We start from the raw sequence: 63,070 nt of genomic DNA on the forward strand, positions 1-63,070 counted from the left end.
TAACCAATCATTCTCATTGTGTTTACCACCAGCTGAAGAGAGTACTTTATTTAATTTACACTTTACAATTTTTCTAACAAACTGCTGCACCACGTTGTTTTGAGCAAATTTTAGATCTTAATAATAGAATAATTCATACTGTGGTATATATTGTGCAACTTTAGGGTTCTTTTAAAGTTTTTAAAAGTCTTTAAAAAATACATAAAATTGCTATGCCTTTTTTCAGCTTTTTGGTGTAGTCAATATGAAATGCGAAAGTTCAAATCATTGTGTGAAAGGAAGTGTTTGACAGCGCCTGGATACACAATCATTACACAACAGAAGCACATCGGCTCGGTGTGCAGTACTGGAGTTTTTCTTTTTAATGTGGTGGTGGGAACGCAAAGGGTCTTGTGCAGGGCTAGTTGTTTTAAAATATTTTATATATATTAAAATATATATAAAATATATCTATTGGGCCCCGGGGATCACACACAAGGCTCTTCTGCCCTGCCACAATCACCAAGAAGTTAGATTCCAGAATCTGAGAATACTCACCCTCTGCAGGCTGAATGAATGAATGTAGGAAAACTAACGCTTCGATTTACTTTGCAGCATGCAAAACCTTTACAAGGTACAGCAGATAATACAATAATGCAGAAGTTGCTGCACAAATCATTACTGGGGCATATGGATAGACACACAGATGATGCTTCATATATTGCAACAAACATTCTGTAAACTAAAAATAGGAAAGGGGTGGTTTTATCCAAAATCCTACGAGACAAATGCCCTCTCAGCCTTGGCATGTAATTGAGAAACAAATGACAATAACTTTTTATTTATTTATTTTTTTAGATTGACTATTGAGGATTTAAATTTCAAGTTGTTATGGGAGGTATAATACGGAATAGCACAATCCCATTAACCACTCTATAATGTTGCTTCAATTTGGCGTGTTTAATGTGTTCTTAAATGCCAACTTTTCATCAGCTATTGGAGAGAGCCCTTTAGTGGAGCAACTTCAGAGGGTTCAGGAGTAAACAGAGGAAACTCAGGCCCTACTGAAGATGACAATGCACTCAATGAACAGAGGAGGGCAGGGGTGTTAATAACCACGTCTCTAGTGAATAATATAATAAAATAAATAAATAACAAAATGTGTTGTATTGTGGTTGTGTTTTAGCAATTGTTTTATATTTTGTCAGCAAATCTGCTCATACATTTCTTTTTTTTTTTTTTTTTAAATCTATTTTACACCAGGACTACAAATTCAGGAACCATGTAATTAAAGTGTTTATTACAAGGGAAAATAATTTAGATTAAATTGAGACGGGGAAATGAAAGTTATTTTCCACTCCAATGAGGTGTTAAAATGCATGTAGTAGATCTTTCAGATTGTTTGTTTTAAGGGGTACTTTCTACCAATCCTATTTACTGAATCAAATGGCCATGTTATTAAACCTGCCAGATGAAACAAAACAAAACTATAAGACATTTATAACTCCCAATATTGAAGGAATAAAAATATTACAGCATTGAGACAAAGTAGAAATTGTGTGTTGTTACAGATCACTCACTATCATAGTGAATCAAAATGTCGAGATTAATCATTGGTTCGTGTTCAGTATCTCAGTTTGGCTTCAACAACATCAGATAATAGGAATGGGATGGTGGAACCCCCTTTTTTCCTGTTCTTTGTGTATGTGATTAATTTACATATAATACAGCCTTGTATTGTTTTTCAAATTTCCATTTAAAAAATGTGCCTAAAATGAAATTTATTCAGTGCTCTTCCTTGGCTTTTCTAAGAGAGAACCCATGCCAGTTGTTTATTCAATGATGCGGACACCAGATAGGAAGAAATAAAAACTGTTAACATGGAGATGAGAAATTTCATATTGCACTTCCAATCTGCAAGTGAGGTAGAAATCCAAACCGATGCTAGCACCTCAAAAAGCACTTTGGTTAAAATTACACCAACTCATTATTTCATCGATATGAACAACTCTAGCTGCCAGTCATTAATATGTGCTGCAGCATCTGTGAGGTACTCCCATTAATGCAGAAACAAAGACATTAAGAACGAGACATCAAATAACAAACACAGTGCTTTTTGAATTGTGCTGAACCCCAACGCTGTATAAGGGTTTAGAAGGATACTTAAGGAAATTACCAACTGAATTTTGATTGAGGAAAATAAACAAACAAAAGACAACGCTTGTAAAAGTAGAATCATTTCTGCAATCACTTATCTTTTTTTTTTTCAAACAAAGTTTATTTTTGTTTGTACATGCTATACAGATGGAATGGAATGAAAACTACCACAGATTGAACAGAAAGTTATTATTAAATATAATTTCTATGTACATGGACAAAGAGTGGACTGTAAAGGAAACACAAAACAGGATTCAATCGGAATAGTCACAGTTTATTACTAAAACAAACCACTAAATGGCTTTAGTAATCATGTTCATTATATTGGTGGATGAATCGATCTTTCCTTTAAAGTTTTCAAAGCTTTTTCATTAGTTTTAATACTAAAATATACATTAGTTGATTTTTGATGTTTTGCCATCTGCACACATTGTTCAACAATGACTAAAAAAAGTATTTCAAAAATCAGATTAAAGCTGGACTTAATCCAGCCAGTGCTTATACAGTATGTCCCATACGCAGGAATTTCAATAGTCTAAACAATTCAGGCCGGCACTCCCTAAAAGTTGCAAAGCTTTGACAACCATGCTGTATAGCAACAATGCCTAAAACGTGTGAGATGGAAATTAAATGATTCAAGTGTTGCAGAAATAATAGAATACCTTTTTTAAGTCCAAAAAACTAAGTGAAAGTCACGTTTTAGGAATGCAGTTCTTATTTTCAAACTCCATGTCCCCCTGCTCTGAAACGAGCAAAACACATAGACTTCCACAAATCACTCAAACCTCGTTTACTCTCATGATCCGATAAGGCAAAGGAAATTCATAAGGTAGCAGCAGTTTAAGAAAATCAATTTAAATCTAATCTTTATTTGTATGTTGTTTATATACTGGCATATATCTATTGGACCAATGCTATTAAATCCAACAATCATACTATTTCTGGTATTCAATGTGTACTTAATACATCTCATGGCTGCTTTGCCAAAACATTTAACAAAGATTAACCTGCTTAAACGAACAGTTTTATTCATAATTGAAAATACTAAATGTACTATATATTTTCCACATTTTTACATTAGTTAAAAAACTAGGAGAAATCAGTGTTGTACAACTTTACATGACTATTCTTGGTTTACAGAGAGAACATGTTTTAAGGGTATTTACCCCTATACAGGTTCTTAGCCATTACATTTACACCATTAGGTTTAAACTTAACACCTCATTACCAGCTACTTCTAAAGCAATGAGGCTTCTTCAAGTATTAGATAACTGTATGTGTAAAATTGTAGCCAATTTCAGATTACAGTGATTAGTAACACCCAACAAAATCATTCCTCCCCTTCCTTCACAGTCACACACAACGTTTAAACTTTCTCTTTTCTGAGGATACAGAAAATCTAAACTGCCATAAGGAGCATGTTGGAAAAGCTGTTTAACGCAATACACACAAAGCATTATCAAGTGGTAAGAAACATTAGCTGGTCATTTAACAATAAAAGGTATCAAGTCTGCTTCAAATCAGTTTCTCTTTGATATAAAATAAAGTTGACTGAGTTCTTTCAAAGTGACAGATCAGAAAAACAGCCGCAAATCACTCCTTGGTGTATATATAAAAAAAAACAAAAAAACACAGCTGCTTTCGCTGATTTCACTTCCTTTGCTTTCTCAGCTGGAATTCTCAGACAACTTCTGAAATTCAAAAAAGAGAAGTGGCAGTTAGTATCATTATATAAATATGTAAAACCAAATTGTGAAACATGTAGAACATAAATAGTGCAAAATAAAGTGGTTTTATTGTATCACCTTTAAGAAACAAAGTCGATTTTTGAAAGCTTCATATTTACCCAGACGCGATGCGACTTTTCATTGGATGGCAAGATGCTTTTGCAGCAACATCACCATAAGTGACACAGAGGCGATGCGACAGATTGGAAAACTGCCAGATAAATAAACTATACAAAATTTCTATTAACAAAACTATGACCAAGACTAGTACATATTTGTTAATATAATGTAGTATCTCAACATATATGTCGATAAATTATACATACCTGGCTTATCCAGTTCCTTTGAAATGGACTCCCATATATTACCTTTTAAATCTATCTTTATAATTGCGATGATATTTGTCATAAACTCTTGGTATTTTTCAAAATGGCAAGTGTTATTTATTTTGGATACTGCTTCACCCTGCTGGACCACTTGCATTGAAGCTGTTCTCCGATTGGCCAATTTCTTAGTTGTCGCACAACAAATCGCAAAAAATAGGATTCAATTCAATTTATGTCGCCCCGTGTCATCTGTGGTGTTGCCTTTGGTGTGAAAGATACTTCTCAAAAGTATAAGTTTTATTCATTTTGTCACATCGCTGCACAGTTTCGCTTGTTACATCGCGTCTGGTGTGTAGTAGTGTTCTGTGATACCTCATTTAGGGAGCCTCGATATGATACCATGCACAGTATCATGATATTTTGGATCTTATGTCCACTACATGTTAAATGGCTGCCAAATTGCTTTTTTCACAAGTACAAAGTGCATAAGAGGCTAATGCACAATTAATAATGCTACAGCATGGTGGAACACTTGCTGTTTATATATATATATATATATATATATATATATATATATATATATATATATAACACAGTATATATAGTATATACAGTATATATATATATATATATATATATATATATATATATATATATATATATATAACACAGTATATATAGTATATACAGTATATATATATATATATATATATATATATATATATATATATATATATATATATATATATATATATATAATTTTTTATTTTAATTTTTTTGTTTCTGCTGAAAACATGTTCCAGTGTATTCAAAGGTCATTGCCACAATCTATAAAATTCAAATATGCTTGTTTATTTTGCCACCAACACTGCAACTGCCTGTAAAATAAATAAAACCTGGACTGAAAGATGTTTCAATAAATTGGTGGTGTTTCCTCCCTTGTTTTTCACTTCTTTAAAACTTTCGACATTTTGGCTGTCCACCTTCAACCAGATTGCCGTCGTCATCTGGCTAAAATCCAAAATAGTTCCACACCAAGCTTCTCTCTCCGGCATTCACCATGACTGCTGCAGTCATTACATTTTCCCAGAACGCGCAGGCTAGTTTGTCACTTCCGCAAAGCGGATATGAGTAAGCTTAGTTCATATATATGCATATATATATTTATAAATAAAATATATATATTTTAACTCTTTAGGGTCCACCCAATGTTAAATATCCCACCAGCGACCTGGCCCTTTAACTCATTTTACTCAGGCACTGTGAGAGACAGCCCTGCTTACGCCATTGGAAAGAGGAGACTCAGACCTTTAAAACGAGGTCCTACTTGTGTATTTCCATTAGATGACCATATTAGGAGATAGCCTTGAATGGGAGTGTTTTGAAATGTTGCTGCTGCGCTGAAGACAGACCTACCACAGTGCAGTAAACAAACATTATCACACAAAATGATAAATAAATATATATATATATTTTTTTCGTGTTTGTGGATCAGATGTACAAGACCAGAGCTGTTTAGGGTTATGTTGTCCTGGTGGACACCGTGCTGGCCATTCAAGCCACAGTGAACAGCCCCATCTTGTGCCACATGATCAGGGTGCCTGGGACAAATAATTTTAATGGAGTTTTTGTTTTCTTTGCACATTTTCAATTAATCCGTTTTTTTAGTTGCTTTTGGTACCTTTTGTATATATGGCCATAATTCCTTTATTTTTTATCCAATTTATTAAAAAAAAAAAAAACGGTATAAAAAAATCAAGATACTTTCATATTTTTCTTTTACCCTGATATTAGCTATCATAAGCTTTTGGTATCATGATATACCGTAGGTATCGATATATAGCAGAACACGTGTGTAGCAGCCTTTACTGTTAGCAAGCTATATTTAGCATAGGCCTGATACCCAATTCAAGAAATACAACTCACCTGCTGTCTGATGTGATTGAACACCATCAACATTAGCCAGCGATCCCAGAGACCCATTCTCTTTGAATGCAAGTACAGGAATAAGTACACTGCCATCCTGGCTTCCTTCTCCAGTTAAGCCCAGCTTTGATGTTTTGGTTCCAACAGGGAGGTTGATCACCTCTTCAAAACTGTCATTCTGTTCGGAAATACCGTTTTCTTTTGGTCGTTTTTCAACAGTTGAAGTGCTGAAACACAAAGACACGAGTCAGAAAACAAAATGAAAAAAGGCACGACAGTGTTTGTTTTTTTTGCCAGAAAAAACATGTTTGTATTGTGTAGGCCACAAATCATTGAATATATGGTCTGTGTGGGGACAGGTATTGCAAAATTGTATTTGTAACAAACTTTAAATTTTTTCCTAATGTCAGAACACCACGTAAGGAACCACTGTACTCCCATGCACATGGTAATGACAGAAAGTGCACAGTCGCTCACCTTTCCTCCGCTGCTGGAGGTGAATCTGAAATGCTCAGTTGTCCATGGCCATTGCTGCCTGTGTGCTGTGCAGCTGGCTCCTCGTGTGACTTCTGCTCTATCTTCACAGACTGAGGAGTCTGTTTAGACAGTTGACTGGGCACTGCAAAAATGAAGACGATATGAATCATGTAGCCATGAAATAAAACATTAAGAAATGATCATCCATGATTCTTATGCATTTTTTTAGTATCCTCTTGCCCAGCCTAAAGACGTGTTTGAAATCTCTCAAAGCAACAATCCAGGTCTGATTTATACAGGGTTGAAGCATTTAAATGAATATATCAATACCTGTTTCTTCTGTTTTAGTCTGCTGGGATACCTCCCCATTCCTTTGTGAAACAGGCTTCTAAAAAGAAAAAAAGGAAACGGTGATCATCTAAAATAAAATAACTGAAAAAAAACTTTCCAAACCAGTCTGGAAAATATCTGTACCTTATCGGCACCATCAGACCTTCTTGTTCTTTTCATGATTTCTTCCAGTCGCTGAAAGACAAAACAGTCAAAACAGTTTTCTAGATATCTGGGAGGTGTTGAAAAAGAAAATGCTTAATTTATGAGGATTGGTAAAAGCGAGTATTTATTTATTAACCCTTAGCGGTCCATTTATTCAGAGCGTCTCAGGCGCATCAGGTCCAATTTATTTTCACATGTGCAGTTTATTTTAGACGCACTGTTTAAAAGTTTTTTTTTCACAGTAAAACAGGTTTAAAAGGCACTGCATGTCAGCAGGACACTCAGTACTGCATCTCCTGCCCCGCCCCACCCCTTGTTCGCTGTATTTTTCACATACCTCTTCATAGTAGTGCATACCGATAAATCATCTCCTGAGCACTCGTTTTATCACCAAACTCCTCAATAATGCGATCCAAGTCATTATTTTATTACTATAACATCTAAAAAAAGCTCTGCAAATGTCTGTGATATTTTCTGAGCGCTGGATGCAGAAGCAGCTATCTTGTTTGTTTATGTCTGTGTTATCTATGTGGTGCCGGGGCTATCCTACGCCCCTTTTTTTTCCGGCTTCTCTCGGCTCCTATCGGTCTCACTCGGCCATTGAATGGTTTTCTTGTCTTTTTCCAGAGAAAAAACAACTAGAGGCCTGTTACGTCTTTTTGATGATGTCGGACAGGGTCCGACATTGGACCGGATAGGGAAAATTGCAATGTCGGACCAGGTCCGACATAGGACCGCAAAGGGTTAAATATTTGTCACATTCTATATACCATTTAACAGCCTGGCCTTATAATACGAAATGTTTTAATGCTCATTCCCACTCACAGGCTACAGGCAGTTATTACAGGCCCCGCCCATGTAACGGATTGTACCTTCTTTCTTTCCAAGCGCTCCTGCTCCTCTTTCTGGAATTTTCTCTCCCGTTCTGATCTCATCCTCTCATCCTCCTCCCGCAGACGAGCTTCCTCTTCCTCTTTCTGAGAAACAGCAACCAAATCGTTCATGAACTTACCATTAAACCAGAGAAAGCCCACAAACTTAAAACACAACAAAAGGAGCATACAAGGAAATCACTGCCGAAGAGACAGTTCATAAAGGAAAAAAGCAACACAAATATAAATGTCTTTTTACAAGTAAATATCCTTACTTTGTACTATTGAAATTACATGTTAATGATAATGCTGATGAAAACAGCTCTAATCCCATCTTATAATGGTACACTATCTAAATGGACACACAATGACCAGAAGGAGTAATTAAGTCCTGTGTAATAGGTACCTCAAACTGGCATAAACAATGTGTCCTTAAAAGAACCAAACTCATTCATCCAACATGCAAATTATGAGGAACTCTCGTCAGGCAGGCAGGTGCATTTGTTTGAGCCAACAGTCTGTGTGTTGAATTTGCAGGCGTATACTTATGGTTAAAGGAAAATAAATCTTGACAAAGAGTCTACCGTACTAAAAATAACTTTACTGATAAAGACAAACATTACTACGCATGAAAATAAGCATCCTCTTTTCTTTGCAAAACCTCCTGTGAATGTACTTGAACAATAAAACACTACCTGTTTCTGCAGGCGCTCTGCCTCTTCACTCTCCTTCTGTGCTCTCTCCTCAGCCAGCTTCTGCTGCTTTTCCTCTTCGGCACGCTTCTCCTCCTCCTCCCTTCTCTTCCTCTCCACTCCCTGCAGTCGGGCCTCCTCTTCCCGACGAGCCTTCTCCTCAGCCTTCCGTCGAGCCATCTCCTCCCGCCCTCGTCTGCAAGTGACAGGACAGTGTTTTAGGCACACAAGGTTATGACTTGAAACCCATAATTCAATGTTGTTCCTCAACGCCTTTGATGAAATGATGCACTTTACATGAACTGACACTCAGTGCTCATTCAAAACCCCAAGGAAGTTGTGATTTTCACTGTGAACATAGCGAATCCAGGTATGACTACGGACATTGGATTTTTATTAGGCCGACCCCAACCCTCAAAGCAATTGTTCAAGGGTGAAAATAAGTGTTTTTGGAAAAAAGAAAGCCTACTCGAGTTTTGATAGAACAGCAATGCCCTGAAAGAGTAAGAAAAAAATTCAAAATGCGTGACCAAAATGGAGACAATGGGTCCTATAAACAAAACTTGTGATTTTAAAACCCATTTTGATTAATTAAAGCATATTTGCAGTTAATGAAGCATTTCTTCTGTTTCAGAGAGGGTTAAAAGTTCATTCATATTTTTCAAAGATTTTTAACCTAAGAGAATGCTTATGAACATCCTTTCAAAAACCATCCATAAAAAATAAATAAATAAATAAATAAATGTCAAGGATTTTTTTTTATATAAATTGAGCCTGATGGCTCAATGATATATGGAAAACATTTTAAATTTCTATTTTATAAAGCAGTTTCTTTTATCTGATTACAACAGGTTTATGTTGTGCAATAAATCTGCATTTTAATTCCAGCACAATTTTCTACAGAAATAAAGACGTTAAACTAATGTCAACTTATAGCCAAGCATCCACTGTTAAAATGGTTTGGGGCCTGAAAAGTGATTGGTCCAGTTAAATCTGCATAATTATTTTTCTGTCACTTAGTAATAAAATATACACAAGGCCCTTCATTTTTATTTTTTTATTTTTCTTTAAATTTCCTGGGAATTTATCTGTGTTTATTACAACAACAAAAAACCCAAAAAACAGGTGAAAATCGGTTAAAAAAATTGGCAGATGGGAGGACAGCAAAAAAAAAAAAAAAAATTAAAAACTGGTCTATATACAGTGACCAATGTCAGAACTAGAGCGATCACGTGAAGTGTAATCTTACGGGTTGTGTTATTTTGTTTTGTAGGCTTTCATTCCTACCTTTCGGCCTCCTCTCTCTGCCTTCGCTCTTCTTCCTCCCGCTCCCTCTGTTCCCGGGCTTGTCGTCTCTTTTCAGCCAGCAGTCGCGTGGCTTCCTCGGGGTCGGTAGTGCCGGCCGATGGTTTTGCCGTGGTGGCTGCTGGTTGGGGAGGCAGCGAGGCTGGAGCCTGTGTCTGTGGCTGGGGCAGGGGCAGGACTGGAACAGATTCTGATGGAAAACAAACCAACATGGGTGATATAGATATAATTTAGATTTTATTTGAATTCTATTACACCCCACTCCAAAGGTCCAAGAACAAAATACTGTATATATGAACCATGTTTTAACCAATGGAGACAGAAATACACAGGCCTATCTGAGCATCTAAACATCTAAAATAAAGTCTCTGATGACTAAATTATCTTAACTTTTCACTTATAACCATAGTGACCCAAGTTTTCTTTGAAAATGTTATTATATGGCTGTGAAACCAGGTTTAACATAAAAGAATAGGCAACATCAAAATATTATCTTCATGAGACCAATGTTGGTGCTGTGTCTTCAGGAGAACCCAAATTGTGGTGATGTCAGATTTCAATATGGCTTTAAACTGTTCCATTTCAATTCAAGACTTATAATATAATTCAAATGTTTGATTCCAGCTGAACAGCAAGCCTTATCCTATATAACCTGACAGAACCACAGAAATGTCCCATCTCTCTGGGGAAAAAAACAAAAAAACAAAAAAACATTGCAACACATCCCCCACCTTTAAGAGGCTCTGGTTTAGGTGCTGAAGGATCACTTGAATCACTTGGTTTACTTGAAGGTTGCTTATCTTCTGTGCTTTCCTCTCTCATGTCTAGGTGCTCACCCTCTTCAACTCTGTTAGTCTTGGTTCTCACTGGCCGCATGTTGCCAGGCGACAGTGGATGGCTATGAGCCAGTAAGTCTTCAGCTGATTGGGAAGGGGATTTCAATTGCTTAGGAGTACCAGGCAAGGGCAGGGTTTTGTGGGGCACTCTGTCAAAAGAAAAAAAAGGGAGTTGGCTTGTATGCTTCTGTGGTGTTGCAACCACTGAACGAATGACTTGAAACCAGGTGTCATGGCTTTATCCTGGGGTCAGTGACCAAGTTGGAACATGAAAGCAGGAATATCTGCGTTCCAGTTGCTCATCTTATCTCTCACCCTAAGCATACACGGGTTTCCCTTATTGTCTACTGCTGGGGATGTATATCAGAATCAAGAAGTAACTGAAGGTATCTGTCCATTTGACTATACAGTTGTAGTCAAAAGATTACATACCTAAATGGAAATTTATAATTTCTAGTAATTTCTCAAAAACAAATTGTAGGAAAAATATTTTGTAGCAAAAGTTTTGCTTTTGTGGATGAGAAAAAAAAGTTACAAGAAATAGATGTCTACAATTATTTATTTCAGCAGTTTTTTTTTGCAAAAACCGTGACAAGGCAATTTAAATTAATAGCTAGTTGAGGCACCTTTAGCAATAATAACCTCTTTTAAATGATTAGGATATTTGTCAATGAGCTTTTGGAATGATTCTTTAGTAAAATTGTTCCAGTTTATTCAAATTCCGAGGACTTATCTTGTTGCACAGCCTTCTTCAACTCAAACCAAAGATTCTGAATCGGATTTAGATAGGACTTTAACTCGGCCTTCAGAACCTTTCAGATCATTCTTCTTTAACCAGGGACTCACTGTTTTTCTCACGGCTGTGTAATGGATCCTCACGTTTCTGCATAAGTTTGTTATTGTTTGCGAGGCTGCGAAACCCTTTATACATGATACAGCCGTAAATCCAATACAACTATCCAAGCGTATTATTTCATTTTTTTTTATATTCCTGTAGCTGCTACGCAAACTCCCCCCCTTACTCCAAAGATAGAATTGCCTTGTTGTCTCAAACTGACGGTTTGTCTGCGTGAGCCTTCTATGTTTCTGTACACAACACGTCATTACTCAGAGAGAGTCGAAAGAGAGGCTGTCAGACTGTTACTGTGTCGTTCATGCAGAAATTACCACAGAAATAAGAGAAATGGACATCAATGAAAATGTAATTATTAAAGTTGAAAAATATAATGTTCTTTATGATGCCAGTGTCAGTGGTTATAAAGACAATACCAAGAAATATGCCATATGGTAATAAATAACAGAACAATTGGAAATTGATGGTATGTATCGTTCTATTTCACCTTAATTTTAGTCAGTGATGGGGAGCGCCACACACTGGTTTCGTATTTCTGTAAAATGAAGCTTTTTTGTTTTAATAATGTTGACCAATAATAATAATAATAATAATAATAATAATAATAATAATAATATTCACACACTAACTGAAGATTTTATTAACTGAAAATCAATAAAAAAAAGTTTATTAAACTAATTCTCAGTATTTACCAAGAAATGTGTATTATTTTTGAATAATTTACATTTTAAACCAGATCACATATAAACTTTTTTTTTTTTTCGTGTGTGGTGTACCCAGACTATTTCTTTGTTTTATTTATTTTATTTTGTCTCCACTAGCTACAGTTGTGGGTTTTTTTATGTACTCGTGCTGCATTCGTGTCGTTTGTTTAGCTCCCAGTGTGCATAAACCTTAAGTCTAGGTAAAAAAAATAAATACAAAATCTAGCGGTCTAGGTTAAGGTTTTTCAGCAGGGGTCTCACTGGTATGAACACTTAGGGATTGACATGTATGTAGGCGAGTACCCAGGGCCTGGAAAGTATGGAGATGATTTCAGAGAATACTATGGAGATTAAAATGGCCAAGTGAAGTACTTTTTTGTGCCTGTTACATTAAAAATTAGAGGGGTACTTTAGCCCCTATTGTGCATTGTTTGTATTATTTGTTCAGAGCACACTTGTTTTTTTATCTTGAAACAAAACCCCGTCTACAGCTGTTACTGCACAGTGTAAAATTTCTTAATACTTACCATTTAAGTTTTAACTTACAGTACAGTACATGACTGAGTGCAAAAGGTACACAGCTTTCAGTATTTTCAGCTTCATTGTTTATGGTGAATTGGTTATATTTTAAATCAGTTATTTTTTTAAGGCTTATTTTGTATTCATAAATGTATTGTGTACTGATATGTATACATTTTAAAAGTTTTTATTCATTGGCACTCAAATTGTCTAAATTACCTGCACTTTTTTGTTGAGAATTTCACCCCTGCTGTAGATATAGTTCATGACAGCTCTAATTTGACAGGGGGTGAAAGTCACTGACATGTCTGTTTACTGTAGGCTACATGTTTTTCCAGTTAAAAGTTGTGTATTCTTTTTTGTAACTCAATGCTATTTTCAAAACACCTGGGCCAAAATCATGTGAAATGTACAATGGCTTCAGAAGTCTCCCCCCCTCTAATCATCAATTTTTTTTGTGTAACCAAAATAGTGCTTTATCTACATGCAATTCCCTTACCGAGCTGGAGAGGGCGCCTTTGCTCTGCTGCTCACATGAGAAGGTGAACGAGATCTCCTGGCTGTCGAGATTGCAGGAGGGGCAGTAAGGTTTGATAAACCTTTCTTCTCCTGCTCATTTTCTTTATCTTTTTCCTTTTTATCAATCTGAACAAAGAAATGAAAGGTGTTAAAGCCAGCTGGAAATGCAGGTAGATCATCAGAACTTCACAGATCTTCAGCCTAGCTAATAAGCATAGATCCTAGGAATCTGTTTGCTGCTGAATAACACGGAAAAACACAGATTTCTACAACAAGATGATTATACAAGGGGGGGGGGGGGGGCAAAAAACATGCAAGGCTTTTTTTGTTTGTTTGATAAAAACCAAATCAATACATATATAAACATGAACACAGGCAACTTTGCTTTAAATTTAGGTAAACACACCGGTCTAACAAAACTGCTTCCGGTATTCAAGTTCAGTTTACTTCAGTATTCAGAGCTGTTCAAACATGCCGAAAACAATAAAAAATCACCCCTAAAGATTGGGTCATCGAGTTTGGCAAGGACGAATTTCACGTCGATAGTAATGTGCTGTTACACTCGTAGGCAGACCATTGTAGAACACATGGGAAGCACTAAACATAAATTGAATGCAAGGAAACATAAACAAGATGAGGCCGAAACAGCAGGACCACTGAAAACACTGTTTGTATCATTTCAGCGTCTTACAACTCTTACGTGAAACTCTTGTTTCAGATGTTGTCAAAATGTGTGTAAAAGCTGACATTCCTCTGTATAAAGTGGATAAACCGGCATTTTGAGATTTTTTCAGTAAGCACATTAGGGAGGTGGTGCCATTCCAAAGTCAGACCGATTGTAGCTGTTTTAACAATAGCCGTCCGGATGACGAAGACTAACTCGGAGCTGAACTAACATGAATATTTATTTTTACAACAGGGAATGATTTGTAATATTTGAAGTAAAAAAAAAAAAAAAAAAAAAAAAAAAAGTAAGTTTGTTTATTTTATTGATTAATGGCACTGGTAAGCTTGTAACTTAGAATTTGAAAGTGTAACCATTTTTATATTTGATATATTTAGCAGACACATTTATTCAATAATAACTAGTTATAAACTAAAATACAACGTAGAGAGACACAAGTGTAGCAAAAACAACAATAAAATACTTCATGTGTTAACTATTAACCCAATAGTGCTGTTGGTGTGTCTGTGGCAGGGAAAACCCTTTTTAGCCCTTTTATTTTACCTCGCGGAATAACACTGCTTCTGCATTTATTTTTTTATTGCAGAAAACTAGGCTCCCTGCTAATAAGACAAGCCAATGTGGTCAAGGCTTTCAAAACTTAAGTCTATAAACTAATATGCAAGATTGAAGAATATATGATTCATTTATACTTGATTAACCAAGGCCATTATATCACGTTTCATTAGTATTAAAACATTATCACACATCATTGTGCTACAGTTTTCACTGATGAAGCCAATCCTGCCCCCTTACTATAACAATTCTTGTAGAACTGGTGTTATTGCCCCATCTCAGATTGACTCTACATGGGTAAATAAATAATTCAATATAAATCTAAAATCAGCACACTGAAGGTGACGCTAGCCAAAACATGTGTCTACTTCATTTAGTTTCTTACAGATTTCCCCCTTGAATATTTAGAAGTTATGGATGATAAACTTGTGAAATACCTGCTGCACATGAAGTGGATAATCGTGTCATGATAACGGGGAGAAAATTATTGGTTATTCCTCCTTTAATGTAATTTAAATGGTTTATTAACACAATCAAATAAAACTTCTGTTTATTTGTCTATGAAGTCAAATATACCATCTGTGTTTGATAACTTTATAAAGTTAAATATAAATAAATGTAGCCTATGTTGTTTGTTCTGCTTTTTAAATAAAAGGCTTATTGTTCAAGGTATCTAATAACTGGGCAGAAAATGGTTCTTAATGCCAACATCCCCCTCCCCTCCTGCACTGGCTAATCCATAAGTGGTTAATGAAATAAGTCCTTATGCTCAGACAGCTGGGCTCAGAGAAAAACCTTTTTGTAAATTAGATTTCTAGGTGTACAAAACAATCAAAAACAAAAAACACTCCAACTTTATTACACCAAATTCAGCCTGTTCCAGTTTAAAATGTAATTTATTTTTCACATTTTAATATTCCGCGCTCCCAGATAAAAGTTTAGGGGGTGGTGGTTTAATGGGCTATTATTCTGTTCATGGCATGATTTCAGTTTACTGGTAAAACCTGGTGGGTTGTCATGGTGTAGTTTTAGAAGGTTGTCTTACCTGATTGAGTATAAAAATGGCACAAAAAAAATCCCCACTAAAAGGCTTTCAGAAGTCCCTATGATTGTCAAACTGAATAATAATAATAATAATAATAATAATAATAATAATAATAATAATAATAATAATAATAATAATACATTGTATTTGGTGCCCTGGATTCACTGTGGTTCTGATGCAGTTTTGCTTTTAAATATTCATCTGAAGTCTATTACTGCTTTTATACACGATGATATCTCTCTCTCTCTCTCTCTCTCTCTCTCTCTCTCTCTCTCTCTCTCTCTCTCTCTCTCTCTCAATGAAGCAATAACTACAGAGCTAGGAGGAGGAGAGAACAGCCTTCAGAAATCGAGGATGTTATCCTAACGAGTACACTCAATGCATCAGTGCTGTCATTGCACTCTTCATATTGCTTGTTTATCCAAACAGTTTAATCGCAGGATAACCGGATTTGGAATCCCAATGTAAGTGAATTGTCATATAGCAGAGTTATAAAATACATACATTAAGTTAACTACTTTGTGTAAGTTATGGACATAGAGAACTAAGACACCCTACTAAATCCGGGATACTAATCTTAAACGTACAAAACATTGAATGCATTGAGCTTCAGGTGGCATGATCTTTTAAAACTACAAAGATTTCCCAGCTCAAATGAGCAGCTAAGAAGATGAATATTGTTTGGTCATGAAAAACATGACCATCGGTAACATACTGTATACTGCAATTGCCCTGTATTGGAAAGCCATGGACATTCTGCAGGTTAATGAATTGAGGGTTTGGAATCTACACCTTATTTCTTATAAAAAGGGATTGAACATTAAATGATGACAAGGCTCACTGCTATAAGCCCAGCCCCCATCTTACCGTTACTGAATGCACAGTTCTCCTGCGGCTAGTGGCCTCTGAGCTCGAGAAAATAGCCCTTGGTCTTTCCATACTTCTACAGTGGGTAGGCTTGTAGGATGCTGGAGTCATGGGACTGAAAGACGCTGAACGGGGACAAATGGGGATAACTATAGGATGTGTTCGAAGCAATGGAGGAGAGGGAGTGAAGGAGAAAAGAGAAGAAAGAAAGCAGCTATTAGATCTACCAGAAACTGCCAGAGATGTGGGTACCAGAACCATCACTATCAGTCTGAATAATCAAAGACAGATGTACATATCTACTTTTTAAACTTGGTGTTATCAAGTGCTTAACAGTGATGGTTAAGCTACGCACAGCAACTACAACTGATTTGAAACATGTTAGTAAATCGGTAAGAACTGCAAATTGATTAGAAATATACTACTTAGTTTAGGTGATTTTACTGGTATGAAAAGAGGACTACTGAAAAGCACAGCCACCACAGTAAAAGCAAAGCAAAACCCAGGCAAAGCAGAGAGTTATAGAAAAGGTTGTGCAGTTTAACTCCTCTCACTCCAACCACATCATTGACATGCATTTTTAATAATACATTGGTAATGTAAAATACAAACAAAAACACTTCAATATCAAAATTCAAACCACAAACACAATGAACTTGAATATTAATAAGATTACACAAAAACCTGTTTACATAAAGTAGATAAAAAAATAAGAAAGACTGATGATAATAAGTAATTCATATATTAACTTTGGACTTTTGCTACAACTAAATGTTTAAATATTGCACTACACATCAAAAACATGCTGGGGGCATCAAGGGTAAGTATTTACACATTTACCCAAATGTATTCTGTACCAATCATATTACACATTTGTTTCTTTTTAGTGTTTCTATTACTTTAAAACAGGTCTATTACATCATGCTGTGATGATAAATGTGTCACCATAGCATTAAGGTTACAATACAAAACGTAGTAGAGGGATGACTGCACAACCTACGAGCTTGGAATCCAAACAGTTCTGACTATATGCTTTTTAAAAGTGAGAAAAAGCATGCACAGTTTTGAATAAACTCAACAAAATCCCAGGTACCTGGACTGTATGTAATAAGGAGTTCTCCAATCTGATCACTTTTAGTCCAAAGAGCATACTGTACCAAAATTATTTGCTTGCAGCATGTAAACCCTTTTGAGAAAAAAAACTATACCTGTCTCTCCAGACAAAGAAACAGTACTTCTGCTCCTTGCCAGATAGGAATGGGTTGGGGTCAGCAGTCGGCTGACAATGTTGCTCTCCCAGGGACTGAGCTGCATTCGACGCGCTACAACAAAAAAACTAAATTAGACAGAGTGGCTGCAAGGCGCACAAAAGCTTTGGAACAACATAAAAAGCAGCCTGTGAATTCATCTATTTAATTTAATAAAACATTAACCATGCTGGTCGCATGATTCCTGCAAACTGCAAAAAGGAAAGTAATGAAAAAAAAAATGGGTGTAGCAAACAATAACCCAAACTAATGCTTAGAAATGTTCAATACCATAAAAACATGCAATGTTTCATACTGTACACGCCTGCTGAGCACTCCATGCCACAAGTGATATTTAAAAAAAGTCCCAAGTTCTAGTGAGCAGCAACAACAACAAAAAATAAATAAAAACGTCTATTGTAGGCTTGTGGATTTAATGTATGCAGAGTTTGCTAAATTCCTGAAGAAGAATACATTTGTTAAAAAAAAGTAAATATACAGGGACATTACAAATTAAGCTGTGCAAGCTTAGCATTTGCAGTGGTTTACACATTTGGTTACACAAAGCAACGGATGGTATTAGCTGGGAAGTGAAAATGGTCTGGAAATCATTTCCATCTGCTAAAGGCAGATAAATCAGTGAAGCAAGTGTTTCAAATACTCTTTAAAAATCACTTGAAACATGTTAAACGGGGCATCATTGATTGCATTGCTGTAATGGACTGTTGGTTCACTGCAGTGCAATTTTGTGCTAACCTTAACAAATTTATTACCAACTGAAGTAAAATTTGGCATCCCATGGATTTTGATCATGTAACCTGTACTAAATAATTAAATGATCTGGGAAAGTAGGTTGAAAATAAATAAAAAAATATATATTTTAGTCTTTTCTTCAATATAAATTCCCCAATTACGTTTGTGTATTTTGTTTATTTAAAAAAAATAATCTCTTTCTCTCATTGGCCTTTAACAGTTGGTTATGCTCCATTATAAGAAAATGTGAACATTATAAAACAAGCTAAATTGTCTTGCACTTTCGGTTATTTGTCAAGTGTGGGCAGGCTAAAAAGTCTAATTTGATCTTTGTAACCTGTCTTGTTTTCTTTACAATGTATTCAATGAATGTCATCTCACCTCACAGTGGTTTCCAGATTAAACACTTTCAAGTAAGCACTAAATATTAGTTCCATCTGGCTTTTCCACGACTAGTAATATTAAGCTATAATTTAATCCTGAAGCATGCTTTTTAGGAACAAACAAGTATTGCAATATTAGGCCTGTACAAAGAGAAATGCAAGGCAGCTAGTGAAACGTTTCGAGAAAGCTATACATACTTGCATTTGTATAGCATATTCTACTGCTGTTTTATTGCATGTATGTATAAAAGTCATCAATTTTATAAAATCCATCAATTTACTGAGATCTGGCTCTATAATAAAGCTGGAGAATGCTACATGGAACTGACCTTTAGAACAGTATTTGATTAAGAAAGCTCTCAAATCAACACAAATGACTTCCAGACAGTTTCACATTCAATATTAAAGTGCTACTTAAACTCTTTCAAATACATTTTCGTTCCACAGGAACACCTGGCTGTGCATCCTGAGAGGGCTTTCCTCGGGAGGAGGAACGTGGCTTTGACTGAAGTTTGATCAAGTATGAACTCCTTTTCTGCAAGGCTGTTCAAATAAATCAAACAAGTTATTTAAAAAGACCCAGATATCAAGAGGATGTTTCTACCTGTCTTACATTATCATCAAACACTTGGATGAATGTATCCTCCTGCAGGTAACATGTCAAAAGTTTTGCCTTCATACATTATGGTAACCATACCTCAACACCAACCATCTCTTTAACCCAGTTGAGCAAATTAACACAAACTGCATGTCCTTCTCAGGAGAACGGAGGAAATCAAGGCTAAGCAGGTGTGGGTTGTGGTGTTGGAAAGAATACAGTAGTACTACTTGATACCCTACATTTTTTTATTTAGTGTTGGAAAGTAGTTACCATTTGTGAAATATAAAACTGACCTTTTTGTTTTAAATGGAAAAAACATCACAAAAAACATCCAACAGCAGTTGTAAGAAAAGAAAGGACACAATTTAGACGTACAAATGCCATTTTTTGGCACAAGGATTCAGATAATTTATATTTCAGTGTTCCCTTGACCTTTATATAATCTAAAAAAAATAAAAAATAAACAAACAAACAATGAAAGATTTTAACACAAAGCAAAGTTATACATTGCACAATGAACACAGACCTATGATGTACTAGTGGAAATGGGTACACACTGTAATGGCATGGTTGACAACAGTAAGATGAACCATCCGTACAACAAAAGATTTCAGCAGCCTTTTTTGATACAGTTTATTTCTTTTTTTAGGATTTGGAAGGAAGTCAAGTTCAATTTGGAGGGTGCTAAATATTAAAAAAAAAAAAAAAAAAAAAAAAAGAAAAAGTACTTTTTTAGCATTATGAACTGCTTCGGGCAACTGATCTATACCAAAGCTTGGTGCTATTGTTTACATTTTAGCTGCAGTCCCAGAATTTGTGTCTTCATTCTTTCTGGCAGTGCAGCCCGGTAAATCAGTAGATTATTATCACTTGAGAGTTCCTCAAGCTAACTCAGGTTGCTAGGATACGGTCTGCCTAGCATCACATGCAGCATTGTCATCTGGGATGTATGAACTCAATGGCCTATTGGTTTTAAATATTTTTTTTTCTTTTTAGGTACATTAAAATGTAATGTTTTAATTTACATAAAATGGCTACAGCAACGGTTATTGTTGAAGTAAAATAAATAGCAAGGCCACTGTATATGTAAGCTGAGGTCAGAACCAGTGTTCGGTTGTCATATCGGGCCTTGTTCCCAACTAGAATCCTGGAAATTCTGAACGGGCATTCCAGCATTTTGCGTAGGCTATTTATTAATTTATTAATTAATTTTATGTTGGGGTGACATTAGTGTAAAAGAAAAAATACTTAAAAACACATGTTTGAAATATTAAAATATCAACCAACTCTAAAAAACATCTCTAAAAATTATCTTTCTGTATATTGTGGCAGCAAGAAATAAATCAGAACAGCATTTGGTTTTATAAAAGGTGCAATTATTATTATTATTATTAATATTATAGTAACTGTCGCTTTGACTACTGTATGTGTAGACTAGACATTTTCTTATATATATTGTTTTGCCTTTTTAACTTTTTTTCTCGACTGTGGTCAGGGCGCAATTTGAATTGTTTTATAACAAACATGATTCTAATAACCTACCATATATCCTTAAGTCATTTTAGAAAAAAAAGCTAACCCGAGTGTCATTCTCCACTGACAAGATGGCAGCATTTGAATGACACGTTACTTCTATCGCGGTGAGCAGGTAAACTTGATTCCTGCAGTCTTTTGAAAACAAGTTGGTGTTATTTGTAGCACTTCAATGGCTCGAATTTTACTTCCGGGACCCAAATCTAAAGTCCACAAAGGATTTGCAGTTAACCCAGCAGGATGCGGGTCCCTCCGAAATGGGAAAATGAGAGAATGGAAAAACACAACACAAAAACTCTCAGGTAAGGTAAAATTGTTTAGAACCGAAAAAGAATGCATCTACAAACACTATGAAGTGTAAGCTACGATACTGGATCTTTAAGTTATCCTTGTTAAGCAAAATGATTATTCATTTGCACCTACCTAGATTTTAAGCTCTCCCATATTTAAGGAGCTTAGCTTCTCGTACACAAGGCCAGTTTAAAATGTTATAGTTTCTCCACATTTAAAACAATACTTGAAACTGTACCTCTGTCTGGAGTGTTTAATAATGTTGCAGATGAGGAGGAGAGCCGCTTGCTCATGACTGGATCAACATGTTTCGAAAGGTTCATGGTGGAAAGAGACCGCCGGTCTGCATCTAAAACAAATGGAGACAATGGCAGGTGACAGCCTGATGTAAAACCAAAGCTTTTGTGATATTCTAAACACCAGAAACTTCTGGTACATCGGGTATTGAGGAACAATCCAGGCCCTTCCAATGACACTTAGGAATAGGTCTGAATTACGTAACACTGTAGATTAGCTATTTGTATTTGACAAGGCAAAGGTCTTTCAGGTAGACTGCATTTCAGAAAAACATGAAAGATGTAAGGCTTTATGAACTTCTGTTTTATGCCACAGAGTAATGAAGTTCGATCATGAATATACAAAATGAGTAACTTAATTCTATAATCAAAATAAATAACTTATATATTTTATAATTGTTTCATGTTATTTGGCTTTTATGTGTGCAGTCCTCATGTGCGCCATAAGACCTGCTCATTTTTACTGCACAGAAACAAAGCTTAATTTCACTAGTACTCTCATTTTATTTATGTAGTGTATAATATACTATTCATTAGTATATTAACTGTGCCAAATACCAGAAGCCAATCTACAGTCGTCAGGTAAGTATGTTTATTAGAAAGTCTCTAATCTAAGTTTCTATTCTATCTATGTACTCTAATTGTAAGCATGCAGGTGCCAGTTAGCAGATGCCCTACTCTCTAGGTTTGAGATATATAGATGGAGAAGTAGATATTCACATTGCATTTTTGTACCATATCTGCGAAAACCACAAGCACCCTGGAAGTGGTGCTCCAGGCCTGCTAAATCGAGAAAGAGGAAAGCGGATTCAACAAAACCTGGCCAAGAGAAAAAAAAAAAGGAAAAAAAAGGTACAGCCAATGCAAGACAATGAGTGATTTTTAAAGAAACAAAGCAAATCATAAAATAAAAAGTTAAGCACAGCAAGACAAACAGGAAGGACTGTTTTAATGAAAGAAAAATAAATCTCATCAAAAAAAGGAATGCTGTTGAAATGTGTTTTCCAAACCCAGTCTTTTAAATGTAGAGCTTCTGTTGTACACAGGATGTAATAGATAGCTGGATCCTGTATATGTCCATTTATTTTAAATGAGTATTCCTATATTCCAAAAGTATGGAAAAACAAGTCCTCTTTTTGATTTTAAACCTGACTTTTTCAAGCTGTAATAATACTTGTTCATCTTTCATTCTTACGTGATGTTATACACAAAGCATTTTCTGATGTGAAAGCAATGCAAATAAAATCCCTAGGTTTCTTTTTACCACTGGTGTTGACGGTGCTGCTGTGCATTGCTCCTCCCCACGACCACCTGTTGGGTTTTTGTTTTGCTTTTTGGCTTCTCTCAATCGTCCTTCGAACAACAGCTTCATGTCGCTCCTTTGGAATTGAATACAAAAGATACACGTTAGAAAACTTTAGACATCACTGTTTCAACATTATTATTATTATTATTATTTATTTATTTATTAGAAGATGCCCTTACCCATTCTACTGTACCTTTAGGTCATGGGTTTAGTTTATTTTTTACTCATAAAACTTAGAACATTATCTAATACATCAACAACAGTTCAGGCCCAGAATAGGCCTGGAAACGATGATACGTATTCCCAATTTAGAATATGCTGTAGGCCAGGTCTTAGATACAAGCTGTTGAAACGAATCACCACCAGCATTTCTTAACAGAGTAAAATAAAAAGGGTAATTCTATAAAATATTTAAACAATACTGATTTATTACATTGGGGTGGCACTTTTGAACAGGGGACACACTACAATATTAACATAACTTTTCACACCAATGCCAGATGGGTCACGTATTTCCATTCACTGCTAAACATTTATTAGTTTTAAACACCTCCCTGTTATCATAAGTACTGTAAACCACAAGTGGCTAATCAAGAAAACATTACTTCCCTATAAACAATTGAGCTCAATTATTGTGTTCACTGAAAACAGACTGAGAATATGTTCTTTAAATAAACACACAAGTTAAAGCTTAGAGGACAGGGCCGACAGAAAAAGGGACTGCGAAGCTCCTATTTTAGACAACCCTTCTAAGAGTATATGTGTTAAGTCTATATAAAGATTCCCCCATCAAATTTGTGAACATTCAAACTATTAAATCACAGTTCTTATTGAAAATGCAAACACTGTGTGACCTTTGTTAAAGAAATGATTAACTAGAGAGCAAATATGCCAACTGTGTACTTTATTTTATTTTATTTATTTATTTTAAGGAAACAGGAAATTAACAGGATAAAAATAATAATCATACAATCTAACCAAAGTTATAAATTCTTCTCAACCAGGGTTCTGTGTAAATACAGAAGCTGATGTGCTCAACCCTTTAAGACAAAGTCCTATATGCCTCCAACTGCATGGAGCCTGGCAGGGCAGTGTTTCTCTGCTCATCATCTTTGCATTTACTGCTGAGCAGATGTACAGTATGCATATGGTGTGAAAAAATCAAGTGACGGGTTCTCTTTTTAGTTTTCACTGTAGTAAGCTTGAAATTACATATTTTTCATCTCCTCTTACGATTACCGCTTATGAGATGCAGGAATAGTCTTATTTCAATACATCATTGAATCTTACTACTAAATTTAGACCAATGTGCATGATCTGTTACACTGTTAAACACATCCACGTTTTTTACAACCTTTCATGAACTGCTTTTAATCAGAGCATTAGATACCATCTACATGCAAATCACTTGTATTAATTATTAACATCAAAGAATTAAATATTTACAAAAATGTTCTAATAATCTAAAGCAATTACCAAAATACAGGTTTCCAATGTCAAAGTAAATATTTACTAATGATTTGAAAGAAGCTTTTATTGTAAAAGTTTAGCCTTTTTGCAGCTCAAAGCATTCAATTCCATGCCATGGTTTTGTCTGCCACAGTGATTTGAAATCAGACTTGTTCATTTCAAATGCGCCTCTCTCAGCTCCAGTCAGGGCTGCGGGCCATCAGAACAGAACTCTCCGACACTGATGGTAGATGTTACCTCATAAGTGGCAACCGCGAAGGACGCGAGAGGCAGAACAGAACACGATGGCTAGGAATACATTACGCTGTCAGGAAAATACTGGAGGTTGGTGAATTCATTTATGAAATATCAATTATATTTAATAAAATGTATTACAGGCGATCTTCCTTTATTCATGTCTAGAAATCCACTTGTGTACCTTTTCTTCCTCAAGCCTCAGTCTTCGTTTTTCCTCTACGGCAGCTCGTCGCTTTTCCTCCTTTATTCGCTGTTCTTCTAATTTCTTCTTCCGCTCTTCCAGGTGCTTTTCATAGTACTGCTTAGCCCTTTCCTCCCTTTCTAAAAAGGCAGCTTCCCGAGCAGCTGGGAAAAAAAAAAAAACATGCAATCAAACTTCAAAATCCTGCGGAAAATCTCTTCACAAGTGAAATATTAAAAATAATACTTTTCAGCAAATGGGGAATTCTGTAAGTATCTCCAACAAAATCTAGATGCATGTAAATTACATGCAGACAGACTGCCCCCAAATTATGATATTCTCGTGTCTTTAATTCTTAAGAACGTCTAACAAGTGTTATCAGATTTGGACAAGCAGTTCATTAAATATATGAAAAGAATGGAAATATAGAAGTTTCCAAATGTCTAGAGACATCTGGGTTGAGCTTTTTCAAAGTGTAAAGCTTTTTTAAAATGATACATATGATAGACTACTGGTGCTGTGTTAATATGTTGTGGACCACAATATGGCAGCTATCCTAGGTCGCAGGTCAAAGGGAGATTAGATTTTGCCTGAGGAGTTGCCATAACACTGCAAATATGAAGCTGCCAGCTGAAATGGTTTATGAGATAGTTTGATGCTTTGGCATTAGAGCCTGCATTGCAAACTCATAGAAGCTCCTCTCACCTAATTATTAGAATTAGGATTAAGAAAGGATTTATGAACATCTTTTCTCAATCATCATGTGGTTATTCTAGGGTCTGATCTGGCAGTTACATCACTAAAACCACAGTATTGTGAAATGTGATGCAGCAGCCCTTTTATACCAAGTATAAAAAATAAATAAGGCGAGAAAGGAAGCAGCTTATAAACATACACATATAATGAATATATACAGACCATGCGTCTATTCTATTTTATATACTGCTCTCCCTTTTTAAATTTATTTTTATAAAAATCAGACAATCTCATTTCATAGGATGACATTAAAGATAAAAAGCTGCTGATTTTTATTGGAAGTCTATGCAAACTGCATTGGTATTCCACCGTTTTCTTTGAAGTCCTATGTTTGGGTTATCTCTTTCATCACACAGTGCTGAGCCATACTGCTCTCTCACTGGCACCTGATTTGTTCAGTCACAGTTAGACAACTCAAAACTGAATGAATGCTAAACAATAAAAAGATCAAAGAGGTTTTTATTATCTCACATATAGCCATTTGATTAGTTCACCTGCAGAGATGTGGGCATAAGCCTTGCAATTTTAGATGATACTCCATGAACATTCATGGTGTACGGTAGTTTTTCCATTAATGAGGACAGCTGATTAACCACTACAAGCCCAAAGCCCACCAATACAGTATTATGAAAAAGAAAGTATGTTTAATCCAAATGAAACTGCTAAATTTGGGGAGAATTACTTTCCTTAGAACAAGCTCCACATGGCCATGGCAATGCAGCCTAATTTGGAGCACTGTGATCCGTCCAATAATTGTATTGTTGATAATGACTCTGTAGTGTTGATTATGTAAAAGTTATTAGAGCTCTCAACAGTTGTATAATAAATCGATATTAAATTGTACTAGTGTCATTTTCCTTTCATTTTTCCAGTAAAACTGGATTCTACTGTAATGTCATGCGACGGTTTATGATGTAGATTACTGAAAATGTCATGTTTTAAAACCCCAAAATACTATTTTCCTAAAAATCCAGAAGTAAAATACTACAAACACTCAATGTTCTGCCTTTTCTGATTTAACAAATAGCTTTACGCACTGTAAAAGGTTACTGTGAAGAGCTAGCACAGATCATTGTCCACTTCTGTAAAGTAGGTTAATTAGAAATCTGGCAAGTTAGGCTACAATGACGTTAATGAGACAAATCCCATCAAACCTAGATTTGCAATCATTATCTGTCAGGATTTAAGGTAGCCTGCAGCCACCAAAGCTCCTTAGGACAGAGACAAATGTCGTCTGGATACTTTGTCTACATGCTAAAAATCCATGAATGAAAACCAATCACATGTTTTTGTATTACGATGTTCAATATAAAGGTTTAGAACAGGTGGATTGAACAGTTTTGAAAGGTCCAAGTCTCACTGTTATCTGTGAATATGGGGGCCAGAAATATGGGAAATTAATACTGAAAACTGGAGTAGAACACAGAAGGAGCAAAGCATTTGCTTTGGTACGCTAGAAAGTTAGTGAGACAAACTCGGCAGGGACTTCATCATGCTACAGTGGTCCCTACTGGCCTGGTTCCCATATACCTCAATAAAGACACCTGCAGGGCTGGCCTTTGTCCACCAGGGGCCACTGTCATACCAACATCATCAGCAATGAGATATTTTTACCAGCACAGCATTCTCTTAATAAATACCACAAGATACATACCAAGCTGCTTTTCACGCTCCTCTCGTCGTTCTCTGGCGAGCCTTTGCCTTTCATCAACCTTGAGCACTAGTGACTCTGTGAAGAAAATACATGCAACTTAACCATTCGGAGAAAAAAACACCAAAGAACAGATCCTTGCTTCAAAAGTGAATATATTATTTTAATATCCCACGAATAAAGCTTGACTAAAGTATACTACCACAGGTCCTGACACAAATACAACCTGCAATGAGTTACAATTTAGACACTGGAATCATGTCCAGTAGCTACAATGCACACTGCTGATGACATCTAAATAATGTATGAAGCTAACAAAACAAAGTGCCAAGAAACCAAGAATTGACACTTTTAAGGAGTGCAAAGAATGTGCTAAACCAGATGATGGAAATAAATCGGTCCAAGGAATATTATTAAGTCCTACAGCATTCTAACCATTGTGGGTTAGAATTTGGAAAAACATACATTTACAGATTCAATTTAGTTATGGACGAACATCTAAAATCATAACAGCACAGGTCTTGAAACTTGCGTAACCCTGCACTCTGTCCTGGTTTTCAGAACTTCCCTTGTTTGGGTATATTATTGAAATGACCAGGTGAATATAATCACGCCTGTGTATGTAGATTTACTAACAGGTTATTCATGCAGCTACAAGGGAGGAACACTTTATTCAACATAAAATCCCTGGCTTCTGATAATTTAAATATGTTTAATTGAAAGTAGTTCTGAAACCCAGGACTGGGTGTAGGGCTAGTGCGAGTTTCAAGCCATGACATCATACAAAATGTTAAAACTGGAGTAGAACACAGAACTGTTTTTGTTACCTTTCACTAAACTTACTTTGTGGATGAATTGATCAACCTATAGCCTGTTGTTTTATTTTTTTATTTTATTACCAGGGAATCCACCTGGACAGTATCAACTGGAGTAATTTCAGGATAGCCACAGGATTGATGCAATCCAGGGTGATTTCTCACTGCTGTACAATAATAAAACAGCCATGACCTTTCCTGGTGGGGTAAAGGTTATTGCTTAAAATAAATACAGTAAAAAGCTGCAGCAATCTCTCCTTTCAATGAAAAGCTAATGCAAGGGCAGGTGAATATACAAAATGAGGCATTGATACTGCTGCTGGATATAGAGGTCAATAAAGCCTGTGTTAAACCTTGTTTATTTCCAGTGTTGTTGTTTTGTCCTGACGTAGCAGAAGGAGGGCAACTGGATGCCTGAGCTTTCTTCTCATCTAGTTCAGCCTGAGCGTCACCTGCTTTAAAACAGAAAATAATAAAAAGCATAAGAGAAAGGCAGGATTGTCTGCAAATCACAAACTACAGTAAATACAGTATGCACAGCCAGGAAGTACTTGTATGTTACATGCTGTGCATAATTTAGAAGCCCAGTATCAATTGAACGTACTATATATATATATATATATATATATATATATATATATATATATATAGCAACATTGTATTGAGTGTATGAGTGCAGTTATTGTTTAAGTAGAAAGTTAATCACTGAACCGCTTAATGGAGCAAAGCACTAAAAATGAATGGGATTTTATTTATTTATTTTTTGACGACTCACTGGACAGAAAGACACTTACTTGACTACTGTCAAAGTGAGTTCCAGTGTCAAACACGAGTACATTTAGTCTGCTGCGTGCTGAGCACGCCTTCATCTCTCAAAATACACTAGCAGCTCTTCTGCTACAGATAATAACAACAAATTAAACCCAGCAGTTTCGACAGAAATGCAGGATCGCTGCAAGCCCATATCAAGTATGATTATATATATCAAGTATGATTATATATATATATATATATATATATATATATATATATATATATATATATATATATATATATATATATATATATATATTAAATGAGTTAGGCTGCGTTTGTCCTTTTTTTGCGCGTAGTATGTAAAGCCTAACGACTGTTAGTTTGCAGTTTTAGGATATTATGACAGTTTTTTTTTTTTATGTTCTCTTCATAATTAAGTTCATTTCCTAGAAGTGCTTACTATAGCTGCATATTTATAATTTTATTTAAAAAAACTCATTTCAGTTCACAATCACATTTAAAAATAGATATCCTATGTATTATGATTTCTGATCTCTGTATGCTGCTGATCAAGCTTGAACTGCACATTTTATTGTGTTGGTTGTATTTGTAATTTCTAAATTATTGCCCCTAGTAAATTTTGGTGGTGGTCTCAATGGGTAAATTTCCTGGTTAAATAAATACATAAATAAATACATTTTAAACCATTTTATTTACAGTTAAGGATAATAAAAACAATAGCATCAGTAATAAAACAAATTTAAATTAGATGGATGTAGTAATTGTAACAATTTAATATGCGATTAAAACCGAGATTAACGAAGATTAATTTTTTTAATCGTGATTAATTTTTTTAATCGCTTGACAGCCCCAATATATATATTATATATATATATATATATATATATTTTTTTTTTTTTTTAACTGCTTTACCACTGAATCAACAATATATCTGCCCTGCACTCCCTTTCTCTTCAAAGCCACACAACCACTTTTAGTTAGATTATTCGTAGAATTAATCAATCAAAAGATCAAAGGGTGACATCACAGAAATGTTTTAAGAGACAGATTCAAAATGATATTAAAACAATGGCACCATTTGCCCCTTGATAGTTTCATTCAGGTATAACTCTTCCCTGGACTGAATGACACACCATCTGGTGACATTGGGTACACATTGTAGTCAAGCTGGCTAGACAGGTTTGTTTACAGTGAATCGGGGAAATGATATGACACATCCTATCAATTTAGGGAGGACCAGAGCTGAAAACAAGCTTTCACACCACATCGACTCCAAAGAGAGATTGCGGTTCTGCTTTGCTTTGTCAACAGATTTAGCAGTGTGAGATCTACAACACACAGAGTATCTCTGATAGAAAAGCTTAATCTATGAGACAACATACAAGGTTAGTCAATCAATTTCAGAATCACTAAATTTAGCTCCATCTCTTTTTACTGGACCATGCCACTGAAACAAAACCAATACATCAGAAGACATTCAGTACAGACTGTCAGGTTACTGCATTTGATTACAATCTGACTGGGTCCTGCTTACATAAAAGAACTGATAATTAATAATTCAATAAAACAAATCATATGAGATTGCAGGTATAACTCAGTTCAGGCACGTAAAGTATACTGGAGTTTCCAATGATCACAAACTGTTTAATGTCGTCAGTTTAAAGGTTAAACTAAAGGCTGCAGATGTAACAGTTCATTGGCTTCTTACACAAGAACACAATGCAGTGATCCACATTTGTGCCTTGTACAGATAAGCAGATTTTGACCCGATAATATCTGTACAAACCAATAAGGTTTTTTTTTATTTTCAACAAGGGAAAAACACCACACACACCCCTTTAAAAATGCAAAATGTACAGATTGACATTACACAGTATTTCATGATCACCCCCAAATAAATTCATTTAAATCAACAATTGCATCTAAAAATATTAACCGATAATCTAATTATACAAATTAACATACTGAAGTTGTTCAATTTTAGGATTATATTTGATCACATGACATCCCTTTCAACTTATTTTGAACAGATTTGTTTCCTAAATAAACTCGAAAAAGCTGTTAATTACAAGCAATGTCACTTGTTTTTACCTTCAAATCTTGACAGCCTGATTCGCTTACATTTTTCTTTTTTTTCCAAACAGACATGACAAATTATGTTAATTGCTCATCGCTGATCCTAATTGCATTTCATTCTTGCAGTCACCTAGTTTATCGTTGCACTTTTATTATTTTCACTCGTTCTGACAGATTTTCTTTTCAGCATAAAATACCCAGTACGGAAGTCCACCATTTTAAATTCTCCTTCATTTGTAGCAAAGAAAAATATATGTTAAACCCAGTATTTAATTAGTAGTTTCTCTTTATTAGGACACTGAGACAGCTTAACAACTACTAATGAACATTTAAAGGAAGGTCGAGATTTGGAAAATAAAAAACAAAAAGTTCAAGCCTTACTTAATACACTCTAAAACGCATTCCACACAAAAAGGGTTCTGTGTGAATCCCAAAATATCGCACAAGGTTACTATTGTCTTTCATGAACTATCAATTTAAATTAAATACGAAGAGCATTGGTGATGGTATTGACCTCCAAAATCTACTGAACAGCTCTACTGTCGTCAGCAGCTTGCTAAATATATTTACACAATGCGTTTCAGTTTATTTTTGAAGCAGACTAGGAGAGTACCGTATTTTTTCATTGTATTTCTCAATGGCCAATTCTGTTTTAATTAAAAGGGCTATTCACCTAAATGCGTCATGCTTGGGCAGAAGAGATTTCCTTTTCATGCATCTGCATATTCTAAAACCCCAAGCTCATGCACCCTTAAATGTGCAGCTTTGTGTGGGTTTCTTTTGCTTTAATACATATCTTCATATTTTACAATTCCTAAAACTAAAAGGAACCATCAGTGGCAAGTGTTCAGTTCAGACTGTAGCAGTTTTTGCCTTCAGAAATACGAATTTATCCAGTGTGATCCGTGACCTCAGTCCGCTGTATATCATATCGTGCTGGGTGAGGTAAAATATAGATGATGCCCTTGAGCAAATTATTGGCTGAGGAATAAGTGGAATTCCCTCATTGTCTGAAGGTCATCACTGTCCAGATAGGATCATAATTTAGCGTTGTCCCAACATGCTCATAGAATTTAGGTTTCAGGACTGCAGTAGGCTACTAAGTAGAATTTTAGTATCAAAATTAGGTATTTCTTTGTATTTTGTGTAGTAACAGCTATGCAAAATACATATTGTAGGTCACGTTATAATTATTAATAAAGCTACATGTTAGGAGCTTTGGATTCACTGAGATGGAGCCATTTAAGAAATACATTTAAGAGGCTTCAGATTTGTGAATTCAAATCTCTTATAATAATAATAAATAATAATAATAATAATATTGTTGCCTTAAATATATATTTTGTTGAGATGTTATTACACAAAATACACTGACAAACACTTCCTGGCAAAACACTGATTGTGGTACTAATATTTAGTAGCATACTACAGTATATTGTATAATTAATAATAATCTTTATTTTTATATAGCGCCTTTCATAGTGGACCACCATCACAAAGCGCTTTACAAGATATGTGTATATACAGATGTTTCCTAACACTAAATTCTCTCTCATAGTGTATGTTTTTATGACCCTATCTGGACCATGATTGGGAAGATTTTAGGGTTTCATGCAGCACATCCTTATCCACAGCTCAATGTTATACTGAATGCGTTCCAGGTTAGTGCAACAAATAATCCAGAGATATAAGTTTAAACTGAAAATACACACACGCACAAAAAAACGTACAGGCACTGTGCTGGCTTTAAAGAACATTGTAAGAGATAATTTTGTTCAAATGTTTGCTTAGCAAAAACCTATTTTTTATATGGCTGGTTTCACAAAAAAGCACTAATCTTGGGCTTCCATACCAAAACTTATATTACATAACCAAAATGGTGGTTTGTGAAATCTGCTGTTAGTATTTCTTTAGAAAACTATTATGGGGATGGCATTTCTGTTGGAGCAATTCTCTAGTTTTTTCTCTTTAACTCAGGTCAATCAATGCACATACTGTACATTGTACATCTCAATTACAAATGTGTCCTGAGAGAGAGAGAGTAGCCTACAAACTAATATATCTGAGATAAAAGAACTCCATAGCCAAGTCTGTCACACACTCTATATCACAAGACTAGACAAACAGCATGCAAATACAAAACCCTTGTAGTTCAAAATGCACAGTCAGGCAGGTTCCAGGTTCGGATTTATGAATCCAAAATCTAAATGCAAGTACATACTCAATTAAATAAAAAATGTACTTCTCTGAAACACATCCATTGAGGGGCAAACTAGACATTATTCTTGATCTATGCAGTTTTAGATACTGTACTGTATATCTAGGCAAAAAAAGGCAAGGTTTATGAAGGACTGCATTATACTGTACTTGTGGAATGTAAATATCATACTGTAGCCTGCAAGACAGAACATACAGATATTAAAGAGGACAGTGCAAAAGTTCAGCTCTCTCTTAAGTTGCAATTTAATTGCACAACATATTTATCCACTGGAGTCAAGATGACCAAAAACAGACAGCACATCCCTAAAAACAACATCAATCAAAGACAATCTCATTTTACATTAATTTAAACTTTCCCCCCTGTTTTTTCCCTTTTTGGATGTTTGACTTTTTTTTTTTTTTTTTTACAAAAAATGTAATCTTTTGGGGAAATAAGTAAATTAACAGAAACAAAAGCAGCAACTTTCACCTTTAGCGCTGCAGAAACAAGTACAATTTTAGTTTCAGCTAATTTTGATCCATCAGCAATGACAGAATCATTGGAAACACTCATCTCTACTATCCTGAACCTAAAAAAAGAGAAACTCGACTTGATTTGCATGGAGTGACTTTCAGTGAATACTATTATAATCAAAGAATTCCAAGAGCTTTACGTATTCAGAAAGAACCCACTATAGGTCGAAATAATGTGGATTTCTGCCAAAGATGGTGTGAAATTTTAAATCGCTGTTCACTTGATCTGCTGATTCTAATCATTGACTTTACATCTAAAGAACTCGCCATGTTCAGAGACGAGATTTCCAATTGCTACAAAGTGATAAAAACACGAGTCGAATGCATCCCTTGTGCTGAATGAAAAGATCAAAGACCAATTAGAAGTGAACTTATGAGATACAAACTAAAGACATTCAAGAGAGATACATTGGACTATAAAGATAACAAAATATATTCCTGGCTGTCTGATAAAAAAATTCCTCGACAACAGCTTCAGAGATCCTCTGGATTACGACATCAAAAGGACACCTCAGCCAGTGGCATCTCAACTTTTTTGGATTCGGATAATTCAACGACTTTTTTAGGGGAGTGAAACAGTCTTCCCAGCGAACAAGGACAGGTCCAAGACCAGAAGAAGAAATAGAAGGGGTAAGAATAAGAAAGCAGAGATACACTCCTCAGAAAATGTGATATATAATGTGTCAAGTAAGACTCTTTTAAACAATCAAACATCAATATTGAAAAGGGGACTTTCATTTGTACTTCCTGTGGATCCTTTGTTGCTAAAATTGAAAGTTTTTTCGTAAATATAAAACTAAGACGTTTCTATCTAACAAATACAACAAGCTGTTTAAAAGTGAAAAGTACATTTATACCTCAAATTAATTCCTCTGTTAACACATATTGCAGACTTGTAGAAAGAGATGTTGATGAAGTTATCCTAAAATCAAAGTTAAAAAATCCACTGAGTTATTGGATACATAGGAATTTGAATATTGAAGAACAACAGGCGTTAAAAGATTTGATGAGTGATAACAGCATGTGCTTTGTGCAGTAATATATTGAAAACAACAACATTTGCACATCCAACTTCAAGAAAAAGATTTGCAATTAAAAATCGCATGGCATGTAATGGCACACATATTGTTTACTTATTATTATGTCCATGTGGTAATGGGTATGTTGGTAAAATGTCTCGCCAACTGAAAGTTCGTCTTAGCGAGCACAAAAGCGCAATACAACATAAGGATCAAAAATCTGCGGTTGCTAAACATTTTGATGACTTTAAGCACAATATACATTCCTTAAGATGTGTGGGTATTGAAAAAGTATTAGTAGGTAGAAGAGGTGGTGATATTAATAAAAAATCTCTTACAACGGGAATCTTTCTGGATACAAACCCTAAATACAATGACACCTAATGGTATGAATGAAGAATTTGATTTAACTTCCTTTTTGGGTTGATTAATGTGAAAGATAATACACTGACATTTTAAATCATTGTTGTGATCAATTCTGTTTTTCCCTGAAATGATTTGATTGTTAATTGGACACAACAGTACCCAATCATGTAGACAACTATATTAAGAGTGGTGATTGTTTGCTTTCTTTTAAACATGGAGGACGGCTTTTTGTGAGTCGAAACATGTCTTATTTTTGTTCTGTTTTAACTAATAAATATGAATGTATTTTATTTTTTTGTGTGCGGATCCGTACTTTTGCATCACTAGACTTTTTTGTGGATTTACGCACCAAACACATCCTGATTGAAGAATTTGAACAGCGTGAGGTAATAACTTTTTGGATAAACTCATCCTAACAAATAGCTACATGATGACCCTGCTTTCAAACAGCATTCAAGTATGTCAGTGACATACATCTCCAGCCACAACAGTATGTTTCAAAAGGAAAATGCCTTTCCTTCACTTTCTTTGCAGGCTGCATACAAGAGCTAAAATCAGTACCATTATCACACCTCTCTCACTTGTCTGCTTCTTCCAACTCCTACTCTACTCCTGTAAATAGCCGGAAACCAGCACTCAAAGGATAGGGGCCATCACAGCCACATGTTTCCATAGGGGCTACCCTCCGAAGCCCCGTCAGTTCACTATATTTCTGTACCTCAAATATAATCTTAAAACAATGGTTCTTGAAAATACAGTATCTAGTATAAACAGCAGAACTGGAAGACATACTTAAGTACAGAGACTGGTGCCTTTGTATTTTTCAAGGCTATTGTTTTTTGTGTCAGGGGTGGACATGTATGACACTGACCTTCTTCACTGTATGCTGCTTCAACCAATTTTAATAAATAATGAACATTTCTGTGTGAACCTGTTTCTTGTTTGTCCAGACCTGAGGGGTATCTATCTGGAAATGCGGTCCTGCACCATTAAAAGCAGAATTTAATTCAACCAATTCAAACTTCCTCCTTTTTTATATTAGGCCTTCTAAAGACAAGGTCATTCTTAATGGCAGGTTTATGCAAAACACATTCCAATAAAACACGCAAATCAGATGATACCAGGTCAGTGAAGTACTGTATTAAAACAGGCATTGTTTTTATTGCACTTCAAACTGCTGTAATGTGCAGAGTAGGCTACATACATGAGGTTAGCCCTAAGAGCATAACCATTTATCTCAAAGCTCACTGTTTGGTGTATGGAAAGGGTACTGTGATTCTGTAGTTCATGTGGACTGAAAAAACACTGTCATTGGAACAGCTCCTGCCACTAAAGAAAGGTCCATGACACATTATTTGGGGTACCCCTACTGTTTATATTGGTCATACAAATACAAATATAAAAACAAGCAGTAGATGGTGCGGCTGTGCATCCCTATGACACCGACGAGTGCGTACTGCATGGCATGAAAAAATACCAAGGGATGTAAAAGGCTAAAATGAGGGTGGGTTATTTTTTAATTTTATTTTTTTCTCCAGAGGGAGGGGCTTATTCATGGCAGTTCCTGTATACGCAAGCTTGTGTTTGGGAATGATTAAGCACACACATTAGCAGTGTTTCTGGATAAAGCGGTGACCAATGTGTTTTCTGTAGATTCTCTTATGCTTTAAAACCACAGCTTATCCAACTGGAAGCTGTAAACCAAAAGTATGTATTGATATGACAAATTACATAACGTGGTCCTATGTACAGTAGGTAACAGTTTACAATTGGTGAGACAAGGTGTGAAACGTTTCAAAAATAATAACTAAAGTATGAAGATAGCTGATCTCATTGAAATTTGAAAGCAGATGTTTACATATTTGAAAAGTTATTACAGAAGTGAATTTAGGTTAGAAAGATTTAAACTATAAAAATAACAACACACTTTTCCTCCCTGTCCCAACACTAAGGTTAAGCAGTTAAACATCTCCACCATAGGCCTTCAAGCCCTTATGCTCTGCAGAAGCCCATCGTTTCATAAGAATTTGATGTGCTCTCCTCATTACATGTCCTGGTATTGCCAGCAAGTCCATTTTTAATTGCTTTTTATTGTTCTCACACTGTTTTTGTTAGCTCCACAGGTAGTCATGGCCATATTAAGGGAAGAAACATTAATTACATTGGCTTGTCATACAACTCCTGCAAATCCCTATCACTATTTGTGCGCTAACACAGGGAAAAATTGTTCAACACTTAATGTGAAAAAAGAAAGTTTTCTTAAATTGAATAACATGAACCTAATGTTAACCACTGACCATCAGTTTGTCCCAGATGTTTTAGTCCATCCACAATACAATAACAAAGCAAAGCTGCTGAACAAGGACATCACAGAACACACAAATACTAGATAAATATAAAGCAATATTGAAAATAACATTTGGAACATAGGAAATAGGGTTGTCAAGCATACAGTTTCACTGCCAAATGCAAAAAAGGTTCAGCATCTTCCCTAACACACGAAACCCAATTAAAATGACATTCTTTATAAAGAAAAGGCAGCACGCTACAATATTTGGCTGGCTCCCAAGAGGTATATGTGATATGGAGTGATTACTGATTACAGAACACTATTTATCCTGATTGAGCTGGTTTAAAAAAAATACATACAATAAGCATTTCCATTTGACTTATTTCAACAAATCAAGAACACATTCCCAACAGGTTTAGTTGATCTGCTGAGATCTGAGAAACAATCGATCCTACAGAACAATAGCTCTTTATATGGACTGTTTTATATGCATGATTTAGCCTAACATCAGAGGTCTTGGCCCTAATTGTTTCCCAAAAGCTAAGCAAGGTCTCCCCAGCTTTCGTCATTTTCAATGCACTTGCTTAGGAACCAGCTCCAATTCACTACACACACCTTTGCTTTGTATTGGACATGGTTTACTGTACACAAACATGAAATAATCCTGACTCCCCCCAGTTAACGAGTCAGCATCACCTGCAGTTCGTGAGACCAGATTGTCTTAAACGTCAAAGGTGATGTATTAGCCTATGAATTATGAGGGAGGCGTTATTAGGTTTTAATTATTTGTAGAGAAGCCTTGTAAGCAGAATGTAGCACACCTCTGTGCATTACATGTCAAATCGATAACCTCAAGAGTATTTGAAACACACAAAGGCGTGCTGTGATGAATACAGCACCAAACTCAACCCATTGATCCTGAAATCCATATTAAAAACAAAGAACAAACACTACACCCAAAAGTAGATGCAACCTTGACTGCAGACTAATAACAGGGGGTTTATACTGTATCCTACCCCCAATTACTAACTGTGGAGTTTCCCCTGTAACAGCCCAAAATAAGTTATTTACGGTAATGTCAGTCAAATTATGTTCTTAAGTACTGTAAATGGTAAAGGGATAAAGAAGGCTGCTATGTAAAACATTTTTGTTATAATGGAGTGAAAGACCTTAATACCACTACCTTAATTTATAAACCTACCTCATTTCACCATTTATTAATTCTGTATGCATACTGTAATAATGTTAATAATGTTAATAAGTGGGTTTATAACCTCCTGCTTTGACCAATACAGTTAATGAGTGGCAGTTTTTCGATACTTATAATAGACCCCAGAACCAGTCTTAAATAAGTCATTTGCCATGCAAATAATCTTTAGCTAACAAAAGGGGACTGGAGGGTTGAGAGTCAAGCTTAAAATGAATGGCATGTCGTCCAAGCGAAACATGGTCTGGGATATATATCATAAACACTACCTGGGAGAGTGAAGTGCACAGATAACTGTAGTTACAGGTGTTTGTCAATGTACTCCTCTTAGATCTGTAATGCAACACAAGTCTCATCGTGCCAAGATGCCTGGAGCATACAAGTGTTCGCATGGATCCAGGATGAGAAAGTGTAAGCATGTGTACTGACCTGGTGTGGTGTGAACTGAAACAAATTTAATGGTGCAGGCATCCAAACACTTGAACTGTACGTAAATAGATGAAAGAAGAATATATTGGACAAATACTGTTCTGTGCACTCTACCATGTAGCGAGTACAAAACCTATGCAGTGTATGTTTCTCTCACAGAACTCCCTTAACAAGTGCATCTGCTTATATATCGCACTTCTCTTTTTTGCAGCCATCACTGGCATCCTTGTTTGCCCTTTGGCACTGACATGACATTTAAAAATAACTGCAGGAAAAACATGTAATATCACTGCAAAATTATAACACAGCAGGAGTGTCACCTAACCCAACATAAATGTATGTTGGGTATCTTGTAACAATTGTAAGTCGCCCTGGATAAGGGCTTCTGCTAAGAAAGAAATAATAATAATAATAATAATAATAATAATAATAATAATAATAATAATAATAATATTTAAAACAAAAAAAAGAAAAGAAAATCAGGCAATGAGAGAAAATGCAGTATATATTAATGCAGTCTCCCTATAAACTTCACTCTTTACAAAGGGTGCACTACAATGCACAAAGGTGCAGCTTTATTTTTAAAATATCTACACTGGACACACATTTACTTTGAGGGACTGCGGTACTTAAGAAAAGTGTAATTTAGATTCTCAGCACGTTTTGTTTAAGTTTGTAGAGTATGAATGTCTAATGACTACTGACTGTGTATTGGTCAGCAGTCTTTGTAAATCAAGTTGTCAAGCTGTCCATAATATGTAGCTCTGGGCCTCAGTGCCATGGATTTCCATTTCTATGGCAACAATCTATCTCAGTGTGACAAATAAAAAGCAGTAATAAGAAGGATGACAGTAAAGTCAAAGCAAATAAACACTGGTACCTCACATACCCAGGCAGTATATCAATATACACGGACCCGGTGATGTGCACCTCAAGAGGTCTGCTACAGTATGTACAACATTTTCCATTACAATTGGCAGATTTGTAATTCTAAAAATAAATCTAACAGTAAGAAAACTGAACTGAACAGTACAAATTTTATTTTTATTTATTTTTTTTTTTTTTTTAAGTAACAGTGAAACAACCATAATATATTTCAAAGCTGTTTGTCACTGTCAAATTCCCAATGAAAATGAATGTTTAAAAATCTTAATTCAGTTACCGAAAGCAAATCGAGAAACTATTTCCAGACCATTTACTAATGACTGAGGATTAATAAAAAAGAGCAGTTTCATGTAACAACCTCCTGATTTTAACTTTATAAAGGGTTTCCTTTATAACCCAGTTAAATGGTGTTGGTCACATTCAGTGCACTCATCAGATAACACGATACTTAGCTTGTCAAGCGCTGTAAATATTAAGCACTTGTCACTTTCCTATTTACAGTGATAACCTCAAATAATCTGACATCCCTGACAATTTGCTGACAAAAAATGTAGTTTGCATATGCTGAAAACTCAATGTCTTGGCAGTATGCCCATTATTATTAAGAAAACAATGTCACTCAATTACCAATTTCTCCTCCGTAAACAAACGTCCCCCCCTTCAAGCATCATGTTAGGTCATTTTCCTTTGACACTTACATTTCTTTTGCAGTCTGGCAAAGCTGCTGGCTTCCATGCTAATGTTTCACTGAGGAGCAATGTCATATGAATACATCTCATCCCGTTTGCTTGCTCTCACTTGGATGAACTGTCCAGTTAGCCAGAAGGTAAGGCAGTTTATTCAAAGTATGCACAAGAGTAGTGCCTTTTACACGGCATGAAGGCCATTCTGAGTACACACAGGGGGTGGTGAGACATAAAAATTCATACCCCACTGTTTTCTTACAGATATTTATTATGTGAACCAACCGAAGACAAGCCAACAAAAAACACAAAAATTCCATTCAAAATGCTGAAAACACTCCATGGCAATTAGTTGTAACATAATTAAATTGTACACAACACCTTTAATTTTTCACAATGAATAAAAACATAAAAAAAAACCACTAAATGCGAAAATGTAATTATTAGCAGAACACAGGACCAGAGAGAGACCTTTAAACACTAGAATAATAATTTTGTTTGGTGGCACATGATATGAACTATAGTCCCATCGAAAATTGTAAATACTAAACAATGATGAAAGGAATGATCTGTGTTTTAAATAAATTGATTGAAACACTGAAGCAATCCAAACTGGGTCAAACTGTTGGGCTATTACAAGCTGTGTAGTATCCAGTTCTTTACCTGGTCTCACTGTTAATAGTTATAAAGAGACTTCATCATGACTAAATCAGACGGAGTGTCTATACTTATGAAAAGCCTATATACACCAACATGGTGGCCTCTATTCATGCATTCTGGTCATGCTAATTACCAGTAAGTATGTTTGCTGAGTTTTATGGTAAATGGCATCCTTAAATAAACAAATGTGGGAAAACGTCTATATTTAGCAATGTGTGTCAATAATTCACCCTGCAGAAAGTTGACTGGATCAATACATCGATTCATTTTGTGTACAATTATTTTTAATGAAGTTACAGAAAGAATATCTTATTAGTCCTTCTCAAATTTCCCAATGCAAACATCAAAACTGAAAAATAGCAGACAATTAACAATTGAGTGGTAGGTCTTGAAACAACTAGCAATAGATTCTGCAATTAAATTAGGCTTCAAACATCGAAAGCAACATCATTTTAGATACTGCGTAGCAATAACAACGTGCTGCAAACTCAACATTTATCAGTAGGCCCTAGTTACTGTTGCTGCGTCCTGTGACAATTGCATTGTGTGTGTTTTGATATGCTTTGTTAGATATGCTGGACAAAGACATGGGAGTCTGAGTGGTGCAGTAAACTCCAGAGCAGCAGGACAATATGCAGGTGTTGTTTACTGCAGAGTCAGGGTGTTAGCGGTACCGAATGCTGCCTAGCACAGTTCTTTTTAAGCAGTCTCTTCTGTCGCTCTGTCCCTGCCTATTAAACAATATAAACAATGTGGTAAAGAGGTACATTTATTTAGCAATGAAACTGTTGCAAACATCACCGTGCGATTGTTGCCAATATTGTTCTACTGTAGTACTTTTTTTTTTTGTTCCCATGATTAAGGAAGCTGAGGGGGTGGGGGATGGGGGATGGTTAACTGATTGCTATTTATAAAAAGCCTGAGGAGTTTTATGTACACTGCATCAGATGTGACAGCCTTTATATAACGAAAAGTCAAAACAAGTGAATAAATAAACAAATTTACATGGTACAACACAGTGCTTAAAAATAAAAAAACAATTGGGAGGGGAAAAAAAGTGATTTAAATCATTATAAAATATAAAAATGCCAGTATGCTACAATACAATTTAGAATATGATTTGAGCTCACTTTAAACCAGGCCAAAACAGGCACGTAGCTATTTCTGATAAAGTAGGTTAAGACAGATCTGAGAGAACATCCTCTCTTTTTTCACTGACACTGTGTGAACTTTATAATTTCAGCAGGAGAACCTACAGTACTCTAAGCTTTGCATCCCTATTAAATGCATCTGAATTTGCAATTTGTAGAAGTGAACATTCTGCAGCAGTATTTTTAATTATTGTGTCTGCGTTGCTTCCATAAATACAGAATATTATTGCTAATTTATGAGATTAAATAATTGGGTGTCTGGCACTGACCCTATAAAAGGAATCAAGTATGGCAGTCAGACTGCAGCAGACTAGATAACTTGTAGCTGTCACCACGATTAACAAGAAGGCACACAGAAGTCAGAATGTAAGTCACTCACATTTTGAATTAATGCAGAGATATGGTAATGTGGTCTACAGCGCCTTTTTGTTATGCAGTTTTAATTCTTCGACGAGGTCAAAATACGACCCAAAGTTAACAGAGAAAAAAACATCAGTTTGCTTCTCACAAAAGCAGTGTGGAGGACCATTCAAAAAAAGTTTGATGTCTAATCAATTAAAAAGGTGGTCCATCTAGGTTTTTATTATTACTTTCATTATTATTATCATCATCAATAGATGTAACCAAACAGTTGGAATTAGCTTTATAGTATTATAGCAATAATATGAAAGTTTATACAAAGTTACCTAGAGGAATAACTGTTTGATACTTTCATTAACTTGTGCTAAAGAATATCCTAATAAAGTTTCTCCAAAGTTAGATAAACCACTCCAATATATCCGTCACCATGTGCCCACTGAACAGCAAGAATTATATTACTGCAGGTGTAGAAACCCAGTTGTTTACTATAATGTTTTTGGCTTTCTAATGTTACTCAAAACTTCTGAAGACAATAACAGATGGCAGACAAGAATAAATACTTGAATGTGTGTTTGTTCCCCTGGACATAATACAGTTTAGCCATTTACCATCATTCAGTAATCAAAGTTCTTTGGTCTCCATTCACCTTGTCATCGAGGCCCCTTAAATTTGAGCACATGACACTCCAGTCTGCTAAACAGTTGACTGTTAATCTGTGGCATTTTAAGTACTTCAGTAGAAATCTTAATACAGATTAAATCAGGAGCAGGAATAGCTTTTTCTGTTTTTTAAAAAAAACAACTTACAATACTGACAAAGAAATACATTTCAATTGAAAATTTACAAGGAAAAAAAAAACAGACATAACTTAATTAGCTACAGAATAAACTCAAAATTATGATCACTAAAGGAACAACAGGCTGCTAACTTTAGCCGGTAGCAACAGTTTACAAAAAAGAAAACAGTCCTTTTATTTAAGCAGCATCACAAGAATTAATTTGTCTAAGTAAAGATGGGAAACCGACACCACATAACACAGTATAGTAGAGAAGATATCTTACTTGCTTCCTCAATCATCATTTGGTCCAAAGGTTCCTCTGACAGTATTCCTACTTCCACTTGATACAGTAGTTTCCTGTTACCAGGTATGGCCTACATTCCAAAGCTTAAACTACGAATGCTCAACACAGCAGCTCCATGAGGTAAGAGCAACATATGACAAAGTCAACAAAGGACAAAAAAAAAAAAAAAAAAAAGACAAGCAAAGGTATTTTTCTTCTGTTTCCAGTTTTTTTTTTTTTTAACAAATACCAAAAAGAAAAATTGTGGCACAGTCACGACGCAGTCTGTCTGCAAGATAAAATTTGTAACATGAAATTTCTATGCAGCGATTCAAAAGGAACTTCCAATGGTACTTTGGCATGCCATATTGTCAGTGGTCTGAGCTGCTTATCAGCAGCTAAGCCAAGAGTAACTGGTCAGCAGTGCCAACAGCTGTCTGCCACACTGCCTGCTCCATTTCCACCACAAAGAACAACAATGGAGGGGCTTCAGTCTGTCATCTATGCTATAACTCAGAGTAAAGGGACATAATAGCTTTTGGCGCTTGTTTTTTCTGTCCATTTTGCTATATATTTAACTGCATTAAAAAGAAACCTGGGTTTTACACACTCATCTTTCTTTTAATGCAAATTGTTAAACACTGCCCTCCTTTTATCCACATGCCTAACAAAGGTGCCAAGTTTGGTTTTTTGTTTATTTTATTTGAAGTTCCCTCAGGGAATCACTGCAGAAATAACAAGTAAGCCCTGTCTGCAACTTTCTGTTAAAACAAAATCATAGTCCAAAGAATATTCTAACCATACTATTTAATTGAACCAAATATGCACACCTGTTGCAAGTAGATCTATGGTTATCAGGGGTGAAATTTTGCCGGTACTCACCTGTACTCTGTACCAGGACTTATTTTAATACCGGTACTGGGTACCAGGACTTATTTGATCTGCTTTTCATCCAACGCGCATGCATTACATCCACTGTTACTGTTATTTATTTTACACAGTCCACATGTGTTCTGTTAGAAACCAGGTCACGTCACAGAAACTAAACAACCATTAAAATGACAGTTGATGATCTATTTACCTTGGTTCTTGGCAACAAGATCATGAGGAGAAGTTATATGGCAGCTTTGGTGCCAATCATTATTAAACCAATCGGCCAGTCTCATCCGCCTATGGATTTATACGACTAGTCAATAACGTTGTAGGTAGCCTCCCCTGATCGACTACTAATTCTTTAAGAAATGGAAAGTAAGACGGTTGTTCATTGAAAGAATGACATCTGAAGTAAGTTTACTGTTACGAAGTGTTTAATTTAATCTCCCGATTAATAGTTTCGGTTTTTTTTTCCTTTACAACCGTCAAAACAATGAATATGTCGGAATTTGGAAAATAACCGTTTTCTGGGGTATGAAGTAAAATCCATTTAAAAGAAAAATGTGTATCAATGAATTCTGGGAATCGCTCTACAGAGAAAAATAATATATCATTATTTTCTTAATGTACGATGAAACTAGTAAGTGACTGAGTTTTTGAATGTTACTCCCTTGAAGATAAAAATGGAAGTCATGCTTGTATCCACACTAGCTACGTAAAGTTTTGTCGTGTTAAATGAAACTCTTCATAAGTCCAGTTGGTTAATGATTCAGAAGTTGACTGACTATTTCGCGAAACAAAAAAATGAAACTTATAGTAGTTAATTATACGAGAAGTCTAACTCGAACTTTTTATTTACGAGTGTGAATTTAAAAAAAAATTACAAGCAGCTGTTAACAACAGTAATTACCAGGGATCCTAGTTTTCCGCAATAAAAAAATGAACTTCTCAGATAAGAGAAAAATCTGCGTTATTCCACAAGTAAAATAAAAAGGCTAAAATGAGTTTTCCCTGCCACATTATAAGACACACAAGCAGTACTATTGGGTAACAGTTAACACAGGAAGTATTTATTGTTGTTCTTGTTACACTTGTTGTGTCTCTATGTTGTATTTTAGTTTATAACTTTAATTATTCTTGAACTGTAACCTTGTATTACAGTGTAACATGTGTAAGTCGCTTTGGATAAATAGGTCTGCTAAATAAATAAATAAAACAAAAATGGTTACACTTTCAAATTCTAAGCAAGTGGGAGGCAGAGCCAGTGGGCATCACCACCGAGCTGCATGGAGCAAAGTTCAGTCTAGATGAATCAACATGCCTGCAGCCTGGTGAGCTTTCGCAGGCAAAAAGGTGAATAAATAAATAAAAATAAAAAACAATATGCAGATCAACATAATGTTAACATATTGTCATTATATAATTTTGTCTCACTGATTTTTTTAAAATTATTATTATTGTAAATAACTATATACAGGCGCTTTAAATACACAAGAATAAATAAGTAGATTTAATGCAGTTCTTTGAAAAGCACTCTTGTAAAACAAATTAGTTCATTTTATCTTTCTAACAGCCAGGTATATATATATATTTAACAAATAATAAAAAAAATCAGCATTAAGCTATTCTGAACACTTACTACTTCATATGAATGACTAAGTGCTAAAGATGAAACATAGTTGCTATATAAAGGCTTTTCCGGTTGAACTTAACTCACACAAATCAAAGAAAAAACTTCATTTGAAGCAGTTTAAGAAGTCAAAAATCTGATTCAAAATGTACGGCTGTAAACCTGCCAAGAACATCCCAATTAGGGCAGCCATATTGGCAAGTACTGGTGACAAGCTTAAGCCGACAACAGAAGGCAAGCACAGTGCAACCATCATTCCTAAATTTGTCTACAAAACTAATCTAGCAGAGAAGTATAGAGTAGTAATTCCCAGGTCTGCTGTTAAATGATCGTGCTGCAGTGTTCTTTAATAAATCACAACAGCTCTCGATGACTGAGAATGAATATTCCACACAACGTCTATGGAAAGAAGTAAAGCAGTAATAAACAGAGAACAACTGAAAGAAAAAAATATCACCACCTAATTTTAAACCTTTTCCCAGGGTCTTTCTGTAGATGTTTTTGCCCAGGCCAAATCAAAATTAAATCAAATTTACCAGGACACAATTGCAATTCATATCGCCCGACACCTGGGACAACAAGATTTGTGTGAGGGACAAGTTTTACCGTTATACTTCATACAAATGAAAATATGTTGTACTAAAATTCATTTTTCTTCAGACATGTCTCCATAAGTGTAATTTAGTGATCTCTACTAAAAGTCTGTTTCGTTTGGACTGAATTGCATTTTATTTACTTGATGCAAAAATGATTAAATCACTAATTGATTGCGAGTAGATTTTTCTAGCATTTTGTCCCTTGGACAAGAATTATTATTATTATTTTTTAAATTGCACACGCCTGTCAAGCTACAAGGCTTGATCTGCCCCTATTAATCACTAATTGATTGATTGTGTTCACTGTTAAATAAAACCCAAATCCTATGAGTTATATTCAACTTTTTGTGTGTGCTTTGTGTGACAGGGAGGGGGGGGAAGTAGATTTTTCAGAAAGACAAGCAGATTTTTCTAGCATTTTGCCCCATGGACAACAAGTTTTTTTCAAAAATTGCACACCCCTGTAATTAAGGAAATATGTTACCATATAAAACAGTAAGTCCACACGAAACAGTAAACCAAGCAGGGCTGTTCAAAAATAACCAAATTTATTTTCTCTGGTAATGCCGTGGACTACACAAAAAAGGTATCACAGGAGGTAGGAAGAACAGACATTGATATCAAGCCTACGATTTTATTTGATTAAAAATCAAGCACAAGCTGTAAGGACTTTAATAACTGCTTCTAACTGCACTATAGAAAATAATTCTAGGAGGGCATCCATTTGAAAATACTACATAATTCAGTCAGTGTGTGGGATGTTAGCTGCTGCAAATCAAGCTCTTATCAGGCATAAATTATTTGCCAAAACATTTAAAACTACGTATGTTCAATAAGAAAAAAAAAAAAGTTACTAGCAGACATTTTAAACTACTGTATTTAATCTCAGGAAACCTTTTTTTTTTTTTTAGTTCGAAAGAGGCTGTGGCTACTTTACAGCAAAAGGAAAACTTAACACCCAGGACCAAAGTATCTTTTAATCATCATTTGTCTTTAAAAATTCAGAAAGTCAGCTACCATCAATAGTGTTAACAGTATTGTCCGACTGATCATGTTGGTTACACTGTGTTCACAATAGCGGCCACTAAAGTCTGAAAAATAAAAAAGTTCAAGTTAAAGAAGGGATGTCCATTTTATGGCCTGTTGGAAAAGGTGGACAAAATTGCCAATGCTACGAGCACGCTGTCCTTCTACTTTAGTTAAAATACAAATACTGCAGCCAGGATTCTGGGATTGTATAATTATTTGGCTCGTGCAGATACTCGTGTGATTAAAAGATCAAGAGAAAAAAAAAAAACATGGGCATTATAAATTATTTGCATGCAGGACCTTTTTATTTATTTATTTTAAATCAAATAGCCGTTAATATCACAAAGCAGTCATTAGCTGTCACTACATCAGATAACATAACTATCCTCTGGAAATACTTAAAGCACATAGCGGGGTTCCAAAAAATAAATAAGCATATTTTCTCCTAGAGCGCCTGCTGCTTGAGGCTTAAAGCACAGTATAGCGTTATATGTCCCCACGTGTTTCCACGACTGTTTAAATAACGTACCTGTCATTTTTCGTTTCATTGTTAACATTGTTTGCGCTTTGAAACAGACTTTAAAAAGTTGTAAAAAGTTGTCAGGAGGTTAATGAAAAGAAAAATTACAGGTACATTATTTAAACTGTTGTAGAAACACGTGGGGACATATAACACTATATTTTACTTTAAGCCCCAAGCAACAGGCTCTCTAGAATAAAAGAGGCCTGCAGAGTAAGCTTTTTTTCATTTACCACAGTGTACTGGAACACAACACACTGCATCTGTATCTATTACCCTGCACGAGGATACAGGCAGATTTAAGGGTTAAACTGATCCTGCTGGAATAGTAGTCATGTAATACTATACATCCTGCTGACTCATGAAGCTGCAGTCGACCGCCCCAGCAAAACTCAGTGTCCTTACTCTACTGTCCCTGTCTATTTTGTATCTAACTAAAAATACTATTTGTTTTTTGACAGCTGATCAGGAAATTACATTATCTAACAGTGTGGTTTCTAGACAAAGAAAGGTCTAATTGAGGGGCTGCATGCCATTGGAATAATCTCTTTCTTTTTTTTTTTTTTTTTAAGCGGATAAACAATATTATATAAAACATGTTTAGGATATTATACTGTATGTATGTACACAGTACCCTGTAAAAGATCTCAAAACATATTTGTCAAAATGTAGCTGAAAGCAGGTAAATAATGTGACACACTGAACTTATCAAGAAAAGGGGCTCTGGCAGTATTTGAAGTAACTGAAGTGAAAATGAGCAAAGGTTTACATAATTAACTATACTGTTCTGTGTGTAGCAGTCAAGATAATTCTGAGCATTTGAAAGAAAAAATTGGGGGCAGTAGGCATCCTCCCACCTTACAACATATAAATGTGTTTATGGGAAACTAATAATATATGCAATTGCGTTTTTTTTTTTAAACACAACATGAGTTATTAGCACTGATAAAACCCAATCGGTTTCATGACAAAGAACACTGGTAATTAATTAATCAGAGTCCATGACCGCTCCTACCACCATCATATAAACATGCACATCAGTAATTACTTGTATACATATCAGGATGGACCACCAAGAATACCATTTCTGTTTACAGAAGGAAAGGTTCTAATTTAATTTAATAATACACATTTAAAAGTATCCTTTTTATACAGCACAGCAGATACACAAAATATATTCAGCACAGAGCCATGCTTCACTGCACTGTTATACGGATACCATCAGCAATAAATCCATAAACCTGCAGCTGTATCCATATTACTGCACTGATAAAAACCCTTCATTTATTATGCCCTGGCTTGGACTTTGCAATTCCTATGTGCATTTCACGTTACCACTTTCGGTATGTTCCACTTTCACAACACAAATGCAGTAAGCCTATATGCTGACGTGGCTCCACTCCTCTCATTTAAACCATGTTTGTTTCTCAACTCTTTCCCACAAACAACGCAAATCAGCAAATCAGCCAATCAGCCAAGTTACACTGTTGTGTTTACAGCAAGTCATATGAACAGTGATACATTCAAGTTAAACCTGTTATCCATAATCTTCCAGTCAGAAACAAACCATTAGAAGGTGACACCCCCCCACAGCAAACAGAAAAGGAAACAGCATTCACTGTAAATGTACTCTTCTTGATTGTAATGCAAACACCCCACACCTCTCTCTTTATAACAGGATATACCAATACTAATATTACTACTGTATACAGTATATATAATACTGGACTAAAAGTCTTTTTCATAAAGATAAGCCTTCATATGATAAATGGCCTTGGGCCTTCTTTTCTAGTGTTACTGAACTGTTGTTCTAAACTCATGTCTCTGCCTGCAGTCCACCGAGGATCACTGTTCCAGTTCATCTGTTCCGACCTCAAGGTGGTATGAATTTCCGTTACTAAACAGTATGCCGCAAGACAGTTGCCCTGTATTATGCACTTCTTCAATGGTGCCCTTTAAAATGGTCTTCAACTTAAGATGCTTCTGCATTTGTAAATGGTTTTAAACTCCAGGGCTCCTTTGTCAAGGCAGAGAAGACACACCGTTCATTTCCCCGTGACGGCTCTTGCAATTCTCACTTTTAACAATAAAAGCCCTTCATAGAAAAATACCTGGGTTGTGTGTATCTACAGCTCATTCAACAGGGTCTCATGTATCTGTGCCCTCAGAAGGTCAGAGGTTTGTTGTACTGCCAGTGGCAGATTGCCAGGGTAAGCTGTTACTAGGAAAATGTGGCCATGATTTACAGCTTTACAGATCACTTTATTAGACTCCTGAAAGGAATCTAGATGTCTCTTCTTTGTAGGATGTAACTCAGTCCAGCCCCATTCTGTTAAAGCAAAGAATTTTTTTTAATTATATGAGAGATAAATTGAAGATACTTTAGAAAACAAATAACTTTTTACTTGTCAGAGCTGTTTGTAGTTTATCTGGACAGTGTCAGATATCTAAATGGAGCAATATTACTGAACTATTCGTGTCTCGGTTTGCTGCTGTTGTTAAAAGATGCGAAACTCCAATGAAGCTGACAAGCTGTGATTGGCTGATTCTGCAGTTACAGGTACAGGACTGGTTTATCAGTGCAAAGTACTTATTGGCTGGTTTTGGTGAATAATAAAATACATTAGTACCAATTGTGCCCTGAGAAATCGTTACTTGACTTTACAGTACTATTTTAGCACTGGACCTTCTAAAGCAGTTTCTCAGCTGGGTCCCTCTCAATCCAGTCCAGGATCTTGTTCCAACCATGTCTAATTATTGCAATAAGCAGGCCAGAGGCTAGTTCCAGTGCAAGCAGGTCTATTTGTTTGATTGAACCTAGATGTTTAAATCAAGCAATTGCCTCAAGTGAGTACCACTGTTCTAGAGTGTTCTTCTTTACGCGTCATGTTGGAAAAACGACAGTACTGGGCTCTTCGATCAAAGCTCCTATTATGAAACATCAAAACCAGAAGGCAGGCAGGCAGGCAGGCAGCGCTGTCACCAAAGGTTACCGCAGCTGAGGTGAATAGGGCCCTTCAAGGCCAGCCAACTAAAGGACACACAGCAACAAGCTAATTTGTGATCCAGGACCTTATGCAATCCTATTCAAATCCAATGCTGCCAGGTAAACAACGTCTCTTGAAATAGGAAATCCGTTTAAAGGGCGTGTGCCTGTCTGCATGCAACATAAACACACCTCAGTAGTATGTGGTTTACAATAATCAATTTGTTGAGCACAAACAATCAACTTCCCATGAATGGTATGTATAATTAAGAAGGGATTAAAACTACTTAAATAAATTATATTATATATATATATATATATATATATATATATATATATATATATATAAACACATTGGTTTAAATTAGATGACTTGTTTAGCAATTATTAACATATAAATGGCATTTACTTAGATATTGCACCTTTCCAGTCTACCTTTGTATTGCTTGGTTTGACACTAAAGATATATTTATGCTATATTAACATCCTTACAAATGCAAAATACAAAATGTAATTATTCTCTACATAATACATACTGTTATTTACATTAAACATAAAAATACACAAAGCCTGTCATGTCATAAATGTGCATTTGTTAAATGTAACAATTTTCAAAAGAAGCCATTAGGAGAGATTAGTTTCCTACAATAGTCCTTGAATTTCATAAATGTCAAAGCAACTAGTTTTAGGCTAAGAACGTAAAAGACTATACAAAATACATTTAAAAATAAACAAACTGTGGTACAGTAGCCAACCCCTTTGAAATTAAATGTGTTCCATTTAATATGTCTAATGATATGGTATAATCCCTTTTGCTTAGTTTAAGAAACAAGGTAGTTATTTACCAAAATATGCACATAATACTTTGTCTAAGAGCTTTTCAGCATTTTCATGATAATTTCAAAGTTCACTAATATAAAAAATGCAAATAGTAACAGCCTGGAATTATCTGAAAGATACATTCTCTTGCCGCATTACTGGCACACAGAGCAAAAAAACCCCAAAAAACGTTTGGACAGATTTTGACAAGCTTCACATATGGGTTTACCAGTTTCAGTGGCATTTACTATCTGCTTATTACAGCTGGGGAAGTAATTAATGAAGACTATATTTGTAGTATTTACTGGAAAACTTGGAAAAGCATCTACTTTTCACATCAGCCCTTTCAACTGGAGCAGAAAATTCTAAATATTCTCTCCTACCTTTCTGCTTTCTGACATGTCCATTCCTGTGCTGCTCATCCTCTTCATTAATAGTAAATAAACCAGGTAGATTTGGCCTTGTACCCGTCTTCTTAAACCTTTCCTGTCGGACGGCACTAGCAGAGACAGGCATATTGCTGCTGATTTTTATATTTTTTTCCCCCCAAAGCGCTTATCTTCCAGCTCCTGTGAAGCTAGCTAGCACCGGAGCTGTCTGTTCATTTGTGCATTTCAAACAAATCCCCTTTGGGTAAACAGGGAGAGCAGCTGACTAGCACCGACATCCAGTCGGCAAGCATGCAAAACAAGCAAGGGGCCTTGCACTATTCACCAGCCCAGAGGAAAATCCCTAATCCTGCATTGCCTTGCTAAGAAGGATGCTGCTGCCTCTTCAAGGTCTGACCTGGACAATCAGATCCCAATCCGCACGCTGCTTCTTCCTGCCAAAAAAGAAATCCCTTCTTTTTTTGTATTTAAATCCTGCTACAGCTGACTGAAATATTCAGCATGGAACAAAAGGCAGGAAAATATGATACTGTGCTGTTAATGGTTGCTCGGACAACAGCAAGCATGTCACCAATGAAAGGGTAGAGGCTGTATACGTCTCAATCAGTGGGATGTTACAGTGCACCGGAATGCTCCACAGTATCATTTGCACAGGCTTGGCAGATACAGGAACTGACACCCACTAGTTAATATTACACTGCTGCTGTGCTGTGCTACTCTTCTCTTAGTGGCTGGCACAGGCTGGACTTATTGCTTACACAAGCAGATGAGTACTGGAGTGAAACATGCGACGGTCAGTCTAACGCCACAGATGTTTAATATACTGTATAGCCGATATAATCTAGCCAAGTAAAACTTGTAGTCTCATACACAGCACAGAATGTTCGGAGTGGGTATGTGGCTAAGCAAACAATAAATGGTGCACCCTGATGACACAGTTTCAGTTTCTAACCCTTTTTTGCATGTTTGCCTAATCCTGTCATGTGGCAAACACATGACATTTACATATGCTGAATATGCTGTTAGTAAAGTGCTCCATGAAGCTTTGATGAAGCTTTTTTTTAATTTTTTTTTTTAAACCATTTGCACTAGAAAAAAAAAAAAAACATTTCAGAAAATACAAGCCAATGTTCAACCAGAACTTGTCAATTTTAAGTAACAAACAAAGAAAAAAAATCTAACATGAAGCCGACAAGCAGTGAACCGAGCCACATTTTCTGCTTAAAGTCAATGGGGCAGTTTCCATGGAAAAAAATAACAAGCCTCACCTTTTTCTCACTCTATTGTATTAGTACCTTTTGGCTAGTGTGTGTTTCCATGGATTTTTTTTTAGCCAGAAATTCTCCTTCCAGATGCAAATAACCTAATTAATATTAAAATACAGGAGGGTATACCGTATTTAAATGTTTCTGTCTGTCTGGAATTTCGCTATGTAGCCTAACTCTTGCAGCAAGCTGATGTTAAGCTCTGTATTTGTCTTTTTGAACAAATTCGTGGAACCAACAGTTTTCTTTTCTTTTTTATGTTTTCATTCCTCGAAAACAAATCTTCCTCAATGAATTACATTTAAGAAATTTTACTTCAACTCTAGGTGGACGCTCAAGCCTGCAGCCCGCAGCCATAATAAACCCACTGGCAACTAATTCCCAGCTATGCTAATTTAATACATTTTGATAGATGCTACTTAAGGCTAGTGTACAGTGTATTGCATCTTATAGCTAGGGGACAGAAAAGTCTAAGCTTAAAGCAATTGGCTATCCGATCACCAAACATGGAAGATAAAAAGTGTAAAAGGATGAAAAAAACATTTGTGCTTTACAAAGGGCTTCGTTATTTATTTATTAATGTATGTATTGCAAAGGGCTGAATTATTTATTTTTTTTATTTGTAGTAGCTTCAGTATTTTTTATAACTTTGCTTATAAAACAACCCAACTATAAACACTATCATTTTATGAGTCAAATGGGTCTCTAAACCCCTCATACTGTATGCTTATTTTTTCCTATTTAGTCAAAGAACCTTGTCATGACTACTTCCAGCAGAGCTCAGATAATAAAGGATTGCTTGGTACGGCTTTTACTATAGTAGAAAACTGCATGAGGTTCAGTCACAAACAGGATTTTCACCGATGAAGTTTCTAAGTATAAGGTACGGCTTCCAGACAATTTTTTTTTTGGTCAAGTGTATGGCCTTTTAGCTTAAGAAGGTGAAACCCGGACAATGACAGCATCGGAATTGCTAAGAAACAGCTAAAAGCAGCAGTATTACGTAGCTATATCAATGTCTGACAATAAGATTCCCAAAGGTAATTTATAAGCAACACCCCCCTCTCAACCCACACACAAATCCACACCCCTGCAGCTACTGTACTGTAAATTATATCAGTGTAAATACTGATCAAATTCAAATATAGTATCTCCATAGAAAATGACATGACAAAAGATATATTGTTTGTGACCCTGTCTTCGTGGTGACGTCAGACCCGGAAGAGAATGGACACAGACAGTCAGTACTGCAGGGTATGAAAGCGCTGTTGTGCACGTTTAACAATAAATAAGCAAAAGGTTTGAACAAAACAAAAACACTTTCCAAAACAAAAAGGCACGATGGCCAAAACAAACAGACAATACAGCAAACAGACACTGAACAAACAAGTATCGTGCTGGTCCAAATCCAGCATGAGTAGCAATTGTTTTATCTTTCTTTTATGTTTCCCTCACGACTCTCTCCCTTTCTCCACTCTGAACACACTAGCCCTTTTTCAGCCAAAGCTGCAGGTTTTTATATTGTGGCCGAGGGATTAACTGGCTATCGTTACCTAGTTCATCCCTCAACCACAATCGGCACAGGTTTTCTCATCTGCGTGGTCAAACGGCATTCTCACGATTTTATTTGGATGGGGAATTTTAACCCCATCCAGGCTGTCAAACAATAATAACAAAACATTGTGTTTTTACACACTAAGCCATACATTTTAAATAAAAAACACACAGGGTTGCGGTGTACCCTGTCACAGACCCATTTCATTATGTTCTCGCAAATACGTTAGTTATCTACTTTTTTTTTTTTTTTTAATGTTTGCTTTAGTCTTACGTCTCACAAATCCAGCTGAAAATACTTTTGGATTTGACACCTGAAACTCAACTGAAGAAAAACAAAGACACATTATTTATGCATGCCTTCCAAACCAATGGAAATAAATAAGTAAATAAATCAGCTAATAAATAAATTAAGCAAAGGACATATGTAAAACTGAACCCAGTTCTTATTCATCCACAGAGAATGTAGAGGACAATCTGGAGGAAGCACCCTCAAGTGCCAAGTGAGCTGTTCGGTCTCTGTGCCTACACAGTCTGTGGCATCTCTTTGAGACTGGAGACTGGCTAAAGATCCCCAGTGGAAGTTTTGCTTTGGGAGCAGGTTTTGAAAATGGATGACATTAATAAAAACACAAATATTGAACTTAGTGCACAAAGCCATAAATAATATTACTACAAACTAAACTGATTAGTAAGAACAGGAAACTAAAATACTTATAAATATATTGCTCACACCAAACCAATGTATTAAAGACATCCTTCTACAGATATAAAAGCAAATGTGTGAGGGCTCCCGAGTAGAGCCTCCAGTAAAGGCACTCAACGTGGAGCGCAGGATGCACCCGATAGCCTGGAGGTCGCTAGTTCGAGTCCAGGCTATTCCACTGCCGACTGTGGACGAGTGCTCCCAATGGGTGGCACACAATTGGCTGAGCGTCGCCTGGGTGGGGAGGGCTTAGGTCGGCCAGGGTCCTCAGCTCACTGCGCACCAGCAACCCCTGTAGACTGGCCGGGAGCCTGCGGGCCTGCCTATAAGCTGCCCAGAGCTGCGTTGTCCTCCAACGCTGTAGCTCTGAGGTGGCTGCATGGCGGGCCTGCAGAGTGAAAAAAAAAAGCGGTCGGCTGATGGCACACGTTTCGGAGGACAGCGTGTGTTAGTCTCCGCCGCTCCTGCTAGTGGTGCGCTGAGTCTAAAATAATATAATTGGCTATTTCAAATTGGGAGAAAAATGGGGTAAAAATCAATTGGCGACTACTAAATTATACAAAAATAAATAAATAAATAAATAAAACAAATAATAAAAGCAAACTTGTGCTTAAAAGTAAGTCAGTCTGTATTTATATAACTTACATGGCACTACAGTATTGCCCTGATGACACCCATTCCTGAGGAAAAGAACGACATCGGTGTTGTACTTCAAACAAGCTTTCCACATAACAGTGTAAAGCCAAGTTTCTTATTAAATGAGTTGCTCTGAAGAGTCAGCTTCCTTATAACATTTCTAAATAGGGGTGTAATGATTAACCGTGTATCGATGAATCGTGACTCTTTCTTTAAATAACACAGCATATTGTATCGTAATAGCGGTATGTATCATTTGTATTGTGACAAGACCAAAAGCAAAACATAGACAATTGTAGTTCACCCAGTGGTTCTTGAATGAAAAATGCAATGTTTCATAGTTGGAATGATGAATACATACTCTTTTTAATCTCATGACATGTCTGACTTAACAAAATAGTACATTATTAAATGATCATTTGATTTTACTATGCATCATACAAGTATCCCATCAGGACCATCACATGGATTGTGAGGCATATCATATGGCGACCTGTATATCATGATAATGTACCTTATCGTATATGCCTATTTATAACCAATGTCCCCTTTCTTTGAGTCCTTCCAACTCCTGTCCTGTTATTCTGATCTCCATGAATAGGCTCCTAACTTCCAGCTCTGCCATATTCTGTAGTAGATGTAGTATTAGTACAGCGGGACCTAAACATCAGATCCAGCCCTACAGCATCACAATCAGTGTCACCTTAAAAAAAAGAATTAATTGGCCATAGGTTAACCTCAACTCAATTCAACTCGGGTAACAACTTTCTCATTAAGACACTGTTGCAAGCCCAGTTTGTGTACCTCACTCACCACCCCCCAATAGGGAGCTAATCTTGTATAAAACATTTTCCTTTCTCTCTGAAACTGCCCACACAAGTCATTCTGTGGGCAAAAACATGCATCCTCCTGCTAGCAGTAGGTAAATATTTTTTTAACTTATATTGATATCTAAAGAAACTAATTTTATACACAGCAATCCTTTAGGTTAGAAAGACAAAAGGAAGTTCTGTTTTTACAGTTACGTGTTTTTGTAAAGTTACTTTAACACATATGATTTTTATGTAAAGTTACTTTTTAATATACATTGATTTTTAGCATGACAATTAGGTTGAAATAAAATGTAAGAGAGGAACACTTGCTAGGAAAATCAATACACATGAAAGTACCAAAATTGCCTGCAACATTCAACTACTTCCAGTGATTAGTAAAAAGATAGGGCTCCTTATCCATAAATAAACTCACTTTGTATATTACAACAGAATTATGAGATTGAAAATGGTGGCTAGAAGAAATCAGTGTGTGTGTCAGTTGCATGGATTGAAGTAAGGCAGTTTGTTCTTTCAAGTGGTGGCCTTTATAGAGAAAACATTACTTTGTCAGCCAACAGGACTCTTAAAATTCCTTAGTATATGATTCATGAAATTGGATTGAAAACAATGTGTTATACAAATTAGACTTTCTTCATAAAATGTTTATGAACTGTATTTGAACTGTAACTTAAGTATTTTTGCACTGTTTGACTATACACTATGGATAAAAAAGATTTTGAGTAAACTTATTATATAACAAGTACAAATTATAAGCTGGTAAACTAAATGTTAAACAATTTACAAACCCTTTGAGGCATACTTTCTACAAGTGGTTACCAGCAGCCTTGTCTTTCCTATGTTTTTTCTAATTGAAACAGAAACGCCTCAACTTACCACACTTAAATTTGGCATCTCTTATTACATGTGTAAGACAATAAATACCTTCTTCAAAAGTCACTGTTCTATGTTTGCCCTCCAGTCCATTAGGAGCATTGGAAAAGCCTCTATTCTTGCAGAACTGCAATTGCATTCATGTGAACATATAAACCACTTCCATTTGCCTTTGAATTCTGTTAGTTAAAAACAATATAAGACTACATTCTTTAAGATATACATATAGAACATTTCTCTACCTGATCTTTCTTTTACCATGTTACTCTGACCTTGTTTAACTGTTTAAAGTTACAGATCAAACACTGTCATAACTGACTGACTGTTTCACTACAGGGATGGAAATAAGACCCCCACTGCACAGTAGTTTGAATCCATTCCTGGTTTCACTATGAGTTTAATAAGACACCTAAACAATGTGGCTAATCAAGCTCATAGTAAAACCTGGAATGGGTGAAACTGCGAAGCAATTGGAGTCATTTCTATCCCTGCACTAAAATCCCATTTGTGGCTGATCAGTTCAATTTTTTGTTTGGCATTAATGATATTTACAGGATATACTTTCTGACCTAGCTGAAACTTTACCAGTCAGTATGCTAGTCAGTGATAACGCTTATCAAGTCAACAAGCAAGCAGGGTCTTGCTAAAATTGACAAATATTCAACACATTCTTCCACAAGAAACAACAAACTGACAGAAGTATGGGCTTAGGCATCTATCCTGATTGCTGTTTAATGTTTAATCAGAATGCAAACATCACATGGGAGGATCACTGGTAGTGTTACTGAAATATTAACATTGTACTGTACAGTGCACCATTTAAAAAAATGTTCATTTCTGACATGTTGTACAATAGTTTTCAGTCCTGTTAGATTTTGTAAAGCTACCATTGGAATGACAAGCAGTTTAACCCACTGATGTTGTAACCATGATCCCCCTTATTCGTTTTAAGGTATATGGCGTTTATAATGTTTTAGAGTTCAAAGGGTAGAATGCCTAGTCTTTTTTTTTTTTTGAATACAAAGGCAGATGTATAAGCCCAGAAGTTATACAGTTGTCTGTATTTGAATAAAGTTCAAATCTGAATGTGTCAATAACAACTGATCATTAATTACTTTTAACTGCATAATTAATACAGATTGAGGGCTGCTTTACATCTGTTTTTTGATTAATAACACTAATTTATTCAAAACTGATTTTTTCTTTTGTTGTTACAAAAACACAGTAAACGCGTTGCTTAACTCTCGGTTGAATGTAACACAATGCACTGTATAACAATAGTATGCAGTCGAAAATATGACATTTCGTGTTTTACAAACAAAAAGCAAAAAACAAAAAAAATAATTCCAACGGGGTTCACGTGAGTCACTGAAACTGGTATCTGAGAAATCTGGACAATAAAGTATGGGTTTAAATGTGCGCTGTCCGGATACTGAAATTTGGAATGTTGCATTTTTTTCATAACGTTAACTGGTTTCAAACGTAGTCGATCCAAAGTCTTGGAGATCAAAACAATTGCACCTGATCGTGTTCCACAGCTATTATTGTCTGGTGCTGTTTTTCCTGTTTCTGAAACCATTGAAATCATCACCACGCAGTCTGTGATCTGTGTTCTAGGTTTACAAATGAAATTATACCTCTTACATGATTTCATTTTTTCAATAACCAATTAACATGATTTCGTCTCCGTTTTGCAATAATTTTAAACTTCCATTGGTGCCGAATACACAATAACTACAGTCCTCTGACTTGTTCTCACGGAATTCACCACCTTTAAACACTTTACATTTGTTTGTTCAGTCAGCCACCGCTTCCTATACATTGAATCCAACGCCCGGACCCAGGCTTTGACAATGGCTTACTTTTGACATGGTTTTACAAGGTATACTATGCAACTTTTAGGAGTTTTAGACTCACCTTCAAACCTGCAAAGTGACGTGCCTACTTTCGCCGGATCCGCCATTTCTCCTGACGTCAGGACGAGCGATCTGGCGTGGCACAGCGAGGCGGTTCAGATAGAGAACCTCGCCTAGCGGGCAGGTAAGGAACACATCTGCAGGAATAACAACATGAACACCGATACAAAAACACTTTGAGGGCAGGTGTGGGGACAGAACATTGGGATATATGTTCATACTGGACTTTACTCATATAAGCAAATATTTACTATAGCCTAAGTTATAACTGCTCTTAGTCAAACTTGCTCTTACTTATCATTAATGTATTCTTTATTTTGCTCTTAAATTTTATCTTATTGTACTTTCATAACTGCTATTATCTGTATTATGATATTCTGTAATGTGATACTTTATAATGTGATAACTTGTAATGTGATTTTTATAATGCGATACTTTGTAATGTGATATTTTGTAACAATTGTAAGTCGACCTAGATAAGGGCGTCTGCTAAAAAATAAATAAATAAATAAAAATAATAATAATATATTTACAATGCAGTACAAAGTTTTTAATAGATTGTTGTTGGTTTATTTACCTATAGTCATAAATGTTTTTTAAAACAATAATTATAAACACACACACACACACACACACACACACACACACACACACACACACACACACACACACACACATGCAGTTTGAAACTTCATACATATATCAGAATGAAATAACAAACAACGGTAGATTAGTGACATCTGCTGACGAGACGTCTAATCAGTATTACTTTTAATTGAAACAGGTAGGGTACTGAACTGTTCAAACAGCTTTGTTAGATGGATTCAACGACTATGGTAAATGAAGTCTGTATACAATAGACTACCCTTTGTGTGATTGTATTATCAAGATAAGTTCAAGATAAATCCAGTTTTTCTGAAATCCACACCAGTCAGATACTGTATAATCACTGCAGTACACTGTAGTTTTGCCTGGGTAGACTGAATACATGTATAATGTTATATGGTAACCTTACATCTTTATATGGAATATCACAAACAAATTATATATATATATATATATATATATATATATATAGAGAGAGAGAGAGAGAGAGAGAGAGAGAGAGAGAGAGAGAGAGAGAGGTACCTGTATTACCTTTTTCTTTTTGATATATATATATATATATATATATATATATATATATATATATATATATATATAGATATATATATATAGATAGATAGATAGATAGATATAGATATCCTACTTCCATTTTTATATGGTGTTACAACAAGAAACGGCAGTATCGTATAATGACATCTTTGTAATGAAGTAAGTACCGTACTTTGGGTAATGCAGTACTACTCCAAAATGACTATCTCTAAAGCATTACATACTGCTATAGGTTCATCAAACTGTTCAACCACAGTTTTATAAGATCACTACCTGTGTCACATATAATGGGACCCCCCCCCCCCCCCTGCTACCCAAAGGCTACCCATAGGCAATGATGCAGAGTAAGATACATTATACTGGTAACACAGCTGAATTTAAATCTATCTATAAATCACTATGATGTTGGGCAATAGTAATTTAAAATTAAAGTATAAGCACTAGAGGGCACCAGAGTCAGCAAACCAGGATATTCGAAAGATCGTTTCCTGTGGACATTTAAAAATGTATCCAAAAACATAATGTTGATGGAGATAATTACTATATACTGGGGGCAGATACGCAGTTGGCTTAGAAAGCTAATTGATTCTATGAAATGATTGTGTATTATTTAATGCATCTGGTACAGGCTATGTTTAGTAACCTTTCTGAGAACACGTTATTAGATACCTGCATTCCTTTGTAACTTTTGTCTGCAGCCAAGTCACAAGTTTTGAAGGACAAATGCCCTGGAGTACTACAGTTTCACATTTAGTTGACTAGGAGAGTGATACTGAAAAAAAGAAAATTCTAACTTGGATACTCCCTTATGTAATAATAATGTTGGATGATGCCTTTATGGTTTATTAAAGTGCTAGACTGTCATGAATGCAGCTACAAAATTTTTCTGAACATAGAATTGGTTGGTAATGTACTGTATCTGAATAGGTATTGTAGTATTTGACTTTGAAATAGGAAAGGACAGAATATAACTTACCGGTATTAATAATATATTTAACGTAAGATTAAAAATGTAATATGCAGATCTGCTTTTAAATTATCCACCGAGAAAGCTCCAAAACCATTATTGATAAAAATGCACTTAAAAATAGACATCGGTAGTAGATACTGCCACATCCTCTCCAGAGTTAAAGACAAATACAACTGCCTTTGAAGAACCCCAAATGTAAATGTTCTGGTCTTCATTGAAGTAATAGTACTGATCCAGCAGTCTACCTAGTTAACAATATTCTGGGTCTTTGGGAAGATTGTTAAGTCTTCCACTTATGTGAAATCTTAAATTATATAACTGTACTGTATAAACGGCTGAAAACTATTTATCATTATTTTTCAAGTGTATTAAGATAACTTAAATGCACTTTATTGATTGATAGACTGAAGTAGCTAAGGGCCCTAATGGTGATGTGGTATCATACACCTGCAGAATGTTCTCATTCAGCGATTGAACTTAAGATGCAATGTCACAGATACTAAAATGCAACTATGGTTATCCTTCCAGTACTCAACGCGGGCCAGATTCCCTATTGGACTTCCTGTA

The 63,070-nt window shown here is 35.6% G+C and overlaps 1 protein-coding gene across 10 annotated transcripts; it reads right to left on the reverse strand.

Moving 5' to 3' along the window:
* Window positions 1-2,389: 2,389 nt before the first annotated feature.
* map7b (microtubule-associated protein 7b) lies at window positions 2,390-60,537 on the reverse strand. 10 transcript variants are annotated; one of them, XM_059025216.1, is made up of 19 exons: window positions 60,380-60,537; window positions 28,413-28,511; window positions 27,248-27,322; window positions 24,838-25,001; window positions 22,908-23,022; window positions 22,364-22,462; window positions 21,586-21,696; window positions 17,748-17,861; window positions 16,540-16,688; window positions 13,368-13,513; window positions 10,688-10,941; window positions 9,939-10,146; window positions 8,655-8,847; window positions 7,960-8,064; window positions 7,067-7,117; window positions 6,923-6,980; window positions 6,593-6,734; window positions 6,116-6,342; window positions 2,390-3,827 (listed from the first exon to the last, which is right to left on the reverse strand). In XM_059025216.1, exons 1-19 carry the CDS (start codon window positions 60,423-60,425, stop codon window positions 3,817-3,819), a joined length of 2,367 nt encoding a protein of 788 aa, XP_058881199.1. In that variant the 5' UTR covers window positions 60,426-60,537; the 3' UTR covers window positions 2,390-3,816. The 10 variants fall into 10 exon arrangements, with proteins under 10 accessions (XP_058881199.1, XP_058881198.1, XP_058881200.1 ...); XM_059025215.1 differs by having other exon boundaries at window positions 28,413-28,514; XM_059025217.1 differs by lacking the exon at window positions 60,380-60,537 and adding an exon at window positions 52,593-53,195 and having other exon boundaries at window positions 10,793-10,941; window positions 28,413-28,514.
* Between the last annotated feature and the right edge of the window lie 2,533 nt (window positions 60,538-63,070).

This window comes from Acipenser ruthenus, chromosome 6 (genome assembly GCF_902713425.1).
Source record: "Acipenser ruthenus chromosome 6, fAciRut3.2 maternal haplotype, whole genome shotgun sequence".
Lineage (NCBI taxonomy): Eukaryota > Metazoa > Chordata > Actinopteri > Acipenseriformes > Acipenseridae > Acipenser > Acipenser ruthenus.

Excerpts from the sequence above, each read along its gene's own strand:
- map7b (XM_034018754.3), bottom strand. The coding sequence starts at position 52,725 with ATGCCTGTCTCTGCTAGTGCCGTCCGACAGGAAAGGTTTAAGAAGACG. Across the intron at positions 16,689-17,747 it reads TTCTTTGTCTGGAGAGACAG|TTATCCCCATTTGTCCCCGT; the intron begins GTATAGTTTTTT and ends CACATCCTATAG. Across the intron at positions 6,981-7,066 it reads GGTCTGATGGTGCCGATAAG|AAGCCTGTTTCACAAAGGAA; the intron begins GTACAGATATTT and ends TTTTCTTTTTAG.